Source organism: Sander lucioperca, chromosome 10 (assembly GCF_008315115.2).
Source record: "Sander lucioperca isolate FBNREF2018 chromosome 10, SLUC_FBN_1.2, whole genome shotgun sequence".
In the NCBI taxonomy this organism is placed as follows: domain Eukaryota; kingdom Metazoa; phylum Chordata; class Actinopteri; order Perciformes; family Percidae; genus Sander; species Sander lucioperca.
In genome coordinates, this window is record NC_050182.1 from 32,244,434 (window position 1) to 32,316,522 (window position 72,089).

At 38.9% G+C, this 72,089-nt stretch overlaps 1 protein-coding gene across 1 annotated transcript; it reads right to left on the bottom strand.

Annotated features, from left to right (window-relative positions):
* Nucleotides 1-3,557: 3,557 nt before the first annotated feature.
* On the bottom strand, nucleotides 3,558-37,056 carry LOC116049210 (lysophosphatidylcholine acyltransferase 1). The gene is made up of 14 exons (XM_031298654.2): nucleotides 36,604-37,056; nucleotides 28,184-28,323; nucleotides 24,191-24,405; nucleotides 16,301-16,413; nucleotides 15,724-15,784; nucleotides 15,124-15,182; nucleotides 11,504-11,538; nucleotides 10,865-10,919; nucleotides 10,401-10,483; nucleotides 9,562-9,687; nucleotides 8,656-8,809; nucleotides 8,031-8,129; nucleotides 5,918-6,059; nucleotides 3,558-4,152 (listed from the first exon to the last, which is right to left on the bottom strand). The coding sequence occupies exons 1-14, from the start codon at nucleotides 36,724-36,726 to the stop codon at nucleotides 3,920-3,922; spliced, it is 1,638 nt and encodes a 545-aa protein (XP_031154514.1). The 5' UTR covers nucleotides 36,727-37,056; the 3' UTR covers nucleotides 3,558-3,919.
* Nucleotides 37,057-72,089: the final 35,033 nt, after the last annotated feature.

A 72,089-nucleotide genomic window follows, 5' to 3' on the forward strand; every position in this document is an offset into this window, starting at 1 on the left:
TATTGCACCAAATCTATGAATGCAAAAACTATTCATATTATCAAGATTGAGCTACAATACCTAAAAACTTAACATGCTTTACAGCAATGTGGCATTTCTTTAAAGAAAATTCAATCTAAAGTGCAAGCACACACGTTTAATTTAAAAAAGGACAAAGTAGTAAGGGGGAAATACTAAAAGATTGTGATTTAACATTTAATTTAGTATGCGTATACAGTCCGGAGTTTGTGCGATGCGGCCCGTCATGTGGTGGCAGACATTACCTCAGGGCCTGACACACTGGCACACTCACATTTTGCTTATTTCAACCTGCATGCCTTAAACATAAAACAGTAAATGGAGAGAGGGTTCAAAAGGATAAAAAGTGTACATTTGAAAACCATGATTTCTTCAGGAAAATGTCCACTGGAGATCAGCGCTTTGAGCGGCTTCTGATCGTGACAAGATTGTCTAAACATTCTCTTTTAGCATAAAAATTCTATAGATTCAAGGCTATCGGCTTCCATAAGAAATCTGCATTTTTGTTTCCAAGCAGTCAACTCAGCGATAATAGTAATAATATAACAATAAAACTGTACACTGTGTAGGAGGAATACAGCACAAAACAACTGCAGTATTATACAATGGAAAACGAAAATGCGGCTCATTTTTCACCATCAATACAATCTGCAGAGGAGAGAAGATCACAGATCTTTGTCATGGCAGTGAAAATAAAAATCATTCATATACGTATATCAAAAATTCACAAAATGTCCTGCATTTGGAATATTCAAAATACATATCAGAACTCTTCAAAAGCATACATCTTGAGAAGGCTTAAGAGATGTGAAATATTGCTTCACTTAAAACCATAATGGGAATACAAGTACAGTATGCATGGTCATGGATGGGAATGTGAGGCTCACTGACATCGTGAACTTATAGAATTAAAAAAAAAAACACTTAAGTTGTAAATGTGATAAACAAAAAGTCAACACAATTAAACCATGAATGCACAGATCCCAAGTGTAACTGGCTTCTAATGCGTTTCATTTCACCTGCTCAGGAGAGGTATTCCCTTTAACAATTAATTGTGCTGTAACATGTAAAGCACTGTACATTTTGAGAGAAGGTGCAGCATAATCTAATTTTCATTTTGTTTTCTTTTTAAGTATAAGGGTATTTTGTGTGTTTCAATAGACAAAATAGATGAAACACAGCCAATGAAGTGTTGGAAAATGATTGAAATCAGTAGGGCTGCAACAACGAATCGATAAAATTCGATTATTAAAAAAGTTGGCAACGAATTTCATTATCGATTCGTTGTGTCGCGCGACACGCCACTCAGAGTGCCGTGCGGAGCGGCGTGGAGCGAAAGAGAAGAAAAAAGAGCAGAGCGGGGGTAGAGGAAATACGGAGAGACCGGACCCTTAACGTTGTTCTGAAACACATGGCGGAGGCAGAGAAATCAGACCTAAGTCATCCAAGGTGTGGGAGAATTCACACTAAATAAATCAAAGCAAACGCGACACGGCATGGCACGGGCGCACCACGGTGATGATTCAGCACCTAAAACGTAAACATGGTGGAGTCCTTGATGAGGAGGAAGGGAGTTCAACAGCAGGGTAAAGTCACTACACAATCCTACTTTTGTTCCGTTTTGAAGTGAGGAACGTAATGTCCCTCTTCTGCTGCTGGTGTGGTATTTACTCGTTATCCAGCTGACTAGCATGACAAGCTAGCGTTAGCTCGTTAATAACAGTAGTAAAGCAGGACTAAAGACACATTTTTATTCACTCGCCTTTTTTGGCCCATTCATTTTTCAATCTATTGTCATATATATATATGTATATATATATATATATATTCTGTGCTTTGTCACATATCAGTTATTGTTGACATATATATTTGTGTGTGTTGTACTTTTTAATTTCATTTTAAAGTTCTTTTACAGCACTTGGTCATCTTAAGCTGTGTTTAAATGTGGTGTACAAATGAACTTAACTCGCACTTACTACAATGATGGTAATAATTTAATGAATGAGCTTCAAGTGAACGCGTTCGTGCGTGTGCGTGTGTGTGTGTGTGTGTGTTTTGGCTGTATCTGCTCTTGAGTTACTTACCTTTACACAACTATTAACTAAAACAAGTATGTATGTATGTATTGAGTTGATGTAAATTAATGCCTTTGTTTTTTTATCCGATTCATCGATTAATCGAAAAAATAATCGACAGATTAATCGATTATTAAAATAATCGTTAGTTGCAGCCCTAGAAATGAGCATCGTGTGTGAACGTTTTTGCCAATACATCCAAAAGTTGATTGTAATTTCAGAGTTTCTTAAAATTAAAAACGTAGAATACTGGACTCATTACAAAATGTCTTGGGAGAATTGCAATACAACCTTCTTTCCAGTAGCAATCAGGTTAACTGTGTCCTAAAATATTAATAACTTAAAGACTGCTAAAAAACTATTTGCCCATTTTGAGATAAAATGTTCTTATCTTAAATAGTAATAATAAAGCATAGGCTCACTGGCCTGTGATTATAAACGCACTGCATGGCCACAGGCTGCATGTCCGTGCCCTAAGAAGTAATCAAACCACATTCAATGACAAATGTGTCCGCGCCAATTAGACCACCATTAGAAAAACAAACGAGGCATAAATATTATTACAGGTGGATATTTTCCAATTCCAAAGGTCCCTTGAATGTGATTGGATGCAATTGAGCTTGGATCTCTTTTAAAACATGACGTGACTAAGGGTCCAATATTTAAATATGACATACTTAAACACCTGAACAGTTGGGAGTTTCAGACGGACTGAGGATATGCTGTGAAAATGGTAGGAATGAATCGAAATGAAGCAGAATAAGACAGAAAGGGAAGTTGTATGACCTTGCCCCAACAAAGCCACCTAAGCCACCACTGACTGAAAAGGACAGTTCAAACATGACAGGTGACATTAAATCCCTCAATGCATTTTTGGTCCACGTTGCGTAATTTCAACAATAAATAAAAGACACTTGAATGTGTCAACCTGAAATAAATCTGTGAAGTCAATGTGAATGAGGAATGACTGGCCAGAGGAGTACCAATGTCGTAAGAAAGAAAGACATGCACAAAACCCAGTGAGCGTCAAAAACGATGACATCATACAAGTTACATTTTTCATTTTTGTCACTGAACCCTGAGCTAAATCAAATATATCACTGTATATGTAAGAGGCTCATAGCAATTATAACCGTCAACTCACAGAGACCAGAGTTCACCTCAAATGGTGGCTCCTGTAGCTAAACACTTCAAGTAATCACACAATTGTCACCGGTACCCTCAGGCCTCCCTTCTTTAGATAAATAATCCAATACTGCTCAAAATAACATGAGCCCATGCATTCTGCACTTTCAGTTAAAAAAGGCAGCTACCATTAAAGAGAGGAAACAGATAAAAGTTACAAATAAAAGAGAATCCAACACAGATTTTACTTAAAATGGTTTAACTTTGCTGTCCAGGGCTTGTGTTTTTCTTGCTTCCCTCATGTTAAAAACATGCAGTTAGCACTATGAAAAAAAAAAAATTTTGACCCATGATTTTTTTTTTTTTATTGTAAGTGCTTGCCCTTCAAGTATTCAAGCAGTGTGTCTGAAACAGCCATTGTTCTGGCATTTTGACGAACCCTTGCTATGGGGGGAAAAGGAAACGTATAACAAAATAAACTGTTACCAGGCTGACATTAACCTCAGTAATGTCATGGCACTACTAATAAAAAAAGGATAAGGTAAACTTCTTCATTTTTGTAGTTGTGGTTACTGAAATGTAGTCCCTTACTGTTCAAACAAGTTACTAATTAAAAAGTAATTAACTACCCTCTGCCCCCTACCCAACACCCTCTCACCAGGAGAGGTGTTAGTTTTCTCCCACTACATTTTTAAACCCTTTTAGTTGTGTTTCTTGAGGAGTCCATCAATTGTGCTGCCAAGTTCTTTGGGGCTGAAGTCAGGACAGATACCGTTAGCTGTTTTGGTGGTGGCAGTGCCTTGCAGGTTCCGGGCAGACAGGCTGGGCTTCGTTTGGTGACCGTGGCAGGGGCTGGTGTGGAGGCCTGCATTTTCTGTGTACAGGTACTCCTCAGCAAAGTCTGGGTGCTGCTCCACAAAGCATCTGAACTTATCTGTGGAAAGACCACAGGAGGGCGCCAGAGACAAAGGCAACATGAGACAAAGGCCAAAAAAAATGGCCAGAGACACACTGCACCTAAAACTGAAGTGGCCTGGTTGTCGAATCTACTGCTCCTCATGAGGGTTAAAAAGCCAGCAAAATAGACAAAATACAAGCAAAGTTCAAAACAAAGATTTGATTAAAGGGAAATTATGATGCTTCTTCTCAGGTTGACACTTGCATTTTGAGTTTGTACTAGAACATAGACATATGTTTATCATACTGCCCAGGGCTGATGCACCACTATTCCCCTTATGTCTAAAATGCTCTGCACAGGTCTCTTTAAGCCCCCCTCCTGAAAAAGCCCAATCTGCACTGATTGGCCAGCGTTTCCGGGTCATCTGCATCTGTCTCCTAGTCGGTACCGTACGTCATTGCAGCCGGGGGCATGACAGTGATAGCATTACTTTTTACCGTGCAAAATCATCAATAAAGGCTTCCAAACCAAAAACTATTGTTCCAACATTAACCGTAATTGTGGAAAAAATAACAACCAAGATTACAGGTTTCCCTGCCTACATGTAGCGTGTATGTAATGTAAACACTGCAGTAACGTGCCTGGCTCAGATGACCATATATAGAAGTCCGTCACGAGCCGAGAGTATAAAAAACAGTTGGAAGGGGAGTGTTCAGAACTTTCTGAAACTTGACGTTTTTGCTAACAGGAATTACTTTCACATAAATTTACCGCATTATTTGAAACTTTGGCCATGTTTAATATGAACATCTGGCTAATTAATTAATATACTGTCTAGGGATGTCCCGATCAGGTTTTTTTGCCCTCAAGTCCGAGTCCGAGTCATTTGATTTTCAGTATCTACCGATAGCGAGTCCCGATCCAATACTTCTATAATAATTTAACTTTATAATACCTCCAGACCGCAGACATACTCGCGCTTTCTGCTTCAAGCTGCTTCCGTGTTCTACTTTGCCGGCATTTAACCAATAGCGTCTCTGCAACAAAGTGATGTCATGCTGCACGCGTTGCTGTTTCTGTGTGGAGTCAAAAGGGTCTAACTCTGTGCCACCGCATAACTATAGATGTGTTAAAAAATAATGAGAATATATATACATATATATCCGAGTCCTGATCGGGAGGTAACGTCCGATTCCGATCGAGTCTGAAACCACGTGATCGGGCCCGATTTCTGATCATGTGATCGGATCTGGACATCCCTAATACTGTCTATATATAGTCTTATTAGCACGGGACTAGTATTACCTGGGGACCTCTAGTAATTTGTAATAATTGCAGAGGTTGTCTGTGATCTTAGTCCGGTGCAAATCTGCCATGTCTGTAATTTCTCAAGTAAAAATGACACTGCAAATGACCTCCCATATTTCAAATCGCAAAACACAGAGGTTGTGTGATAATATTAGTCCCATGCACATCAGCATCTCTGTGATTCAGGGTTTATTTGCTGCATTTGCAATTATAAATGAAAGTTTTGTCAGAGCCTTGACATCATACATGTATGTGGGGGATAATATCAGTAAATACAAGTAAATACAGACTTTGCTTATCCTGTGTGAATGCGGCCACGAAACACAAATGTGGGGGGGTAATTTCTAAATCGCACACTGTAGGGTCACCTACATACTACTCCAGTGCAAATATGGCTATTGTAACATTATATATATGACAGAAAACAAGGAAAAGCATGATAGGTCTCTTTAAAAAATATTTCGGTCAATCACTGATTTATTCAGTCTCTTACCAAACGTGATCTTTCCTGTGTTTTCAGGATCGATGGCGGTAAACAGACGTGACACGCTGAGGTGAGTCACTCCCAAAGCCGTCTTCAGGATAACTGCCAACTCCATCTCTGTGATGGCACCGTCCTCCTCTGCCTCAAACATCTGGAGAAGACACAATGGGGAGAAATCATAGAGTGTATAAAAGAAGGGGGACGTAGCCACTCTGACATCACCCATTGGTTTGTGGACTACTGTTTAAAGCCTCGAGCTTGGCATTTTGGCCATCGCCATCTTGTGTTTTTTGGAGTCAGATGTGACCATATTTGGATGAGAGGCTGGAGCTGGGGAGGAGTGCTAAGCTAAGCACTAAAGCCTCGTTTCCACCAAGCAGTTCAGTTTTGTTCAGTTCATTACACATACATTAGAAGATTGCTAGGTACCTTTACAGAGTGGTAACGAAAAAACAGGACAAAATGAAGCGGTTCTATGCTGGTACCATCCACAACCTTTGACAATGGAAATGCAAAAATAACCATTCTAATGTGTAATGAACTGAACCTTACTGCTTGGTGGAAACAAGGCTCTAGAAACACTGCAGTCCGCAACGTTCCTCTGCATCATCGGTGATGAGGAAATACAACGAGAGATGGATGGAGCAGTGAGGAATAAAAAGGTTTTTCAGCTTGTTTCTCAGTGCATGGCTGTCCACGGCTATTATCATCCAGTAATGATCCCCGCCTACATTTAAGAGTACTGTCTGCGGTGGAATCGCAGAACAGATCTGGTGTTTTGGTACATGTCCATACTGGTTACATACAGTTCTAAAAGGTACTATACTAAAAGTGTTTGATGTAAACACGGTTAAATTCCCAGCTAATGGTAGTGCTAGCTAGACTGCTTGGTTAGCAAGGTGCATCTGTAATTCACATTAACATACTAATTGGGATGCTAACAAATACTAACAAAATGTACTTACCGGGAAAAAAGAACAGCTGACTCCTTAGAGTGTCTTTTAGTACAACCGACCACTGAACAAGACATTTTTAGGTGACCAAAATGTTACAATTAACTATAATGAACTGAAAACCCTCTGTGAAAGGGTCAAAGCTGTAAGACGAAAACACGGACCAAGGATATTTAAATGTATACAGTGCCATGGATATGCATTGCTAAGCCTCTATCCTGATGGACTAGTAGTGACTAGTCAATCACAAGGTAGCCACGCCCTAAAGCATACCCTGCTTTATCATCTATTCTACTCTAAATGGAACCATAATTTACAAAATGAACATCATGAAGTATTGAAGAAGACTTGAAAGTAGCAGTTGAGAAAATGCAGGTGAAAATGCATGCCTTTCTGACACAGGTGTCAGATTAGGAACCAATGAAAATGTTCTTCAAGTGGGTTCCCTTTTTCGTGAGCCCTAAGGTCACATAACTTGCTCAACTTAAGAATTGTGAAAATCAATTCAAGTGACAACATGAAGACTCAAACTCGACAATGTCATTTCATCTGATCTTATGAAAAGATCTGAACATGAACATGGGGGGGGAGAATGTGTAATATGTGTCAGTATTATATTACCAGTAGGTCACTTAGGTCTTCTGACCAGGGCTTACTGGTTGTCCGTCAAGCTCGACATAAAACAAACAGTGACCGTGCCTTTGAAGTGGTGGCTTCGACACTTTGGAAGGCCCTCCCTGTTCTCATACGTTTTGTGATTTATGTTGATGATTTTAAAAAGCAGCTGAAGACTCCACTATTTAAACTGGCCTTTGTCTCATGTTTGTAAGTTTGTTTGTTTTTAAGTTTTATTTTACGGTTTTTATTTTAATTTCTATTTTAATTTTATTCTTTTTTTTTGCTTGTCCTTTTACTGTTTTTTGGACTTATTCTTAACAGTTTTACTCTTGTGAAGCACTTTGTGTTGTCGTTCTGTAAAAGGTGCTGTATTAAATAAACATAATATCATTAGTAGTAATAACTATTTGATTACTCTGTTATACATAAGACTATACAACCTACAGTAAGTGGCATTTCAACGTAGCAAATGTCATGCTGATCCTAAAGCAAGCACAGAGAACTATTCTGCCTGGTGGTTAGATAAGCGTAAAGCTTAAAGCACAACATACCTTGAAGGCCAATTTCATCGTTTCCAGAGTTTTGGCAGGTCTGCATACGACAGATAAGGCTATCACATATTCTCTGATATCCATGCAGTTATCTTCATGCTGGGAAAACAAGAGAAAACAAGACGTTACGAAAGATAAGACAGAGTATATGAGCAAGACTACTTATTTATTTATTTCACTAAAATAGCTGCGTGTGATTGTTGTTAAGGTCATGAACACATTGCTGCAATAAAACCTTTATTGGTTGTTTGGGTACTATACTGCAAATGTATCCCCAAATGGAAAGCAAGGTGCTGTGATTAGTACCAAAAATGCATCTGGTCTTTAATCCAGCCTGCGTCTTAACAGTGTTTTTTATGGAAGCATTTTGTCAACTGAATGCTTGGAGCTCAATTATGCCCTAAACTGAAGCACACAGCTTATTACATACATATCACATCTATAGTTATATACTGCAACTATATTATTGTATTGCAGTTCTATATTTGCAGTGAATGCAAGTATGACATAATGTGAGTCATAATGAAGAAAAGAGACAATGCAAGTCATTTAGCAAGTGGCCACTAAGGAAGACTTTAGAGCTATCTTGGATGAGGGGTGAGGGAAAAACCTCCATAGTATTTACCTCATCAAAAAGAGCAAACATGTCTCGCAGCATCTCTGAAACTGGCACATCGAGGCACTGAGCAAAGCCGTCCAAGTCCAGCTTCTGACCTTCCAGCTTCCTGGCTCTGTTCCCATAATCCTGGAGAACCTTCTCAGTGTTCTGGGGTTTCAGCCTAGGAAAGCGAGGGGAATAAACTTTGTGTTAATTAATAACGTGGCCATAGTGTGAACAAGGAAATGTGGAAAAGCCACAATCAAAAACAAAACTAGAATCAAAACAATACAGTTAGTACAGCAGATACACCGTTTCTGTGTCAATCTTTTTTTAAGACTGTACCATGGAGTTGTATCAAGTCCTCTGACATTTTTAAATTGTAGTTTATTGGGCTGCATTCTTGTGAATTGTTTGCAGTATTTTGTCCAATCTATTTACATTTTTTCCTCCGGTTATCTATCCCTCTCCTCCTTTTCTCTTTCCTGCACTGTCAGTGTTCCTTGTCACTGCCAACTGGTGGACCGGGGAGGGAGTAGACAAATGTGTGCCTCCACCAATACACATGGTGCTGCCAGTTGCTTCTTTTCACCTGCCAGAGAGGAGTTTCAGCAATAAACCACACCATGTGTGGAGATTACACTATCCCCTCCAGATCCCATACTGTGCAGGCCAGGCACATGACCAACCAATTTAAGTCAACAGCGCAGGGACAAGGACACAATCCCAAACTGCCTTCATAACCTGTGCTGTGTGCACAGGTGGTGAAGGCAGTTTCGTTTGCTGGAATGCAAACCATGCTGAAGGTACCACTGCCAGAAATTTAATCTGGGTCCCTGCTTTGTTTGGTGAATATTTTGCCCATCTCACACGTTTGCCCCTTACTTGGTTCTCTTTGATGGAGCATTGCATTGGAAGGTTTGAGTGACTCACCCCAGTCTCCTGACAAGCTTGGCAAACTCCAGCAGACAGGTGTCGACTGGCAGTCTCAGCTGGCCTTCTGCCATGGCCAGCTGGCAGTCTTCAAATGAATAGTCGGTGATGGGTACCCCCAGGGCTCTGAGCATGGCACAGACGAGAATGACGGGACATCAGTATTTGCAAATCAATACAAACTTTGCTGAAGGCTCATAAAAGGCCAATGCAGTAGTCGATATGGCTACTTTGATGTCAAGAACAACGTGTATAATTTTTTTTTTTTTTTTGGCAGATGGTTTACATGGATAGCAATGTTGGATGGTACAGAATTTGAATAATGGTTCAGGTGTCATACCAATGCAGGATGACACTTAAGAGCTTACACATGATTAATACTCATGCAGAGGAAACCATCAAGGAAATTGAAATGTTTATAAAAAGTTAATTTTTAATATTTTCTTACTGAACCACAATGAAACAGTAAATAATGTGTATCTGTCTTTATAACCCGGTCACCCGTCTCAGACCAATGCTACAGAGAGATGGACCTGTGTAAAACCCTTGTTCCAACCTTCTCGCATAACCAGATGTTGACCCAACAGCAAACACAGGCCTTCCCTTGCTTGTTGCCCTATGTGAAAGAAGTGAATAGTCTATGCAAGTGAGGAGCTTTCCCATAGCTCTATGTCCCTTCTAATTGCTGAGACAGACACAATGTATGTTACATTTGTTGTTTATATGTGAATAACAATTGTTGAGTGATAACTGGATACCTCGTTTTTTTGGGTTCAACTGGATGAACTGCCACGTGTTTATACAGTATACACAATTATGAACAATAAATTGTAACTTACTTAGCCATGACACGTCTCACATTGATAGCATAGAGAGCAGGGTTCCTTTTCTCCTCCTCTGAGGGTGTGTAGATGGGAAGGAACTGCAGAGAGAGACAGATATTAATTTCAGACAATCTCAGACATAACAAGAGATTGTATTATTATGTGGACATTTTATTATAGGTATGTATAGACAAAACATATTCCATGTATTGTGGACAAATGAAAAAAAATGTATTCCCTTGCATGAAATTAAGAATTCATAAAAGACAGAAAGGAGAAAATTCTTTAGTATCCATACTGTTGCATACGCATTATGTTCAAAACATAAAGGATGTGATGGAATCAATGATGGCCTCCTTTCACATAGCACACATTCAATAATTTTGAATACTGCAAGCACATTGAGCATTACAAGTAAACAGGGCATGATCTACAGCAACATTCATACATGCAGTATGGAGAGATAATGGCACTCTTACCTCAACCACAAACTCGTTGTGCAACTGGCAGAGTGTCAGCCACAATATTTCAAACCTGGATAATAACATGGCATCATTAACAACAATAAACAAATATAGATATAGACACAAACAGCCTTGATTGGGGTCCAGGTGGCAAATGACTTGACACTAAAAATATACAGTGCGTTTGAGAAATATACAGAGTTTGGGTGTGTCTTTTAAAGATTTAGTCAAATAAATGTATAGTTCTGCTCAGCTGAGCTGTGAAGACAGCCAACTGGATTCAAAGACCCACCATAATGATGGAAGCCAAACCAAAACAGAACATAGTATTCTGAGGACGCTACAGAGACAGATAATGAGGGCAGTCTTTTTCCTCCAGCCATACAGTAACTACTCTGCTTCCAGTCTATTTGAGATCTCGCTGCAGAGATTCTGTTTCAGACCACAATGTTCATTTCCAAAATAGTAGCCTGCACTTGAGTTGAAGAATGTAATCAATGACAACCTTTACTATGATACATAATAGTGTGTGTAATCCAAGAATCATACATTGTGTTTTAGTTTAAAAAAAAAATAGATTTATATTTATATATTAACAGCAACTACAAACTGAAGCATACCATTAATGAAATGAAGACTGTATTGTGTACTTACGCTCCAGGCCCTTGCCATGTCCATGTGATTGAGTCCTGTAAAAATGGGCATGAAGCAAAGACATTATTAGACAGATTGAAAAACTAATGAATATTTCCAGGATGCATTTTAGACCAATTGTTAACTTCCTTTCTGCAGTTGTTCTTGCACTAAACCTTTAATGCGTATTTGCACACCAAAAATCCGATTACTATGTAATCAGGTTAAGGCAGGAAATCTGTCCACATGTACTGCCTTGAAGGCCTTTTCACACCCCTTTACACACAAACATAAAAAATTTAACAAAAACACGGAATATTCATTGACAATTTTTCACGTTCAAACCTTGCACAACGAGGCCGACATAAATATTTGCGTTCCGTGCATTCCACCAAAAAGGTAAGGTTCCCACAGTCACACAATCATCGAATCACCATTGTTTTTACTATAACAAACAACACTTAACTCTACAAACTAGGGAAATGCTTGTTATTCCAAGTGTGCAAGACTGTGTAGAAAAGTTACAATGTGGTCGCATTTCCTATGGGTGGCGCCAATAAAACATGTTATTGTTTCCAGTGTAGATGCTGAGTTTCACTGCACTGGTTTTCATCATTTGACTAGACCAAAGCTCCAAATGAGTCTAAATGTGTTTATCATATGTATGCGTTTCTTATATGTGATATAAGTCTTAATGGCCAGTTTATAATGATCGGTTTATAAAAACCATCCATTTGCCGGTAGCATAGATACATAACTATGTATACACTATAGATGTAACACTATTGTTTATCTATATGGCCAGGTTTTGTAGTATACCTTTCACAGCGACATTTAATTTATAAAAGTATAATGTCCATAGCATAACATCAACTAATGCACTTGGAAGTGAATGGTACTCTGTTACCTTGACAAGAAACTCCTTTATAGGCTATGACCATCAAAAGCAAGTTCAACTGCTATACTTTCCTAGATGTTGTCTTTAAGTTTGTTCTTTCTATAAATCTTTGTTTTGTTTTGCGAGACCAAATGGATCAATCAGTCAATATCCATATTGTTGTGCGATGGTACGAATAGAATTATGACAGTGACATCCGAGAAAATCTACTGATCGTATGTGCAAAAGTCTTTATTTTATTGTTTATATCGGCATCCAAAATTCGCAGTAAGAGAAAACCTGCACTGCAAAATACGGATTTGATGTGAATAGGCATATAGCGATAAATGGGTTTGAATTTTTGAATTGATGTGATTTATATGCAGAAATTATTCGCATTTGGTCTGAAAGACTCAAAAACACTTCTTTAATCACATTTGAATAATCACATTCCTCAGCCACCTTCTAAAAAAATGTTGCACCAGTTTTGGCACAGGTTGACATGGCCAAGTACTTAGGTAAACCGGGTTAGAAAACTTAAGTTCCCGTTTCCATGGACATTTCTAAAACCCGGTTACTGCAAAAAGTGGGGAATACTGGAGTTACTATAGTGCATGCTAAACACAGTGACTTAGCAAACCAGTTTATACTTAAGGTATGTGTCAATCATGTGACTCCACTGATTTCAATAGCCTGACCACAGTTTTAAGACTGGCACCACTCACGTTTTGCAACTACATTTGTGATTTCTACAACTGACCTCAACTATTGCAGAAAATCTGAACACCACCTCCTTAAGCAGAAGACAGTGTAGGTTTGCTGAATTTATAAGATTCTCAAACAATTCCATCTCACAATGTCCTCTGTTGGTTTTCCACAGCCTCACTAACAAGCCCGAGCAATGCCTCGTACTTGCTTTCTGAGTCATATCGTGATTAGCCAGATTCCCAGTGAGGCTATCAGAAAGTGGCTTTGAATGCTTCACTGAATTCTTCTCATAACCCGACTTAAACGACTTCAACTGAATCAGCCTCTTGTTTGCGTCTACTGAATCAAGGGTCCATTATTCTGCACAAATGAGTTTAGTTGAGATACTCAGGCTTATCTGTGCATCCAGAACTTAAACAAGGCAAACTCATGCTTTCTCAATAAAAGATTTACTTGTATATAATTATTGCAATGGTTTGTTTTAACCACAATGGGAAGTCAATTTGAATAATACATTAAATAGATAATAAATAGATGCAAATGCCTCATGAATAAAAAAATAATACAGTGACTCAAAACTGCTGCTGTGGCCATATGAGATATGTGGCCATGTCATACCTGTGGACTGCTGCGGCGGAGCATTGCAGGTGAGCAGGCACAGGCTATCAGTTAACAAAGCACCACATAGCCAGTTCTAGTGTGACTTCTGATGTGCTTTTAAAGATTAAAGAGGCTGTACTCGACATTAAGAACATTAATATAGCAGTAAACAAATATTTGCTGTGTAGAGATGTGTGAAGTGAAGTAATGGGATCCTGAGCAGAGAATAAAGTCACACTGCCTCTGTGTGTTGTAATCTAAGCTCTGTACTTTGTTTTGATAGCCGGTCCGGCCACGCATTAATGTTAGTGCCTGTAAGTGCCTTGTGCGTCGGTATCCAACGGCAAGGGCCCTGACAAAGCGTTGGACTTTGACGAGTTGGGAAATGGTCTGTGTGAGCCACGTGGAAGCAATCCCAGCCCCCTTTTTTCAGTATTTTGAGTAGAGAACCTGAATTGATTTGCATTTTAAACCATAATTGTTCACACGGAAATATTTAGGCACTTATTTTAGTTTTCAAATTTAGATTCAGCCTATTTACCAATAGCTTGTGTCCGAAAATGTGTTAAACTTTCCAAAACATTCACACCGAAATCACACTGTGATTGGGGAGCTGTGTGAAGCTGAGAGAGAAGCCAGAGTTTAAACTTCTCTCTCTAGCTCTTTTTTTATTTTTTACAAAACCAATTCGGTCACTTCTCATGTGAACAACCGAGTGCAACACTATGAATACCTTCCTGGAGAGACTATCTTCTTCTAACCTGACCCTAAGAACTTAAAAAAATTACACAATATTACCACCACTCCAAGTGTTGACTGAAGGAGGATCTCACAGTACCATATAGGATTCAGCGGAGTTTGCAAATCTTTCTGTATATTCAGAACATGTTCTCCTTCATGGATACTATATTTACCTACAATATCTTTCTTCCTACCATGTGACCGGCAAGATCTTTACCTACCACTGAGTGAGACTCTGGTAAGATGCCAAGCAGGCTACAGGACATGCATAGTACACATACAGACGCACACAATATGGCCCATGCAAATGATTCCAGAACTAACACAGAGCACTAACATTTTAGTACTGCAGGCCCTTTATGTAATTTAATGTTTAAAATACATTCTCTTAGTACTCGTAAGTGTTTAGTTTATATTATAGGCTACTATCTTAACTTAAAGTAAGAAAACACTATACAATTGCTGACCGGGATCAGTGAGCGGGTGTGGGGCCACTGATTAATCTTTAGGGAACCAGAGTTAGAACAATCATGTTTGCACTTTATCACACAGTTAAGATATGAATAAGGAGATATGTGGGATGTCACTCACAATCTATCCTCTACCTGTTTGATATTACAAAGTTTCAATATCAACAGATATTATTGAATTGTGTAAAACGAATATGTGATTGAGATTTTCTACAAAGAACTTGCATATCCATAAACAATCTTACTAGTTTATTGGGGTAATGAATCACCACAGGCTGCACTGGTACAGCTGGGATGAAGGCCCCTGCAAGAGTAAAAAAGACAAAAGGTTTATTTGAATTTGACATATGTGCATACACAATAAATTGGGTTAAGAACAAGAGCACACCCATTAGAATAGTGCATGTTTGACAAAGTGCAGTGAAAAAGAAATTGTACTGTAAAAAAAACACCAAACCAATGCAGAAATGTAAATGCACTTATTTGGTAATTCAAACATCTGCCAAATAAAGTCCATGAGCCATAAATGCAGCCAATCGCCCAGCCTATATCATACCTATTTGTTATTTGAATATCGCAAATGTTGTTCTGACATAAAATCAGCCAAAAGGTAAATGTCAGGTTAAACTTAGATTTAAACTTTCATCACATCATAATTCAAAACTGATTCCAGTTCTTATTCCACAACAATTAAGACCACACATCACACTTAAAGCTAAATTGGACATGCATTTAATCTGTAACTTAATTTAAATAAGTCAAAATGCCCACTAGGTTGAGTATGAAGCATCAGTGCATGCCAGCAAACTGCCAGCATAAGATGTATGATGATGGGAGAGCTTTACCTGGCTTGAAGGTGATTAGGCAGGATCTATTAGTGCATGTTCCCTCTGGAAAAATCATTATCTGTAATAAAAAAGGAATCAAATTACAAAAACAGTGGTCATATCCTAAACAGAATAGTACAAGGCAGAAATATGTGCATTAGCTTGCATTATATTGCAAGTTGCTATAAGTCAGATGTGCAGTTAGTCGTAACAATGTTGTCTGCAACACTGGATTTTAGTGGTAAAATGTCCATTTGTCTCTAGCTTTGTCCTTTTCAGGGATGTCTAGGTCTTTTTCAAGCATTCTCTAAATGTCTTACTATGAGGATGCCCCACATACCTAACTCATGCTATCAGAGAACAGGGGTTACAGTCGTAACCTTAGGGGTGTTTTGTACAGATAAAATGTGCTTTTACTAGAAACCATAATGCATTTGTTTTTAAAACTGACATGGACTCAAAATGTCAATAAATCATATTTAAATAGATAATAGTTCCATGATTTTGAATTTATTTTAAAATCAAGTCCTGTTATGGGAATGTGTGCCCACAACCGAAAATACACAAGTGTGCACACACACTTCCATCTATTTACCTGAGGCCATTCCCCTCCAGAGTGGGCTCTGCGTTTGATCTCCTCCACAGTCTTCTTTCTGGAGTCCTGGTCTGACCGTGATACGAACACTGGCCTGATGTACTTAATCAAAGCTAGAAGCAAGACAGTAGAGAAAATGTCAATGAATGCAATTTTTTTTTTTCATTATTATTTCTTTTGACATCCAAGCAACTAAAATGTCTCTGCATCATCTGTATCTACTGCATTTAGTGGTTTATTAGTGGTGGGAGAGGGGCGAACTCTGACTTCTGGTTCTGACTGGAATTTGCAAGAACTCAGTCAGAACTTTTCACTTCACCTGGTAATACAGGCCATGTCTGTATTGTCTCAAACATTAGATATTGTTGCATGATCACGACTTTAAAACTATCTGACACAGTAGCACAAACACTTCACTGTACCGGCTAAGAAAAGCCAGCATGGAAAGAGCGCAACGCTCCTCTTTACATCAACCACCACTCTAATGGTGTCCTCAAACAAAGCACTTCAATCCAAATCCCTCGGCAAAATAGCTGCACAGTGGTGAAGAGTGAATGTGGTTGTACTGAAACATTCCTGTGTTTATGTGGCAGTCATTCATCTGTAAAGCACAGCTGAATAAAATGCCTGTTTACTAGATACTGTAGATTCCAGAAACCACTGTTGATGAGGGCAAAACATTAGCCACACATGTTTACTTATCAGTTTTCTTATAACAATCTATTTAGTACTGGGTAATGGAAAAGCAAGAGGTGATATTCCAAGCAACATTTCATTATGAACATTGTATAGGATAGCATAAAACTAAAACATATCAGGAAATATTGGGTTTTATAGGTCTTGCTAACAATCATTTTATTATTTACAGAAAGACTAAGCAGCCAACCTAACCCCATCTTATGTGGAAAAAAAGTAATTAAAACTGTCTTGTATAGCTGCTGTATCTTCTGCACTTAACAGAGGATCATGTGTTCCTCAATGCTGGTTGCATAAGTCAGATGAGTCTCACATGTGGAACACAAATGCAAAAGAAGGTTTTTGACTGGCTTTTGATTACAAGCTAGGAACAAGGTAATTTCAGCTACAATGTTGACAATCAGGGTCTTGGGGGCAGACGGGGTGATTTAAGAAATCCAAGTGACACAGCTAAACATAAACAATAGCAGCGGTGGAGTCTGCTGCGGATGATCATATATTAAGAATTTCAAGATGAGTCGTAAATTTAGTCATCCTGTCACCCTCTAATGCAAAAGCAGTCGAGCCTCAACAAACTAAATCTAAATTCAGCTACAGTATATTGTGGGGCTAGGTGATCACTTAATGCCATCTGTTTTAAACTTTCAGTGAACCTGTATCACAATTATGTGATCGTATGAGGTTATTGTTTTACAAAATTTTATGAGATCAGCATTTGCACTTTTGGATTTGTAAAACAATTTAAAGTAAAGAATATTTGATGATTTAATGATTATATATAAAAAAAAAAAAGAAAAGAAAAATCCCCACTCGACCCATCCTGGGCAGTCCTCTTCCTTCAAGCTCAGGTCCTCTACCAGAGGCCTGGGAGCCTGAGGGTTCTGCGCAGTATCTTAGCTTTTCCTAGGACTGCGCTCTTCTGGACAGAGATGTCAGATGTTCCACTGTCCCAGTGTGGGGGTTACAGCCCTGAGTGCTCGGATTACCACTGGAGCCACTGTTGCCTTCACTTTCCACATCTTCTCTAGCTATAGGGTTCTCTGCATCAGCCGTATGCTTGGCCAGCAAGTAGTGTTTGAGACTCGCTGTACTCCAGTGGTAACTTGATTCAAATTGACAATACATGCAAATAACGTTAGTCTTGTCAAGAGAACCATCTGGAAGGGTTTTGAAACTTAATTTGCCATTCAAAAGACCCTTTTCTTTATCCATTTCTGCTCAAGGAGATTTATTTCAGCTAGCCATCCACAACGTCAATCACGCTTCAAAAAATAAGTAGCATTAAAAGGAATTTGCGTTAACTAGTTATTATTGCATTCATATTATGGTCATTTTCAGGTTCATAATTGTATTTAGAGGTGGTTGTACCTGAATAGGTTTACATGGACTCAATAGAAAAAAAAAAAAAACCATATATTTGTTGTACTGCACATTGCTGCAGCTCCTCTTTTCACCCTGTGTTTTGAGCTCTCTGTTTTAGCTACAGAGTGAGACATCTCACTTCTGTTCCATCTTTGTTGGGAGTCGCACATGCTCAGTACCTAGGTAAGGACTACTAGCCAGTCAGAAGCAGAGTATGAGGGCGTGCCACGCTAGCAGCTAGGCGAGCATTATAACGCTCGATGGTGATTTTTGCCTCCAACGGCGCCTTCTAGGCAGCTAACCCTAACCTTAACCCTAAACATAACCATTGCCGCGATGCCTGGAAGGCGCCGTTGAGGGCAAAAAACACCAAACACCCATTATAACGTGCGTTACAAAGTGACGCACGTTCGTCACGGAAGTAAAGGCTGGACTACAATAGAGCTGTTTGGAGCAGTTTGTGAACAGTGTTTTCTCTGGAAGATGGTAAGTCCCTTTGGGGTGGACTTTGGGCTTTTTCACTTTGGAAACCTATAACATGTGGCCGCTGCGTTGAGGAGTAAAGCTCTATTTATGGGCGCACGCTCTACCAGGTGAGCTACCCAGGTACCCATTATTGCATTAATTTTAACAGCCCTAGTTTTTACACATTTGTATTATCACAGTTGATACCGACATATTACCAAATAAATATGAATATTGCAATTTTAATTTAAGTTACCACCCAGTCAAACTGTATGTGCCTCAAAAAGTCAAATCAGACTATTCTAAAACAAAAATACTATTTCGCAACAACCTGAGTGCTGAATGTTTGAAATAAACTGACACACAACAGTCCACTCACCACTACAACTTCCATTCGTCTAAAGAGCAATGTGACAGCCTGACACCATGACTGTCCCTTTCACTTCCCATAGCATAGCCACTTGATTGTGTTAGACCAAGACAACCTTAAACAAGGTCAGACATAATAATGCAATGAACACAAAGTTGGTGAATTATGAGAGGAGAACTCTCTAACTAAAACTAAACTAAAATATATTTGCATAGTGTACAATCTGCAGGGCAAAGAATGAAGGCATCCCCAGCATTTGGCACCTGTTTAGCAGAGCTGAACTACAAAGGAAAAATGTAGAAGGAAATTAAAGAGGACCCGTGATTAGACAAAGACTGGGTTTGAATATTCTAGGTTAGTTATGCAGAGGTTTTTTAGATGCTGGAAGCATTTTCCTGTACATCCCATCTTTATCAATACACAGAAAAATGTGCAAAAGCAATGTCTATGGTAGCTCTGAGACAGAGTCAAACAAAAAGAGAGAAACACAACAAGTTAAGGAGAGTGGGGGTAACATAAAATGAAGAAAGAACAGAGTGAGGCCATGAGAAGCAGAAATTGATTCCAACTGTGAGCTGTCTGCCAACAGGAAGGGATTAGGGCTCTAGCTGTTACCCTGAGAGACACACGTCACTCTGGCTGATCAGGTCTTAATGCTTATTCTGGAATCCACTTGCTTCGCCAGACATTTGTGCCTGGTTCCTACTGTAAGGCCAGCTTGACTAGTCAAACTGAAGTTGTACAGATAACCTTTTAACCAAACATAACACATACATTGTTTATGCTACTTACGTTCTTCACGTTGACAACAATGAAAATTTGCCTATGAGCAAATGTGTCCAAAGATGTTCTCAATTAGAGCGGTCAATCTTCTATCCTCTATAACGCCATTTGAATTGTATTCCTTATTTTTTTGATTATGTTAAAACATTATTTCGCAACCTTCTTTTGATTCCCAGCCTTACACTCCCTCTCTACCGTAATGTAAGGGCCGTGCCCTAAGATCTCACAATGCCTTGTGTCGCTCACTCCTGCTGACTTTATTGTTCATCAGACGTGACGTGAAAAAAGCATTTCGTTTTGACATGCGGGTAGGCCAAGGCGAGAAGGGCGAGATTTGCTAACGTTAGCCAACACATTTATAAAAAATACATTTGAATAGTAATTTCTGCATTCGATTAGTATTGTTTTTTTACTATTCAAATTATATTCGACATCTGGAATTCATTCCAACAGCTGTCCTGCAATACAAGCAAGTAGAGGTGGCGATAATAAAACGTGAGGATATTTCTAGTCAAGGTGAAAAGTTGCTTTGCGATATCAGTACACAGTGCAGAGCAGAAGCCAGCATGACGGGAGTATGGCTTTGACCCCGAAATTAGCATAGAAGATCCCCCCCCACCCGTTCTCCAAAGTTGACTCTGTGTTAACTTTTGCAGAGTGGTAGCAGAGTTGCAATTGGAAAAAAGCTGCCAGTAAAACCCAGCGTTAGAATGTTAGAGGGTTCACCCGCTCTCTCTCTCACTCGCCCGAGACACACGTCTGCAGCCCGGCAGTAATTCAGTGTGGCTGCTGGTTCGCGCAAACTCTCTTTCTTTAAAAAAAAAAATAAATAAAAAAAAAATGCAAAGCCTACATTTACTTTAAATAATATTAAACAAAGAAACATGTTCTTCCCTTGTCTTAAGATGGTCATAACTCGATACTAGACTTCTACTTCCTTGTTTACTGCTGCAAAAGGGGAGAAAAGAGCATCTGTCGCCACAAAGAGTGTTTGATGGTTATTCAACTGCCTGTTTCAACTGTCTTTTCAATTGCAGGAGACATAGTTAGTGCCCAAAGGTCTCAACTACTGCCAGAAAATGTAGACATGCTCATATTCCTGAAAAAGAACATGCCCATATCTTAGGCTGAGCAGTCTATCATGCTTGAAAGAAACAATTGGTCAGTCTCCGTTTGCACTTTGAGAGAGTACTACTTTGATTATGGTTTGCACTTAAAATAAGTCATTCATTTTTGTTATTTTTACTGTTTTTATTTTTAATTTTTAATTTGAGGAAACTAAAGTAGTTCAGTAAGAAGGTCACACACAGCTTCAATTAAAAGTTAGAAGCTTACGCCGCAGCAATTAGGTCTGAAGAGGTTAGACTGATAGCTTTTTATTGTCATTTAACTGTAAATACAGAGAGCACATAATACTGCTTTAACTAAAAACAAAAGTTTAAAATAATACAAATGCTACAGAGTGTTATTTTAACATTAAAATATGACACTAAAAAAAAAAAAAAAAAGGACTTTGACAGCAAGTTAGAGAAGCCATTCATTTGAGTTTTTGGCAAAATCTTTCACAGTGCTCACTTTTCATTTTGTGACTTTCAATTGACTAAGACAGTGAAGTTTTCTTTAAAATAGTGTTTCTTGTAAAACAGTGTTAAAATCTTGTCTTGTTCTCGTAAAGCCAATGTGTCTCGTCTCGTGAGTGTCTCGTCACACCCCTACAAGCAAGTAAAGCTTGATTTATGCTTCTGCGGAGGCTCCATGCAGAGCTTACGCCGCAGCCTACGTAAGTGGCCTGAAGTTTATACTTGTGCGCTGGTGTGTGGGGAGTGTGTGGTAAAGCGAGGGAGAAGTGAGAGAGTGACGGTGATTAGCTTCGGAGCAACTCCAGAGTCATGGTGTGCTTTCTGACCACGGTGGGAAATCTATAGCAGGAAAAGTTAACCCTCTCTTTGATTTCATGTTGTTAAAGGTCCTATGACATGCTGCTTTTTGGATGCTTTTATATAGGCGTTAGTGGTCTCCTAATACTGTATCTGAAGTCTCTTTCCCGAAATTCAAACTTGGTGCAGAATTACAGCCACTAGAGCCAGTCCCACAATGAGCTTTACTTAGGATGTGTCATTTTTGTGTCTGTAGCTTTAAATGCTATTGAGGAGGAGAGAGGGGGGGGGCAAGGTGGAGGGTGGGGGTGTGGCCTTGACCAACTGCCACTTTGCTTGTTTGCAAGCCATGATGTCTCTCTCTTTCTCATGGGCGGGCCAAATTCTCTGGGCGGGTAAAGCAGAGAAAGGGGAGATAACCTTCCTCCTTATGACATCATAAGGGGGAGATTCCAGATCGGCCCATCTGAGCTTTCATTTTCTCAAAAGCAGAGCAGGATACCCAGGGCTCGGTTTACACCTATCGCCATTTCTAGCCACTGGGGGACCATAGGCAGGCTGGGGGAACTCATGTTAATGTTAAAAAAACCTCAAAGTAAAATTTCCATGCCATGGGACCTTTAATGGAGAAGAAGAACCAGGAAATGAGTAGGGGGAAATGCAACGCTGCCAAGACACAACGTGTTGTTACATTTTTCGAGAGGTGCGCGTCAGGCTACTGTGTAGGGTCCGGCGTAGGTCCGTGTCTCCACATACCTATGCAAGTAGCCACGGCGTAGATTTTATCCAGAAGTATAAATCACGCTTAAGGATGAAGTAACTTGCCAAGCATCACTAATTCTGTGTGTGCACTGACTGCAACTGAGCAAGCCTACATGAACTTTGCATGTGGCCTCGCTTGATGCACAGACAGAAACTCCAATTAGCTGGCTGAATGGTCAGTGGCAGTGGTGATACAACAACAACAACAACAACAACAACAACAACTGATAAGTCATAATACAGTCTCCCTTTAACAGTTTGGTGGCAACAGCGGCAGGTGGATGCTTTTATGTGAGATACCATTTCCTCTAACATTGTACATGGATTGGTAGGTACCAAGTCAGAGATGCAGGTTGAAACTAAATATGCAGAGACCATGAGGTTCTAGTAGGATTTCATTCATTCAACATTTATGTTGACTCCTAAGATCATTGAGGGGCGGCCCTCATTTGCAATGACATTGAGTAATTACAAAGACAACAACAAAACAACACAGAAAAGAAAACACCATCATAAGAAAGACAATAAAACTTTAAAACTTTCTGCTCGGGAAATATGAAGCAAAAGCCAGTCAGCAGAGCGAGTCTGATAATGTCCCTCGGAGGGACAGAGAAGTTCTGTAAGGTAAGATGGTAGTTGTCCAACAAGAGCCATATAATTTAGATACAAAAGATACCAGTGAGTATCACATCTCTCTTGGAGAGAGGACCACCCAACACTTTCATATAAAATACAATGATGTGTACCGTAGACATGACCAGTTATGAATCTCAAGGCAGAGTGATAGTCCAGAGATTTAAGAGTTGAATAGGATGCGTGTCTATAAATCACATCACCATTTTCATGAATGGGGCCATTCATGATGGGCATAATGAAACATTTTATTATTGGCAATTATGTCTGACAGGCTACAACATTGCTGCAACATTTAATCTTTAGATCCATATAATTCAGTATTGTGAGGATGATGTGAGTAACTATAGAGTTATTTTCCTTCTGCAGTTTGATTGTGATCTCTTAAAACTGGAGAAGAACATTTCATTTCTGCTTCCTCGTGTCATGGATGGTTTGTGAGTTTAACAATGTCATTTGGACTATGCAGGTTGGTACAGAATTAACTTGCAGAGTCAGAGTTGACAAGTTAATGGTCCTATTTTTGGAAATACCTTCTGTTTCCACCACAATTTATATTGAGTGTTTGCACATTTCCAGGTATACCACTGCTGTGAACATTAGCCAAGCTGTACTTGGCTTCAAGTCTTGTAAATAATTTCTGCAAAGTAGATTGGGAAATCCCCTCTGTTTACTGATACAGGAGGAAATTCACAGAAACAGTTGTGACCTGCCCTTTACAAAGACTCACATACTGTAAATACTTAACTGGAGCCCATATTTGGCTGGACAAGTTTAGGTAATATCAGTGCCTATGCATAGAGATTCTGTACTTTGTTGAAATATATTTTGTAATGCTGTCATGAAGAATCAGGTCACTTTTTTCAGATTGTTCTCTCGCTCACAATGTAGGTCATAGTCATAGAGGTAACAATGACAGTAAAATACGTGTTTGGTACTTACTACCCCAGAGAGGTATATCCTTGCTCTCGGCCTTCATGACAATTGAGGCCATTGTCATCGTGACTGGGATGGCATCAAAGTAAGACGAGTGGGGTGCCAGGGTGAGGATGGGTGCTTCTGCAGGCAATGCCCTTCGCCCTTTCACAGTCATCCAATGGAAACCGCCCGCAAACCACATGACCCGCATGATGATCTTCAGAATTATGTCCACCAGTCTGAAAACAACAGCATGCATGTGTAAGGGGCACATTTCATTTAAACTGCAAATGGGAATAACATTGCTAACACTGGTATGTTATGTGTATGATAGATGCATATGTCCAAGCCAATGACATGACATAGTTGAAATAGAAGATTAAGACTGGGTAGTTTTAAGAGTTAATTTGTAGTATAAAATAATCAGTGAGTAGTGACACAGAGTGAAAACAACACCAACAGCAAGAAATAACACTGTTAATACTCCGCGAGGTACTTTTCCACTGTAGAATTAGTATAGGCTAGTTACCCCATCGACTCTTTTCTGTCTCTCCCACTCCTCTTTCTTCGTGGCCGAGTCACAATCTAAACTGTCATCACTCTAGACCAGGGGTCATCAACTACATTTTTCCAAGGGCCAGAATTTTTCTAAGCAGACACTCCGGGGGCCGGATTTCCTAATAAAAAAAAATAAAAAATAAAATATATATATATATATATATATATATATATATATATATATATATTTATTTATTTATTTATTTATTTATTTTTTATTTATTTTTTTTGTATTAGTGTGAGCAAACTCCTAAAAAAACATGGAAACTCCATAATGACAACTGGCTCTTTAACTAGAAAAAGATCTCAGACTATGAGGCAGTTCACTGAGGAGTGATGGTTAAAGTCTGTGATTAGGAAACATGGTTGTAGTATGCAGCGTCCTGATTGGTGGAAAATGCTTGCAGAAAGAAACGGCTGTTGTCAGGTAAGAATATCACTGTCAAAGAGGCTGAAGCGAAAAGTTGACGTGGAAAAGCCCAGCTTTAATGATGAATGACAGATAAGCAGGCTATGCATTCGTCACCTATGCCCATTTGCAATGAAATGATGTTGCAAAATAATACAACCAGCATCATCATCAAGAATGAAGAACGCAAACATAATGGTCGCGTCATTTATGTGCATATTAAGTAGCCACATGTATATGTTTTGGTCTTAATACATCCATAGATTTACCCCTCCAGCGGAGAGGATGGTTCGTTCAGCCGGCAATTAAATTTATAAGAATTTGTCCAAATTTCAAGATTCCCAGCAAACTAAGATAAACAGTTAGACTACAAACAGACACCTTTTGTTTTAGTTTGTTTGTAAAAATTCTCTATTTGCAGAGTAGAGCTGTGTTCGCATAAAACAGCGCGGTGGACTGGCAGACAGAGCAGATTGAAATATCGCTTTCTACATGTTTATGCCTGTCTATACAGGTGAGTGCATTGATAAGTATTGACTTTTTACTCACAAAGGTTTTATTGTAGCCTACTTACAGCAACGAGACTAGCGCGAGTTGATCTGCCCTTCCTTTGCGCAGCGGCCATTGCTTATCTTCTTTGTATCGTTCCCAGTCAGGTACTGCGTGTTTTAACGCACACACATCTCGGCTCAGCTGTGTGCAGAGCGCGGGCATCTCTGTACAGAATCCCGGCATGTGAATAGAGATGCAAATACAGGGGCTGGGTTTGCGCCCTACCTGCGTAATGTTACCTGCTGTAAATGCTTGAAATGCTAAATAACAGAACGCATTTTTTCCTCTTTACATTTCTGAATTCGTGATTATTCTGCGGGCCAGACTAAAAGCTTTGGCGGGCCGGATCTGGCCCGCGGGCCGCCAGTTGACGATCACTGCTCTAGACCAATCGACGTCCTGGCAAATGCCATTAACTGCTGTAGCTGCAACACTAAAATAGGTCTGATAATAGCCACTTCCATATGAACAGTTTTAAAAGAATTAAGTAGGATTGACAACCTAACAACGTGTGCACATTTTCACTCAGTGTTGTTAAAGATTGGTTGCATGCTTAAGCCCAACAGGACGTATTATAAATTGACACCCTAAAGTATTCCTACTCATATCCGTATATTGTTTGCTAACCACCTGTGTCTTTTTCTGCATTTCACTTATCTTCTTTGACTTCCCTACTTGACCCAGTTTGTTTGTTTGTGTTTGTGTTTGTTTGTTTGTTTGTTTGTGTGTATATATATATATATATATATATATATATATATATATATATATATATATTATATATATATATATATATATATATATATATATATATATATTATAATATATATATTATTTTATTTATTTATTTTTTTCCTTCTTCTTACTTAGACCTCTCAGCAACCCACCCACACATTTTTAATTTTTATTACAAAATGAGAATCACATCAAGGGCCAAACACGTAGAGTTTATCGACATGATTTTATTTAATCGGAAAAAGTAAAATATATTTGACTGTTATTCCATGTCCCATATAACCTTTTCACATACAATTTGGTCCACATGAAGCCCTAAAAAAGTCAGCAAATAAGTTCCTTAGTCATCATAGAATTTAGCTAACCAATCCATTTTGTTAAATTTTTTAAAAGTAAGCTGCCACACAGCCAATTCACAACAACCTGTTTCACAGGCCTTAATATGCAAACTCACTGGTTCTGTGGGGATTTCTGAGTCTCAGTGAACAAATTCAGCTTTGAGTGTTGCGTAATTTCGGTTTGCAAACTGTTTCCCATCTTATTGGTTTGGCGCACAACTAGGCGGGCCAAAATTTATTGTAAACCTAAATTGATATGCAGGCGGGATCAAAATTTGCGAGGGGCCAGATTCAGCCCGTGGGCCTTGAGTTTGACATATGTGATCTACAGTATACCCAGTCTCCTAATAAAATATAAAATATTATATAGGTTATTCACCAGCATGTTCGTTAACCTTTCAAATGGCATTTTAGTCTTTCGTTTGAAACAAGTGTTCAAAAAGAGACGACTTGTAGCTGCTGTGGGAGTTTCTTGGACAGACTATTACACAATTAGGCCGTATGGAGTAGGGCTGCACGTTTTGGAGAACAAGTCATATTGCGATTGGCAATACTGTGATTGCAATTACTGTAATGGTATCATCGGTTTACTTGCTTGATTATCAAGGAAATTGCACAAAATACAAAAAATGATTTCTCAACTTGGACATACAAAGTTAAACGAGCATAGAAGAAATACATGAACAAAAAAATTGCAATACTTTTTTTAAAATAACTTCATATTTTTCAAAATTAAATAAAAAACATTTTTTTCAAAATAGACATTTTTCCTTTGCTCAGCAGTACAAATGAAATAAATAGAATAAGAAAAAATAAAAATTCTAATTAAAATAATACATTTCCTTTGCCCTTATAAACAATGACATTAAAGATGGGTGTAATATAATGACTAATATAGTAACTGAAAACACCTGTGTGGGTGTTCAGAGGCTTCAAATTGCACAATGTTTGCGGTTATGTAATTGCACAGTGACATCGCGATTAGATTAATTGTGCAGCCCTAGTATGGAGAACGAGACTGAGACAGAGGGGCGAACTGAACTAGCAAAGCTCAAGAATATCTCGGCATAAAATAAGATTGTGATTAGTTTTTTTTTTTTAACCTAAAACTTGAACTGTGACGTCAGACATTTCAGCTCCCTTATCATAGTTGCATTGTACAATGACAGGCGTAAAGGTCTACGAGAAAGATTTTATATATAGATTAAATATAGTGTTACTGTTTGAAGTAACGTTCATGATTTAGCATTTTCGAATGTGATATGCGATTCATAATGAAAACAGCATTGCATGGCCAGCTGCCCAACGCATTCTACCGTTGCTGATGTGGTATAGGCTATTCCTTATAAGAATTATAGTCTTTCCTAAAATACAAAATTCCCCTTCAAAACAGACAGACACACAAATGCATAACAAAGCACCCACCTCCTCCAGAGGCACTGGGGTTCAACGGTGGTCTCTGAGCGCCCTACTGAGGCCAGGAAGGCAAAAGGCCAAGCCAGCAGCATCATGAATGCAGCTATGAGTAGACGGATGGGGAACAGTGTGACTGTCATGAATGCAATCTGGAAGAGATTGAGGAAGAGAGAAAGAAGGAAAAGGGTTAAAGAAACAGATCCAACAATACACGTTTTGTCAGTCATCTTGGTACCGTAACAGTCTCAGTTTGACTTTACCTAGTCTTAACTATGAAGCCCCAAATCACCAAATTTACCAAAAGTTGACTCTAAAAATAGACATGTCAAAAAATGTCTCGGTGCATTGGAGAAATAGGGGTCAACCTTTAACAACAGCAAAACTATATTAAAATATCGGTTTACAAACTCTTACACAACTCGTGCAGTATAATCTAAGTCTTGTTTATCCAGCAGAAAGCTCAGTACTTTCCAAACACGCTTTTTGACTAAAACCTTACCATTTACATCACTTCCGCATGAACAGTCTCCCGATTGCGCACTACTGGTATAGACTTGCACGGATGAGTAATGCGCTTCCTTAGAACAGAAGCGGATGAGTAGCAGAAGTGTTGTAAATTGTAAGGTTTTAGCGAAAACGTGTTTGGGAAGTACTAAGCACACGGCTGAATAAACGAGACATGGATTATACTGCACAAGTTGAATGACAGTTTGTAAAGGTTTTACAAGTTCTTAAACCTTGTTGTTTTGCTGTTGTATGCAATGTGTAGACCCCTACTTCTTGAATGCACCAAGACAAGTCTCTGTCTTTTGATTCTCCATTCATTGTGGAGGCATGCAATAAAAAGAGTAGAGAATAAAGTTTTCTTTACGAATTTGAAGCAACCTCTCGTTGAGTGACTGATATACCAATGGTCATTTTGAGGGTGAAGTATTCCTTTAACAAAGCACAATAAAAAAAAGCCCATCAGAAAACAATGGTGCTTCGTCTTATGAGAAGCAATTAACTATCAGCATCTGGTGTAAAGAAAAGAAACCTGTGTATAGTTTAATTCCCAACATATAATGAAGCCGAGAGGCTTTTCCCCTTATGTGCCTGTCCTACACGGTACAGAGGGCTGCAGCAGGCCTGCAGCATGGCCTCTGATCACAGTGGTCACCGGCAGCTCAGTAATACAGAACAGCAGCTACCCTGCATGAAGAGCTGGGTGTGATAGCCTACATATATTAGACAATTTAAATCAGATGGGGTGTCTGCCCTCAGGTCACAATATGGCCCTTATGTATACATCTAATAGATCACCTAATCGTGCTTCATAGAGCAACTCTTCATTCTTGAGGGCTCTGACAAAACCTTGCATTGTTTGGGTCTAATGGTGAGTGTTTGCTTTACAGCTTTTTATGACTCCCTGATAGCTGTGTTTATCTTCTGTCAATATTTGTCTTGATAGCAACCGCTACTGGTGAGCATGAAGCCTATCTGCATCTTATCCGGGGAGAGTGCTTGTCTGACAGTATGGTCAATTTAACTCAATCAATTGAAAGCTTGCTTGTTAAACTACTGACAATAAGCAGCAAAAACATGTTGGAGACTAACTGGAGAATAGTTAGTCTTAAAGTAGGCCGGCTCGATAATGGAAAAACGTCATAATCACAATTATTTTGGTCAATATTGAAATCACGATTATTTAACAGGACTCCTCGTTGACTTTTGTAAAGATGTTTGAAAAATTGGATTAATTGCACAGCCCTATGTTAAAGTAACACTTTTTACACATTTTTGCTCTCCCAAAAACATACTGCTGCTCTGTAAAAGATCCATATAATATGATTATTATATTATATTATTATTTACATATATTATAGATGTTTTGTTAGGTTTTTGAGTAAGAGAGTCATAAAAAGTTCTCAGTGACACACACCTAGTTTCTCTTTTTTTTTCCTCATAGTACTCCAAAATGTTTACTTTCCAACGATCCTCTTAAGATATGCATTAATTATATATGTCTACCGAACATAGGTCTATTTTCATAGAAATATAAAGTATACAATTTTGCACAAGAAAGAACAAACAACGGTATTTATTTCCTATACTAAAAAAGGGCTTGCCGGGAATGCTTGAGAGCGATTGTATATTGCATTTGTTAAAAGATTTATTCAGACCCAAAGCATGAGAATGCATTAATGTCACTTAGAATTAAAATAAATGCAATGCTACAAAAGCACAGTTTTTTTCCCCAAGAGTTAGAATAAATTGTTCTGAAAGGCATCTTTAAATCCATGCAATAAGGCTTGTCACAGTCTTAAACAAAATAAACATTAATCTGGACTGATGCAACTTGGGAATTGTATTGTAGCTGCCAAGTATGGCCTACATTGTAACAATACTGTAAAAGGTACAAGATTAGCTTGAGCTTCTTGGTACCAAAATAACAGGCTAGTCTAAAGCAGAACTCTACTTCGTGTTGACAGTGTAGCCATTTGTAGGTCTTGCAAACAAAATTCAAAATAGCAATTGCAGTTGTGAACCAGATGTTACCAGTCTGTTATTATCTCTGCACTGATGAAGAAGACCCTTCTAGGTTGAAACCAGTCTGCATCTTTAACCATTAATATGCAACCAAAGGTTAGGAGAGTTGACTCTCTGTGTGTGTGTGTGTGTGTGTGTGTGTGTGTGTGTGTGTGTGTATACAAGCATTTGTTTTAAAATGTCACGATACAATATTGTTGCGATTTTAAACATATTGCAATATTCTGTGATGTATTGCAATTCATTACCTTTTTTTCCCCAACTTCAAATTGTTCCCAATTTCAAATTATGTCCCCAAAAGGAAACTTTGTCAACATCTGTTTTATCTATAGATAAATGTCCCTGTTTGTTCATCTCACACACAGTTTTATTGCTGCAAAATGGGATTGTCAAGCAGACAAACTGACCAACACATAATAGATTGATACTTGCCATCTGTGTATCGATACAGTATTGCCAAAGAAAATACTGCGAGTATGCTGTATCGATTTCTTCCCACAACCCTACTTTCTACCAGGTTGTAATGTATGTAACTCAAGCCACAATGAAACAGGAAGTTGTGTTAAATAAAGCAAAATAAAATCTTGAACTGTAACCCTTGTATTGGTAGGAGAGACATGTGCATAAACTTCCTGTTTTTAAAATGCAGATGTTTCACACTTACAAGCCTGAACAATGTCCATGTTGGACTGTTTAAAGGCAGGGTTGGGGTTGTTGAAAAGCTAGCCAGATTTGAAAGTAGCATCTCCTTGGGGCTCCGTCTAACCCCTCCCCCTGCCCTCGGGGCTCCGACCAACACACAGACTTGTACGAGCATCGCCGCTTCAGAGCAGCGCGCAGAAAGGACTGCAATTTTACTTCAAGTCTCTCATTCACCGGTGAGCAATCACTTAATATTATCATACTACTGAATGTGTAAAAAAAAAACATGGCTACTGTTAGCAATGCGGCAACATTCTTTCCACATTCTTTCTAGATTCTTTCCACATTCTTTCCACGCAGACCAAGAGGCAGTAATTGGTGGGCGTTTTTAAGGGACTACAGCAGCTACAGATGACGGATCTTTTTTTGCTCCTAGCCCATAAGTTATTTATTGCTGTAAGGGTGTAAAGACCATGTCAAACAATATATTAAAAAGTGCATATTGGAAATAGTTACCTGCCTTTAATGTCAGAGAGAAGCTATAGCACAGTTTTTTAGTTTCACAAAATCATCGGTAGGGCTGTCAATGAATTCTAAATGTGAATATATGTTGAAATTGTAAAAACAAACAAAAAAAACAAGACATTTGAATATGAAAATTAATAATCAACTGTGGGGAAAAAAAGGAGATAAAAAGCAGTACTACCACAGGTGTCTGCCTCGCACACTCTTGCGTGGACATGAGCAGCTGCCCCCTAAACATTCAGCTCTCTGTCTGTGTAATGTCTTATTGAGCCAAACCGGTCGTCCAGAGAATTCACAGTGAGCGAGTGGGCGTGTTGATGACGTTTCTATCAATTAGCATGCGCTACCGGAACTAAAACAATGAGGGTGAAAAAGAAGACGCGACAAAGACGGCAACAAAAATGCCAAATTGGAGAGAAGATGGGATTCGGGATGCCAAATTACAAACCGGGTATGTGATCACGGTGTAATTCGCCTCAGGTTCTCCCTCCCGCACGCTCCAGAGAGACAGGGAAAGAGGTCTATGGTGTTTAAAATAAGTTGTACATTATATAGGACATTTTACATTCTCCCATTGTATTGGTTTGCCTTCTTATGGATATAATGTACACAAATAGATATTCAAATATATTCAAACCTAAGTGTTTTTTTAGAAGGAATATTTTAACTTAATTTTTAAATTGAGCAAACTGCGCATTAAAACTGATGCATATGTATGACTACTCTTGTGGAGGAACACATCAGTTACCCACTTCTGATGCCGATGCATAGAAATACTGATCTATATAGATAGTGTGGGAATAAGATATTGACTCATCGATGCTTTTGGCAGGATCAAAACAGATTTAGGTCTGTGTGGGGTTCCCCAATCAATCACACGAGGAATGTAAATTTGGCTTGTCTAACCTAAGCTGGGAATTAAATTAACTTTAACATTAGCAGCTTGGCCTCTGACACATTACCAACTTTTAGGCTTTAAATCTAGATTAGGAATGGAATGTTTGCTGATGCATCTAAATCGTTAACAAAAACAGTGCAGTATGTTCTCACAGTATCCATGCGTCAATGTATTAGCTCATCAAGGTGCAAAACTGCAAAAGCATCTTCATATGGATTAAAAGGTCGCGCTACTGAATTACAGTATAGCCTACTAATGAGAATAAACAAGTCTCCACAGTCACTCCAAGATTTGGTTCAACTGACTAATGTGCCCTGTTAGTCAGACATGTCCAGCTTATTTTATGCCCCTTTTTCTGGACAGCAAACCTCTACTGTATGTCACGAAAATAACCAAAAGTCTCAGGATTAGCAAAGAAGTCCCCAGCTCCTCTCTATTGTAGGGTCTACTGCACAGACTCATGCACTGTGAGCAACAACGCCAATTTGGCTTGGAAGAACTGTTACATGTTTAATTCAGGTACAGCCTATTAGCTTTCTCGCCTTTAGCTTAAGTTGGTGGTTTGTAGGCCTGTCACAATAACAAATTTTGCTGGACGATAAATTGTCCCAGAAATTATTGCGATAAACGATAATATTGTCGTTCATTCATCAAGTGCTCCCACACTGCAGCTGTCGCGTCTGGCTTTGAAACCAATTCCATCTTTTTTTCTTTTTTATTCCTCCAACTCTCAACTAGCATTTTCTCTGGCTATACTCCTCAGGCGGCTCTTTTGCTGCACTCTGTGGTAGGCTACGCTAGGAGTCCCGCCTCCCCACACAGAGACTACAAGTGACTGACACGAGGGTTCACTCCTCGTTACGCTAAGGAACCGAGAGGGGTCACCGATGCACCGGAGTGGTCATCCAGTCTCTTTGGTAGAGAGAGAGAGAGACGAGAAAAACAAACAAGCATGCAAATGGAAATTATCGCAGCCGGAAAAATTATCGAGCTCATTTTTATTTAATTGATTTATTGCATATCGCGACAGGTCTAGTGGTTTGTGGGTTGGGTTTGGTTTGCGTGGTTAACTGTTCACACACACTTGATGCCGACGCTGTTGTGTTACACATCAGGCCTCTTTTGCTACCAGAATGCCGGCATGCTATGTTGAATCACACACTGGGATTGTATGATGCCACCTTTGCTTGGTTCTGTGTGAATAAACAAAGCAGGCTATATGACAAACCTTCATCGAGGCGCTAATGCTTGATCTGTGTAAAAGGGACTACTGGATCACTGGTGAAACAATCCTTTGTCATCTCATGCCATTGAGTGACAGTATGTCACTTAGCACCGTCATTTTACAATAGACAAGGGGCACATACAACAATTCCTTTTCTCTTTGAACCCATAACAGAATTCTGTGGGTTAATCGGTCCATCAACTGGTAGACAGAACTATGACTTTTTGCTCTAGTCTTCAGTGTTTCACTTTCATGCTGCTGCCGATGTGAAAGCAGGATCAGTGCAACATGCTGAAAACAGTTCTCAGTTTAGAACTAGGAACCACATTTGCATAACTCCATGACCCACTTCTGCATCAGCACTTAGTGTTTGCAAAAAACAGTATTAAACATATTTAATATAAAGTTACAATATATGTAGGCACGTGTACTGCTGAAAAAAAAGCTATGTTGCCAAGAACATAATTAAATGCCACTGTATCAACTTATCAAAATCAAACATTAGCTTTCACAGCCATAGATTTTGTATTTGTTAAAAAAAAAAAAAAAAAAAAAAAAAAGTAACTAAGTGTATTGCTCTCTTAGTAACTTCCTTGATTTTATTATGTTAGCCTCATAAACCAGAGAAACCAGAAAACCTGCCTAATTCCTGGGCTCTGTTCCGCCTGACATTTTACCTTTATCCCTTCAGTCTCAAAAGAGCCAGAAGAGCCAGAAGGTAAGAAACGTGTGTGAAACTCCCTAGGTCACTATTCTTACTTGTAACAAGATACTCGCTTATGCCTGCTATGCCAGTAGGGCCATTCATAAAACTGAGGCTCTACCATTGGACTGAACTCAGTTACTGAAAATACCTCACAGCTGTTCTCAATTCCACACTGTTTACTAATACTCTACAGCATACCCTATGTACCAATCTATATGGTAACAATTTAGGCAGGTAATATACGAGAAATCAATGTGCTGCTGGACGTCAATCAAACTGCAACTTTGGAAAGCTGCTGCCAATTTCAAATTTGGAACCTTTACAAAGAGAAGGTAAACAGGTTTTGCCAAGATGTAATACATGTATTTATTTGTTTATCTTAGAGCTATTGGTGATAAGAGTACACCAACCATTGCACTTCTATTAAAACTATTTTAGAATGAATGCTGGCATTTTTGTTTTACTTTTCTCTGGTATGATCGTACTACTACATACTCAAACATGATAAGAGGTAGTAGTGTTTCAACAGGGACACATCTTCATAATCCCTTCAAAAAATGTCTCTCAAACCTCATCTGGAGCCTTATGTTGCTGTACAAATGTATGTCTCATTGAACCAGGACCTATGACTTATGCTGATAATGTCACACACACACCTCTAAAATATAAAAAAATAAGAGGTAAACTATGGACTAAGGTCCCATGTGTGCCTCCAAAGTAGCACGAGTTCGAAAGAGCAAGATAATCCAATGCTCACAAAAATAGGCTACATGAGTGGGGGTTTCCTTCATCTGAGCATAATGCAACTTGTTGCAATATTTGCACGGAAATAGGTAGAACGTGTGCAAAATCAATCAGATAAAGAAGCCTTTTGAATTGCTGTCGTGTTATGTCTCTGCAGTGCAGGCTGCACCCCAATTACATTTTTTTTAGCAATGAAGCTCAAACATAGCTAATACAACCAGTGTCTGGAGGCCTAAAGTAGCCTGCATGTCAACACCTTATGCAGAGAAGGATGGAAGCTAGACCTGATTATCAACACCAATGACGGATAGCTGGGCTGCATATCTGCTGAAAATTTGTTAAAAAATATATATATCAGGCGACTAATGGCAAAAACGTGTGTACTAACAGCTGGGGAAAATACATCTATGTTATATAGAGATGGGGAAATATAAACATGACTGTCAGTTTTCCATCCCGTTCTCCACATCCACACGTGTTGGTTGCTGCTTGTATGGGACGCACCGTGATAAACAAAGCATACAGAAAATGTAAGGGAAGCCACAAAACGGTATCGTCCGTGTTTACAATCAATGGCATATTTAAAAAAAAACTAAAACTAAACAAAAAACATGAAATCTTGGTCAAAGATACCGCACAATATGCTCGTTTCCGATAGCTAACGCCATGGCAACAGTTAAAGAGCAACAAGCTAGGCCCATCCTGTAACAGTGCTGTGGAGATAGGTCTGGCAATGCGAGACTACAGTTAACGTTACAGGCGGCCATGATCAAATAGCTGTATTTCATTCTGGATTTTCATGTATAATGTACTCACGTGTTAAGTACATGCCGTTGCTGCAGCTAAGTTAAACGTCTATTTATTTTTTTTAAAAGACCCTCATCCCTTTCCAGCAGCATTAAGGCAAGGCAGCAAGTCAACAAGACAGGAGGGAGAAAGCAACATGTATGTGGCTACTGTTAGCTGGTTAGCTAACACTAGCTCAGGTGACTACAATCAGAGAATGCTACAATGCAATCAGGAAAAACTGCCCAAGTTAAATGATGGTGACAGCCTCTCCACTGTGTCGCATTGAAGTGTTAATATTCTGCAAACTACTAAAGGAACATGCTAATATATCTGAACATGAGAAAACAATTTGCCTGCAAACATAATTTTACCTTTGCCTTTTCCATAGGGGTGAATTTCAAGACGTGCACAAAAGGATTTCTGAACGGAGGAGCTTGGTCCATCTTCTTCCCATCTCCTTCCACCGCACATTGTCGGTTACTCGGTAACCTCATTCTTACAAGAAGTCACGTTGGTCGAGGTTGCAGCTATATTCTTAATATTCCAAACAGAAAAGTGATTTTGCCTGAAAGGTAGACTCCTCACGCAAAACGCAGATTTCCTTATCCGTCTTGCACGGTGGCTAATTGAGGTGGCAGTGCGGGGTTATTACTGTTATCTTCCTTTCCCGGACACAGCATGAAGAGATAATGGTTAGCTCAAGGATTAGCTGGGGATATTTAAAGTCGCCGATTTCTGCCTACAGTGCGCAGGTGTTTCCCAACCAGTCCGCTAGCTCTAAATGCTAACGCAGCCACGAATCTGATTTTCTGACAGGGCGCATGCGCAACAAATCCTGCCAAGAATGATGTGATGCTGCCTTCACAGCTGTCCAAAATATCGTAATTTCAATTTTGCAACATAGAGTAGTTTATACTTCTCTACTATATTGGCCGAGGGCATGGACAAAATATAAGCAACTCATTTACAAAACAGGCGTATGTAGCCTAATTGTAGCGCACTGAAAACTATTTTGTTTTTCTAGTCAATTTCGTCATATCAGTACGCTTAGTTAAAATAAATTGCTTTATGCACTTTTTTAATTCATAATCTCTTTATTACAAGGTTAAAACATATAGCCTAGTTGAATGCCTACAGACTGTGAAGGAGGACAAATGTTGTACTTTACGCACTTTAGGAGGGAATCACTATCTCTTTAAAAGAAGTAGAAGAGTTTATGGTAGCCTTAGCCTACAAACGGACAGAGTCGTGCTTGTGTTAAACCGTGGCTGTATTTTGTATTAAAAGTTGCAAAATGAAGATGGACGTGTTTCTGTTCAGTTCATTCCGAGGGTACAACATAAGCCAAAGCAAATAGCCCTACAATAAACACATTTGCAAGGCGTAGGCCTATGTTCTAAATAGTTACTGCTGTTGCTGTGTGCGTTTTTTTTATTATCAAAAAACATTTGGATTCAAATCTCCTCGTCAATGGAAATGTAACCGTAAGATTTATTGCAGTGCTGGGTTGGGTTTTTGTGAACAGATGTTGCTTTCATATAGTGTTTTGCCCATAGTCTGACAAGACACACTATATACATTAATACAATTTGTATTGAATACTTGTAAATTTGTATATTTCTTTAATTCTCTGTTAGAACAACTAACTACCTATCTATCTATCTATCCATCATCCATCCATCCATCCATCAAAGATATGTCTATCTATCAGAGATCTTAATTGTCATTATATTACAATGAATACAACACAGTTAAAGGACAATTCCAGCAGAAAACGAACCTAGGGGTTAATAACAGATGTGTACACACTCAATCATTCTCTGGGACATGTTTTCACGCTAATCGAATGTGTTTGCAGCTTGAAACAAGCTAGCGCGGACCACTGATTAGCTTACAACGCTAGTATTCGGGGCACAGGGAAAGTAAAAACAAATCGCTATTTTATACCACTAAAAAGGCTCAAAATATCACCACACTTCACTTCACTTAGAAAGACAGTCGCTCCCAATCTATCTTTTTAATAAACTGTCTGTACACTTACAATGTTCTCAATGCTTCGGTTAACATTTAGGGACCCTCATTATTCTACTGTTGAAGTGTGGTGATATTTTGAGCCTTTTTAGTGGTATAAAATAGCGATTTGTTTTTACTTTCCTTGTGCCCCGAATACTAGTGTTGTAAGCTAATCAGCGGTCCGTGCTAGCTTGTTTCAAGCTACAAACACATTTGATTAGCATGAAAACATGTCCCAGAGAATGATCGAGTGTATACACATCTGTTATTAAACCCTAGGTTCGTTTTGCGCCAGAATTGTCCTTTAAGAGTGCCCCTCCCAGCGGTGCTTAAAGAAAACTGTATTGCACACATCCATATATAACATAAAATACAACAGCATTCATTCAACATTCATCATAAAACAAGGGCAGGTAGTTTGTGATAATAAATATATTGCACAGATCAGTTTAATGAATTGTAAAAACGCTAAACAATTTGAATATGGGGTGCAAAGTCTGAATGGCCTTAAATTGTTTATTAATCTGGTTGTTCATGTTTTGATGGACCTGTAGCATCTCCCTAAAGGCACGAGATCAGAGATCTATCAGAGATCTCTCAGTCAGAGAGCTAGGCTTATCGATCTACAGTATTTATTATCTACTAGAGCACTCTGGTGGCTAAGGCTATAATAAGTAGGCAGTACCGCCTGCTTTGCTTAGAACAAAAGGAAAGGTTATACATATTAGCCGTGTGTGTGTGTGTGTGTGTGTGTGTGTGTGTGTGTGTGTGTGTGTGTGTGTGTTAGTCAGATAAGTAACTGAGTGGGTGTAATGCTCTGAGTGCAGTCATTGGCTTTGTGAAATGACTCACAGCAGCCAGATATTACATGACATTCATAAATATTATATTCATAGATTACATATATTTATAAATAGTTTACATGTCATCATTGCATACGTGTGGGGAAGTCCAAATGTTAAGCTTATGTGTATCTGAATCAGTACAAATAAATATATCACTGCATAATCTTTACAGAATGGGCCCTTGGGAGTGGTAAAGTTATAGCCTTTGTAAAAACTAAAGTATTCAATGAAACCCATAAACTTATAAAATAGAAATAGGTAAGTCCAAATATGAGGGCTGTGTTACTTAGACCAACTGCATATATGTTTCACAGCAAACATAGGCCTATGTATTTAAAAATATGGATGCATTAAGCCTATGGAATATTAACTAATTAGTATACTATAAATAGCGGCATTCATTTGACAGTTTTGCATTCATCTCTTACAGAGGCCTGATACCTTTTGGCTGATGGCTTACTTTACTATCGTCAATTGTTTTAATGTATTGGCTCTTCAAAGCTGATTATATGCTTCCCTCTAGTGGTGAAACGCTCACAGTACATTCTGAATGAAAAACACAAACAGTAAACCCACTAAATAACAAACACACACACATGCCCCCACACAAAACTGATACAGCTCTTGTGGACCATACAATCCACTTTACAATACATTTTCATACACTCCACAACAATTGTAGTCCGCTAATAATAACCTTTTCATTTGTCCTAAGCAGAGCAGGGAATACTGCCACTTTATTAGCAACTGCAGCCATCAAAGTAGCCTATAGACACTGAAAAAAATGACAAGGTTTATTAAAAAAAGATGAGAAACTGAATTTAAAATATCCAGCCAGAAAAACAAATCTACAATATTTTCAAGGGATAATAAGAATAATGACTCATAACATACTAAGACTAAACTTAATCAAAGATGAAACTCTAACTTTTAATATATAGAGATGGCTTACATGTGACTTGCAAATACACTTATTGTATTTATGGCACATGATGCTGGGATGAGGCGTTGCTAGACATAAAGCTCTACTGGGGCACAGGCCCCCCAAAATAATTCTAAATGACTGCTTTGTGTATGAAATGTGCTAAACATACTGCCATTGCTTGGCCACTATTACTGCCATTTCAATTCTGCTGCTGAAATTGAAACAACTGGACTTATTAGGCAATAATAACAATGAACCCAAAATGCAATAACAAACATATGAATTGCACTTTATGATGCAAGGAAAATATCTCCAAGAAGGAAAGCCATTTCGGACAACATCTTTAAAGACACCGACAGACAGAGGACCTAGTTATTGCACACAACTTTGTATTACGAACAAGTTTAAAGAAGTACATATCAACAATATCCAACAAATTTATATTTCACAAAACTTTCAGAAAGTGACTACAAATGCAGCTTTTGTAATGGTTATAATTCCCTCTATTTATTTCAAGCTTATATAAAAGCATCTCCTTATCTCCTTGAATAACTCTATTTATTTAATTATCTAGCCCAAATCTACATTTTACAAGATTACATTTGAACACATCATGTTATAATTTAACTTTTACGCCTAATAGTCATTTAAACGAAATAGACTTCTAACGCATCTCCATGTTATCTCCGCTAACATTAGCTGTTAATACCGTTATAGACAAGCACGACTGTGTTGCCTCAAAGCAGCTAAAGTTATAGCTCGCCTCTGGTTTTTGGTCTAAATACATCCTTAATTCACCACGTTATATGTGAAAAATATGCCGGCTTTACACAATGGTTTTACACATGAGAATTTACTGGGGCACAGCAGATCAACACTGGGGCACGTGTCCCAGTAAAAGGGGTCTAGCGACGCCAATGGATGATTTCCATCCTCAACACAAAAGTAATGTAGGCTCAACGATAATCAGAAAGGTATTACTGAACAACATGCAACAAAAGAAAATCTGTCATTCATTACAAATATAAGTACCAGCAACAATGTACCTTTCCTTGGGTGCAATAGGCTATAGCCTAACATTAATGTCAGCAGTAGCCTACCTCTTTTGTATCATTATCTGTTGATTCTTTAAAATGAATCTAGGTCTCAATCATAACATCCTGCTTTATTGTTACACTTTTCAAGTTTGGTTCTCATTGGAATATGTGAGGGTGGAAGAATTTTTAAAAGTGTTAATGTGTGACTGCAACAGGATGTGAGTAGGCCTATACAGGCTATTTAAAAAAGAAAAGAAGAAGAAAACTTGAAAAAAATGTTCTGTCTGGACAGGATGTCATTAAAACTCATTGTGATATGATAAAATGCATTTATTTCAGAGTAACGCTGTTATTGGCCAAATTTGAACAGACCACAAAAGCCTGGCTGTCACTTTTTTTTTTTATTTGTGCACTGTCCGAGTATGTGATGAATGCTCATTATACAGAATAACTTCAAATCATAGCCTGACATTTTGGAAATAGACGTTTTTTGAAGACAAAGAAAAACAAAAAGCAGCACACTGCACGTATCTTTACAACAGTGCTTTACTCTACTGCGTAGATGCTGATTTGTGCGTGCACAGCAGTTTCTAAAGTCCCCCATTCACAAACATATTGACTGGACTAGGTACTCAAGCATGTGGTGTGAACAAAGGCGCTGTATTTTGGAAGCTGTACTTTATTTATCACACTTGATTTCTCCTTGTCCTCTCAGCAATCATGTTTTTGCTTACGTTTTTTGTAATTGCAAGTATGTCAAGATCAGCCAGTCAAACGTAGCCTACACACGTGCACAAACACGTGGCATGCACATTTTACTGGCACAGATGCACAAACACCATTCAACTTTATATTTTAATTTGGGTGTGGAACGTGTAGTCAAAGTGCCCTGTGGGCTGACCATATCAGGTCGTGACATTTGCATTTGACAGGAATCACATCAGAAAGGGTTAATACTGGGGAAGATGGAGGGATAGAAGGGGGGGGGGATTGTGGAAAAGGTTTCCCCCATTCCACCTACATCCCTGTCCCTCTCTCTTTCCCGGACCTCAATCCCATAGCTGAGGTGCTTAAATTAAAAAGGAAGAAATGCAATTTAAAGACATGGGGTAAACAATCACAAAACACTTGTTTCTGCAGGAGACACAATTTCCTGGTGCCTTGTCCAATTTCTTATGGCCTGGAGGGCTGCTGCATGCGTTTTAACACCTGGTTCTACACCGCTGATTAAAATTGTAATGCCAGTGTTGAATCAATCCATATGACATTTTGGAAATACACAAGTATCAGGTCATTTTATATATACAGCATTTTTTTGCTGTTGTTTTCATTTGGAAAGAGAAAGGTGCAAGGTGGTGACTCGCACTGGGTGTCACTGCTATGCCTTCCAACTGTTTGAAGGAGAAAAAAAAGGAAGTTTCAATATCCTAAACAAGTATGAATATGTCACTATCATTGTTGTACATAGTAATTACTCAAAAGCCACATGTACGGTGTACTGCAAAAGTGAAAATGGGACAATAATCAATGTATTTACTGTATGTGGTTTTTGTCAACATTACTGCAGGGATCATCATTAAAAGTGGCCTTAGATGTATTGTTTTAGAAATTCATGAAAAGATTAGTGTATGTCCACTTCCCAAGGGGCATGTGAATGATGGCTAGCACTTTGGGTGCCCACCATCACTGCCAATGTGCCTTTAAACCCAGATCCAAAACGGAAACCGCTTCCTGCACTTGGCCAAATCAGCTCATGAAATTTGAAGACCGAATGTGTCTTGCTGAAACAAAAGAAAGTGGAGGCAGAGCAAAAGAGGAAAAAATACAGTAGATCAGTGCAGACAGTCAGAAGACCAGGCTGAGAGTTGAATGGGAATGCAGCCAGAATGAGTGAAAGCAAAAGGGAGGAGAGAGAATGAGAACAAGAGAGGGAATGCCCAGTTTTTTGTACCACTATTATACCCCCTCAGGCCGAACATCTGAGGCAGTGTGACAGACGGACCGTTGTTTGCTTCACACCACAGTAATGTTTTACCAGCCCCTGCGCCCATGTCAATCAATGGCCGGCATGTTCCAAAACATATTCAACACACAAAGAGAACACTTTGGCTTGAGGAAATGGATTGTGCGCAAGATTGGCAGGGGACTCTCCGGATGTGTCAATCACCAAAGGCCTTGTTTTACCGCTGTCCCAAGCTTCAACAACAAAGGCGTTTGCTTTTGTCTCATTTGTCTTTGCAGCCTATGCGATAGAAACACTTGAATTTTCTGTTTTTCAATTGGCTCCAAGAGAAAACACTTCTTTTTTTTCTAAGATAGAAAAGCTCAAACAAAAAGTATATTGTAGGTTTATACCAGAGAGGTGATATTGTACAACAGGTAAAAGCGTAAATCACAATATTCAGCTTTGTGCAGGATGCTGTTTTGTGAAAGCGCTAATCTACACATTTCATAATATGCTGATGATGAGAGGAGGATGACGGGGCGGGAGGAGGAGGGGGGGAGGTCAGATTGTTAGCGTTTGAAACCACAATTTCACACAACGGACATTTGAAATCGGAGAGAGCTGCCGTTCTTTTCTCTGGCATTGAATCTAAGCCGCTTCTCTCTTGTATTTCTTTTCCCCCTCATCTCTCTCCTCTTGTCTCTTGTCCTTTCTTCCTGTCTGGCCTCTCCAGGTGCCGCGCTATCTCGCAGCTAACACAGGAATCCATGAGCCATGTACATCCACGGCCCTTTGAAAGAGGAAGCCACTTTGCCGCTCATCTCGGAAAGCACCTTCCATCGTCCTCTGTGTTCCTCACGGAGATGAAGGGGGCTTCTGCTAGAAGAGCGGGTTTTGTAACCAAAGCCACATGCTGGGCAGGACAGCCAGTTGTAAGACAAGAAAGATCTTTGTGCCGAACACAAGTGCTTGGCTGTCCCCTCGCATGCCTGTCTGTCAGCATTGCTTTGCCGGCTGAACACCTGTACAACTGTAATTTTACACAGAGAAAAACAAAGACATGCTACAACAGGGGTGTGTGTAAAGAGGGATTATACAGGCGTGTGTTTGTGTGTGTGTTTTCTTTGTCAAGAATTCAGTAAGTGGTGTTGAGTGCCCTTCTGAAGGGGAATGTTTGATGGTGAAAAGCATCACCATCCATCTCAAAAGAGTCAGCCTTCCAGGAGGTGAGACTGATGTACTGAACACGTGAATTTGACACTTGTGAAAAATGTTGCTGGAATAGTCAAGTGATGGCCTTTGACCTTTGGAGAAAGCTATGCTATCCTGGATGAGCAGTGTGAGCACTGAGCAACATGCTTCATGCTTCTTCATGCTTCAACATGCTTTGATCTTCTATGTGTAAGCTTCACTTTCGCTGGTGTTCTCAAGCTTCTTGAAAGAAAGTAAAAGACAGAAAGATAGAGAAGACTGAAGTGCTGAATAAAACAGAGGAGGCACAACAAATAGAGACATAAGCCAGTTTGGGAATGAAAGGGGAGGTCATGGCTTTGGAATTTTCCTGGATGATAGCAAGCAGGAAGAGGAAACAGATAAACTCCTGCATGCGCACCCCCCCCCCCCCACACACACACACACACACACACACACATACAATACAGATACCCATGCTCTGTTGTGCTATCATCAAGAGGCGAGTGTTAGTTGACAGAAACCACTGATCTGCCTCAGCGCTAAAACCGTGATAAGGCACTAGGACATCAGTGACCTGTGTGTGTGTGTGTGTGTGTGTGTGTGTGTGTGTGTGTGTGTGTGTGTGTATGAGATGCTCATAAAACCCAAAGGAATTGCTTTAGAAGGGAATTCAGGGGCTACAGCTTAGTTTAACTTCCTTCCTCTTATACATTTATTTTCTACTATAATTGAAACAAGTATACAATGCTCACTACATCCACCAGACTATCACAATACATTGGTTAAGAACCAGATCTTTCAACAAGCAAGTTTCTAAAGTATAAAACAACACTGCCAACATCACAGTGTGACAGGTGTTATGCTTCATAATTTAGTAGGAATAATCTATTATGTATATGATTTGGCTTAAATGATACTCACTAAAAGGCACACCCTTCACTTCAGTAGTTCACCTCACATCTCATCTCACATCTCATCACATCTCCTGTTATGCGTGAGGTGCTTTCGGAGGAAGACCATTAAGGCTTTGCTTTGAAATTTGTCATTCTAAAATGGCCCATAATTAGTTTGTGTTGGCCAAATATCAATTTATTTAGAGTTTAAGCCCCAGCGTTTAAGATGGGAAGGAGACTTATATTTATATTTGATAGTAGATTTCATGTGAGCAGATAGATGTGCTGCAGTACAAAGTAGATAATTAAATGCAGGTTTATTTTATGTGTCTACAAAGTCTTTTTTTAAAAATTCATAGTAAACAAAGCATTAGCATCACATATCAGAGTTGAAGTAATAGTTGACAGTTTTGGAAATTAGCTTATTAGCATTTTAGCTGAGAGTTATGAGAAGATTGATAACACTCGCCAAGATAAACAAACTACAGCCGGCAGCCAATTAGCTTTGCTTAGCACAAAGAATGGAAACAGGGGGAAACAGCTAGCCTGGCTCATTTCAGGCTGTTCTCGTGAACCATTCGTACATATAGCTATGTAAAGTAAAGCACTGTAATTCATATGCATTCCTTGTATTTATAACTGTATGCTCCACATTGGCTGCTACTGTATTAGACCACTCTGGTCCACGTAGGGAGGAGGTCAGGGTGGATAGGGTCATAAAACTCAGGGCTTTAAAATGAGGGAGGGGAGTTTGTGTCCCAGGAAAAACACAAGACTTTCACCCAGGAAATGCGTGTTTGTATCCTGGGAGTACTACTTAAGGGGAACAGACTGTTGTTGCCGCATGACAGTCACAATTTGTCGGCTAAATTTAACTGTAAAGACCGCTACATTTAACTGTCATGTGACCGTAATTTCGTACGATATCATATGAACCTGTGAAAAGTAAAGTGTAAAAAAGACATTTTGTGGTGTAATGGTATGTTCTTTTCGGGACTGTAGCTTCCTTGACTCTCGTCATCACTGCGCAGTTGCCAAGGAACCAGCAGAGACTCCAGAAAGTTACTGATCTCCCTCTCGGCAAGAAAGTGTCAAACCTTTAAGGATGTTTTAAAGAAGCAAGAAGAACAATTTCTAATTTTTAGTATCCAAATGATGGGGTGTCATGGAGCCACATGGGTCTTAGACATGTAAATAGTTAATAGACTGCACTTACATAGCATCTTTCTACCTTAGTGGGCAAAGCAGTATGCACTTCATTCACACATACACTCACACCCTCTTGGCGGCAGAGTTGCCACGCAAGGTGCTGGACAGTGGGACGGACACATGAGCAAGACACTTAGAAATGTGCTATGTTACTGCAATGTCCCCAAGATCCTACACACACAAGTATCTTTACAATTATTATTTTCAGTTAGTGACTGAGAAGTGAGTTACTTCCCTTCCCCTTCATTCTCTGTCAGTCCCACTCATTCAAAAGCCACAACAATCGAAACAGAACTTTGGCTCAATTAGATGGCACAGTAGAGGACCAGCACAAACATTATATCACATCATAACAGATAGGGCAAATGCCAAGAGACGAGGCTGGACAGAGAAGGAGAGAGGGAATCAGAGAGAGAAACAGAGGGTGACTTATTTTTTCGACAAGCAGATTGAAAATATGTAGTCAAAAACAAAATGACCCTCCTTTTATAGGAACAAGTGGTCAGAGAGTGCAGGAATAGAAGAAGCATGGGGAGGATGATTTCGCAGTCAGATTGTTGAAAGGCTGATGTCACATTTCCTGTGTCAAATGTTCTTGGTACAATATTTTTTGAGAAATGTCCTTCTGTGTCTCCACATCTGTCAACACTGCAACAAATGTCTTCTCTCCCCCCCTCTCTTTCTCTCTCTCCGACTCTCCTTTCTTACATACTGTTCTGTAAGGCAGATACTGTTTAGTCTAATTGAACATCTATGGTGATGACAAAGGTATCAAAGCAATGGCATTTTGATTTCACGCTCTCTATTCCTGTTGAAGCTTTCTGTCTCTTTCCCTCTGCCATTTCCTCATCTTCTACAGGACATCTAGTTCAAATCTCTATGGCGGTGGTGACAACCCAGAGGTTAGAGATTATGATTGTAGGGTAGCCAGTTCTAATCCTCAGACTTGGGAAAATTTCAGTGTAGAATGTGAATGAATAAGAAGAAGAACCCCCCTCTCCCGTACCAGTAACTGGGATATTGCTGCTGAGCAAAGAAACCAACCACCAATTAACCCAATAGAGCAGCTCAGTATAACGTAATTGTCTGGAAAACACATCAGGTTTTTGTAGAAATATTAAAGGGTTGCTACATGACCGACCTTTATTACAATATTAAGCAATCAGCCACCTTTTCATTGGCCTTTAAATGTTTATTTCATATTCACTTCTGTCAAGTTTAGTTGACGTAATGCATCATCTAAAGATGACCTTTGGAGTTGTTTTGTTTAGTGACGTCTTCATGTTTTGTATTTGCTTTGCATGCACACTTGAGGTACATATTAATATATTTCCCTATGCTATATATTTTTGGACAATGTAGTTTAGGATTTTATTTTTTCTAAACATAGTTTACATAGTGCATATTCAAAATATGAAACACATGCTGTCAACATACAGTTCATATTTAAGTATGTGTTACAAAACTATCATATACTGTTGAAAATAAACATGAAATGCTGAAGGACATCAGTACAAAGCAGGTCATGTTCGGTTCAAATAGGATTCCAATGGTATAAATAAATGTAGTCATAACTGTATAAGTTATGTCTTTGCGTCTAACTGCACCTAACTGTGATTTTGGTTCTGTTTTTAAAAAATATGTAAAAAGTAATATCTTACATAACATATCTTTGTTTTTGGCTTAATTCACTAGGTAATCCTTGTAACTGTTTCGAGTCAGAGAACTTTTGTTATTAAAACAAAAAATGTTATGTAAATTTGATATTTTTCTATTTTCTAAATAGTTATTTCTTAATACATGTTTGTGTTGTCAGCGGCTACAAAGTGGAATATGTCCTACAGGATTTTGTTTGTTGCAGTACTAGATGTGAGCAAGTGGAGGAGCTCTGGTGATGTTATTTTGACCACTTGGGAAGACCACTGAGAGGACCACAGGACAAACATTGCGAGTGAACATCTACATCTACGTGTGTTACTTCTGCATGCATTGTATGTGTGTGTGTATACCTCTGCACAAATATAATACACATGCATTTGTGTGGACATCATTTTGTTTTTGTCTCTGAATGGAGGCCAAGAGTGGTTTATGTGTTTGTTTATGCATAATATATGCATGTTCCTACATGTATATTGTGCATGTATGGTTGATAATGTGAATTATACATCAACTAAAGACAATGGCGTTGTGAAGCAACACATAATTTCTGCTATGGCTGGTAAAATGTTGCGCTTTTAGTCAGAATGAAAAAATATCTATCTGATTTATGACATACTATTTGGTTGGTTTTGCCTGTTTTTTTTTTAGAATCACATTATAAACCATCCTGAATGAAAGTGTTGTGTGATTGGCAGCACTTCATTTGAACAATTTTATCACAAGCATGCCTCTTGACATTAGAGCTAGAAAAGGAAACATATACTAATAATAATAATATATAATAGGTAACAATGACATACAGCAATTGGCATTTTCAAAGAACCTGGATTCTGCAGCACCATGTATTGACCATGTTTGTATTTTGAGCTACAGATTTGCATATAGGCTGCTTCATTAAGAAAAAAGAAGAGAAATAAATACACAGAAACAATGATAATTTGAAATGTACCATGACATTTCATGAACCTTGGAGTGCTTAATAGGTGAACAAGCATGCATAGCAAATGTGGAGGTGAATGGATATATTGGGAGACTTTAAAAAAAAAGTAGTAACTCAAATAGTCAGAAATCAATATGAATCTAATTTGGATAACTTTGGGATGGAAAAAAAGAATTCCAATATTGGTCAATAGGTAAAAGTGGTCGTTATGGTGCCACCATCTGGAAAGTTATGAAAATGTGCTTAAGAAGCCAGAAAGATTTCAAAACTATCAGTAAAGAATGGCTGTTGTTGTTGTTGGCCTCTGTTTGAAGGTATCTGAAAGATGAAGAAGACAAAGAAAAGCATTAGCAACCTAGAACTACGAAGAGGCCAAAGACTGGAATATTGGAGAGTACACCTCAATAGAGATTTGGTTTGTTTTTAACAAGCATAAGATTCTCAACGTTAACTGTAGAAGAGAGCAGAATTCAGTAAAGAAAACTTAGAAAGTCAAAACAAGGAACAGAATTAAACCATACCATTACTGCACTGACCTTTATTACAATATTAAGCAATCGGCCACCTTTTCATTGGCCTTTAAATGTTTATAAGGGCTTAGAAAGTCAAATCCAGGAACATAATTAAACTGTACAAATTGCACAAGTCTATATTGTATAGAGTGTAATAGAGTAATGTACATAGTGGTGTAATTATAACCCAAATAATGCGTGCATAAATGACAAAAAAGATAAAGGCATCTGTCCATCACAAAAGAATTAAATGGAGGAGACAAAACTCAAAACAGACAGCAGTTTAACAAAGACACACTGCAGAGAGTAAAGACATGAAGGTCAGTGAGCATTTGACTCTGGTGGCTGGGGCTGACACGTTCCATAACTTGTAATTATGAGAAGAAGAAAAAACAGATTATTCTTGCAAAACCTCTAAAGTCTTTTGCAAAGTAAAAATAAAAAGCACGAGAGGATTCAATGTAGTTTTGAAGAGTAAATGTAATTTTCCAATGTGGCGGCACACAATGACATTCAACAGCAGACAGATTATCAAACAGAACCATCCTTTCTCTACATCTAAAACCCAGCTGTCTTGTAGCCCTTACATGGTGTTAAACTGTCCCAGCACAATGGTTGACATTGGTCTTGGAGCAAAGAAAACAATGGCCCTACACGCTCCTATCAAACTCTTACTTAAATCCCCCCCTTTTACCCCGCTTTCATTCTGTGTCATTCTGCCTTGTATCTGGCCAGGACTTACAAGTCTCCGGCTGTGACATAAGGGATTCCATGTTGTCCATTCCTAACAGATTACACAAGGACGCAAAGACAAAAGAACAGCAACACTGCCTGTGCATTTATTTGCCTTAGTAAAGAGAGTGGAGAAAGAGAAGCAAGGGAGTCAAGAGAGGGATGGGAGAGGGAGAAAAGAAGAGAGCAAGGGAAAAAAAGAGAGTGGAAGAAAGAAGAGAATGACATTTTTATGGATATGGATATTTACAGATTTAAGAAAATGCACAAAGAAAAAGGAAGAAAAAAGAGGGGAGAAAAAGGGAAGCATTTCTTTTTCTCTCCGGTTATCGCTGGTCCAGGCCGGCATCTTTATTCTACCAGGAGAAAATGCTAATCATCAATCTCAGGCTGCATGCTACGTCTCTGTTTAATAGCTGATAGCGAGTCTCCACAGGCTGCTTTGCTTCTTTGTTTAAAATGACATATAATGGGACTGAGCCTTATCAGTGTCTCAATGTATTCTCTCTCTCTCTCCTGGCCTCTCTCTTTCCTTCCCTCTCTCTTTCTCTGGGATAGCGGTCCAGTGTAAAGGAAAAAGGAATAGCAAGCCACGATTGATTTTGAGCCAGGGATAACTTAATCCATCAATTTAACATGAAATGAATATGCAAAAGAGAGGGGGGTGGGGAGGGAAGGGCAACAATGACAAAAGAGGAGGACAAATAAATGAAACGGAAGAGAGAGAGAGAGAGAGAGAGAGAGAGAGAGAGAGAGAGGCATAACGCATGGGGATGGCCTTGATATTATTAGTTACTGCCTCAAAAAAACATATTCTCATCTTCAAGGCAAATCCATCTCTAGATGTTTTGGTTTTCACCATATTTCAAAAAGACAAGATTAGATGTACTGGAGCCAAATCACAAACACAATTCATTGTTGCACACATCAATTAATCTAATAATGAAAATATATCACCACTGTAACATTTAAGATGAATCAACAGACCTGTAGGGGAAAAAAAACAATGCCTTGTATGTATGAAGAGCTACTTCAGTACCAGGTCCAGGTCTGCTGCTGAATGTTGGTGAAAGACTGTTGTATTGACTGAAGCACGAGATGGGATGCGTTAACTTTTTTGGTTAACCACAATCTGTCCCTAACCTTAACTAAATGTTAAAGATACCCTGCAGAGTTTCTGTAGCTCAAAGCAGCATTGCTTTTTACATGTGGGTCCTTGTTTTCTTTGTTCAAAGACGCACGTAGTGGAAACGATACACATTCTTGCTAATTGTTTCCCACTATTCTAGTCATCTACAGGTGGTTGTAATGCACCAAGACACGCAGCAATGTACCAGCATAAAGCAGGGATGAGGAAGACGGCTAGCAAGTAATGTACGTGGAAAGTATTTTGGTGGGTAACACTGAATGCAAAAAGTAAACTTTGTTTGTTTACAAGAAAACTCTACAGGACATCATTAAGGTAGCCATAAACCTTACAACACAAGCCTGTCTCTGTGTCGTGTGCTTTGTACACCAGACCATTCACCTTTTTGTGTCTTTTTTCAAACTGGTACTCTGCTGAATCCTTGTTTTTGTTGATTTCTGTGTCCCCTTTGGTTGTAAATGGGCATTGCTTTGGTGTTGTGAATTACATTTTCCTGTGATCTCACAGCAGTGTCTCTACTTCTTTGCCCTCACTGGACTAAAGCTTTCAACACCCCAAATAGCTGTATAATTTCTGTATCTGTCCAGCAGTGTTGTAATGTAACAAAGTACAAATACTAAAGTACAGACGTGAACAGTCTACTAAAGTACAGTAGTACTTTAGTAGACTGTTCACGTCTGTACTTTACTTCGTTATTTATATTTCTGGAATATTTTATTTTTACTCCACTACATTTCCTTAATAAAATGTATAATTTTACTCCTATGTTTCTCATAAGCATCTGTTTTACTTATTACTACAAAATAAAATCAGAAGAAATTTGTTAGACTGCAGAAAAGCAGGTTTGGTGAATGGGGTGATGATAAAGATAACGTTAAACCCCTATGGTGGTATTTGCAAGAAATATTTTCGTATGTTAGAGTGACAGATTCTTCCTCACAATTTTTTTTAAAATTGTGTTTCTGTGACTCTCGTCGATGCTGATGTCAGTCTCAAAATATGCAGTGTTTGGTCCTTTCACTTGGGAGCCACAATAAAGTTCATAATCAAAGTTATTTTTTACTTTTTTTTTTAATTAAGTATATGTAATATCAGAATATTACTTTTGATACTTAAGTACAGTAAATATCAGATACTTTAAGACTTTTAGTCAAGTTATATTCTACAAGGTGACTTTAACTTCTACCAAAGTAATTTTCTGCTAAGATACTTGTACTTGCTTTCAAGTACTTTATACAAGACTGTTGTTCAGCCATGGTGGCTTTTGCTACCCTTGCTACTGTAAAAGTTCCTCTATTATACGTCAATGTATTCCAAAGAAACCACTGTGGCTGTGAAATGCATCATTTCCTGTGGTCGTAAAATAACAATTGTGAAAGCTTTGTACTGTCAGCTAATGACGGAGAACTCCAAAACAGACATTCATTTACATAAATAAGTTGCAGTTATAGTGAGGGAGTAGGATGGCAAAGGTTGTGACTAATTTTAGGGTTTTCTAAGGCTTTAAGGTTCTATGTCATAACAAAAACTGTTAACAGTTTCTGGTTTGGTCATACCATGTTTTGGTATTTGAGGGTGAGGAAGGGTGCACATGCAGTTCTGTGATTAAATTAACCCTCCTATTGTCCTCGGGTCAGACCCATTTTCAAAAAGTTCCTATATCAGAAATGTAGGTTTCTTTCAACCAAATTGTCAAAAGAAATAATGTGGATGATTCCGTACAACGCTCTTCACAAGTAAAGTAAATGATCAGCTCACTACTTTCATTGAATTTGGGTGTTTTAGTCAATTTTATAGCATTTGAAAAAAGATTCATAAAAGAACGTCAGAAAAAGTACCGAAACAATCGGAAAAAACATCAGAAAAAGTGACAAAAAACTTGGAAAAAAGTGACTAAAATGTCAAAATTTGAAAAAAAAAACATTTCCAAAACATCGAGAAGAGCAACAAAAGTGTCAAAAAAGACGACCAAAACATGAAAAAAAGTTGCATGGTCAATGGGAAGAACACAAGGGTTAAGAGAATTATAATACAACACACACTGAAAGGAAGAGACAGACAGTGATACGTCTGGTAGTTAACTGAGAAGTTACAGCACTGGTTATACAATCTTAACTGACGGAATCTGTCTGATTATCCCATATAATCCTGTTAAGAAACTGCTGTCCTATATTGATGATGCTTTGATGTGTCTACTGTATGAGAGTAAAAGGGACAGAGATACTGTAGATCCACATTTACCCTCCAAGAAGGTGTTAATCAATTTGTGAGAATAGTCCGTGTGTTTAAACAAATCATTCCACATAACTACTACAATCTGCATGACCCACATAGTGTAAGATGTCAATTATCCATAATCTATAAAGCCATAAACATGTATGACTGGTTATTAGGTTCACTGGTGATACACACCATCATAAAATTACAATATAATAAAACATTTTTCAGGCATTACTGTGGTATTGCTAATAGGTCATGTGTCAAATGAAGCACAAACAGTTACTAGTCCCGTTTTGACGCTCTGTTGACACACAGTAGTGGATGTGATCATCTGATTATCTCATTGATCTTTCAGGGACTTAAAAAAAATTGACTGCCAGGCTGGTCTTAAATGTCCTGAAAATGTCAATGAACATACGAGTAAGGTGTTGTTGCCTTTGTGTTTTTTATTGAATTAACTGTATCTGTGTTTGTTTCCAGTGTCCTGAAAGCAACCTCATTCTTGTGAGTCCTCACTTAAGGGCATTTTTCTTTATTGACTTTCTTTTCATTCTAGTTCCTGGCAGAAATATGCTGTATTTAATTTCCCAAACAACGCTTTTAAATAACGTATTAATAATATTGCAGAATACATTTGCTTTTTATTTCAGAAATACATTTTAGTACTTGGGTTTTACAAAGTTTGCAAACTCGAGCGTTGATCCTGCCTAAGTAATGACTTTAAATCAAATAATGTTGCTTGATATTTCCATTTCCTCACCGTCATGCTTTTACAGGTTGCCACTGTTTATGGTGGTTTCGGGTCAGCTGCTTGTCTGTCACATGATCAGGAAGGAAGAAAAACATTAACATTGAACATGGGCTGGAGCAGATGAAAGCTCTTGGCCTGACTGTCAGTGCTCTGAGGTGATGAGAGATGTCATTACTTATTCATGAGTCCTAAATGCAGAGCAGAGGAGATGGGCATGGCTGAGCCTGAATCATAGGGGGTGGGTTGCGTGTGTGTGTGTGTGTGTGTGCGTGTGTGTGTGTGTGTGTGTGTGTGTGTGTGTGTGTGTGTGATTGAATTAAACTCAGTACGCCAGCTGTGACGTTGATGTTATCTACAGGGCCATCTAAGATAAACAAAGAGCATATGCAATCTTTATTTCTAAAACATGTTCTTTGGTCATGCACAAACACTCAACGAAGGAGTTTGGAGTGTGTGTTGTCTCTGGGGTTCTTTAAGGGTAAATTGAACTTTATAAGAGCTCTGGATACACTATTAGGTAACATTTGTGGAAATAAATTAGATTTTACAGCCCATAACCAACACATTGTATACACTCTACAATACTGTTGACAATTTTACAAAACACAGCAAAATATTTTAGATTGGTGGGATAGTGCCGGCCTGGAACTAGTACTGGAATCTGACAATGCTTTTGTTAGTATTAACGAACAAAATAATGTGTAATTCGATAAGAAATTACCTACATCCATCTTCAAAAAAAGAAATTAAGCAGTTCAAATGTCACCAATAACTTTACAAGATATTGGACAGTTCTCCAAAACCACCAACTGTGTTCAATGACAACACTTTTAACATTTTTTCCTTTTACTATATCAGTGCATGACAACTACGGTAAGGTTAAGGTTACACATACTAAACAGTTATGGTATGGTTAGTGTTAGGCAACTAAAAAAGTTGGTTAAAGTTAGAGTAGGGAAAGACTGTGATTGAGGCTAAAAGAAAGGAAGAGAGCCAAACTCAGGTGCCCAAGTTGGACCCATTATAAACCGGTCCACTACCCCTATTTTTACATTCTTACTCTCTGCCTCGCTACAGGGCACAGTCAGACTATTTTCCTCCTTGGCACTGAATGTAAATAAGCAGGTGCAGAATCGTCCCATATGAATGTAGTTCCTAGGTATATTTGCTGAATTTAACAAATTACTTTTTGTGTGCTTCCTATTATTTCATTAAAATTAGCAAAATACTTTTTGTTGCTTAATTCATCTGCCATATATATATATAAATATAAATATAGAATGGGTTGCAAGAGTGCAGAACCATTGGTATGATTCTTTCAGTAAACCTAAAAATAAGTTTCTTAAAAAAATCTTTTGTCATAAAGTCTCATTATAAAGTGAACAAAATTGGAGCCACTGTAAGTGGCAAGTACAAGAACACAAGAAAAGTACACCACAGTAGTAAAAACAATCAAAGTTGTTACTGATGTGGCCGGGCTGTGTCAGTGGTGGAGCAGGCGCACATATACTGAGAGGTTTATGCCTTGATGCAGAGGTCTAGGGTTTGAATCCGACCTGTGACGATTTCCTGCATAACTTCCCCCTCTCTCTCTCCTTTCTCACCTACCTGTCCTGTCAAAAATTAAAGTCGGAAAAGCCCCCCCCCCCAAAAAAAAAAGTTGTTACTGATATATGCATAGTTTATACAAGAATGCAGTTGAATAAAAAATACCATATCATTAGTTGCTGTACTTAAACTTCCTTTCTTGAGAATTATGAATAGCACGTATTTCGCTATCAGATAGAAGGAATTAACACTTTGCTGCTTGAAAATACTACATAAAAACAGTTTAATGACTTGGATTAGACTGAATGTAGTTTTTCATTCTCTTTGCCCATTGAACATGAGGAGACACCTGTTCCTCCTTCCTCCTCACACTTTGTTTGAACTCTCTACTCCTCCTCCCTCCTCTGCTGAGTTGAGTTACAGTGGAATGCTTTGGATGGGATATTTTGAGTGAGCAGCATCCTTTATAATCCATATCCAGTTATCCACTCAATTCCCTGCTGAATGCAGCTCTTGTGTGATCTGAGACCTGTCCACAGCTGAGGGCGCTACTGTTTCAAAGCAGCTGGAAACGACCTGTCATCAGGGGTGGGAGATGATGATGATAATGGATGGATATTATGGGTTGTATCCAAGAGCTTCAGAACACCATACACACTTAACACTCATGCACACACATGTTGTGTGTTAAAAATACCTGAAAAACTGGGTTTGAAAACTGAAGCCAGACAGCTGAACTGGTACGATGTTACTCGTTAACAAGATTTGCCAAAATAAACTTAACATAATACCCTGAATAATCCCTTTGACTGTTACTATTGCGACCATACCCAGCCCTCACAGGTCCAGTGAGCAGTTTGCCCGATATGAGCAGCTGGCCGTGGATAAAAGATGTAAACTTAGTCCCAGTCTTGTATAGACTGATGATAGCAGGTAAAAACAGTGTTGCCTCATGTTCCCAACCTGATTTACAAACTCTGTGCTCTGTTTTCTATCTACCAGACTCCCAAGCAAACAGGCCATAGAGGTTACACTAAAGGAAATAAATTCAATATCACATAACTATTTCTATTTGATAGAGGTGGGTGTAAAATATGTCCGTGGGACAACCCCGCCATGCTGTTATTGACTATTCACTTTTGCCTGCTTGTCATTGATGTACTGTACATATGCTGGCAAAGGAATAAGTAATGCATGTGTAACCTATAGCATATATACTCCTTTTTAAATATACATTGGCCAAGAAGTAAAAAGCTACCCCAGTGATTTTTCCACAGTCCTTATCTGCATTTGCAGGTTGCCCAGATCCATCAATGTTTATGAAGCCGAGGCCAGTGTAATTCTAGCACATTTATCCAGTTGGAACACACACGTGCGTGTAGAGATGCACATAGAAACATGCAGTCACAAGCACACACACAGGGAATTTTCCATTATGCCATGAATATCTCTGGCATGGCCAGTATGTTTCCCTCGCCCCCATTTCTTAATATCCAAGCCAGACAAATATCTTGAATTATTTTCTGAGAAAAAATTCCTAAATATTTTATGGTAGATAAGGCGAAGATATGGTTGAGGGAGGCTTCTGGCTGAGCATCAGTGGAAGATAACTAGGTTTTATTAATGACCTGACAGCGGAACAGGCTAAAGTAATTAGGCTCTTCCCTCTCTCCTGCCCTCCTTCCTCTCACCGCCGCGATAGATGGGCGAGCAAATTTGGGTGATAGTTTGATAACCAAAAGGACACCAGCGTACTGCGGACAACAAAATGAAAAAGAAGAGCAGAATGAATGAGTGCAGTAAAAAAAAGAGGGATGCCATTGATGTTATCGAAGTTCATTCGATTTGCTGTGGAGAAAGCAAGGCGCCTATCGGTTACATTCACCTGTGAATGGTTAATTGTCCCGCACATGCATATGGGCGAGTCATTAATAACATTTGACTAATGGTTTAATTCTCTCTCTCTCTCTCTCTCTCCCTCTTCCTTAGTTGCCCACTCTAAAATAGATGAAACAACATCACTGATGTTTTCATATTATATGCAGTGGCCCATACGGCCACAGCAAATAATGCTCACACTCACAGCAACCTAAAGGAAACTTTTAACATTAAACTTCGCTCAAAGCCATGTCCTCTAACATCTTTCATTGTTATGTATATTTGTATGAAGACAAAAGTAACGAAAAGTGTTGTACTGTATTTCTGTTATCCATTCTGATGATTAACTAAACAAATAATACATATTTGAGTCACTATCTAGCTCTGCATACCCCAGACTCTCTCTCTACATCAGGAGCGACTGCAATAAGCCCACCAACATTATGGAAGAATTGATATATTTGCGATTTGGCACCTCTTCAGAGTGGTTATCGGGTTAGTGTTACTGTCCTAATAGATAGCTGTACATGTGCATTTGTTGACAAGCTGAAGGTTTTGGAACCGGCAAATACAGAAACTAAACCTAACTGACTTGGCTTATGAACAAAATCTAGCAAGTCGACAACTTTGCTAACACAGCCAAATATCAAGCAAATGCAACAACAACAGACATAGCAAGCCAGAATATTAATTAGTAATATTATTATTATTATTATTACTTACTAGGTTAAATTTGATGAATTTACTGTTTCTCAGACCACAACTGAGACAATAATTTGCTGCTGAACCCCGTAGTCCCTCTGCCTCACTCCCCGCCACTGGGAGACTGCTTCTCCAGGGGGAGAGCGGGCAGCAGCTATGGGGACGGACCTTCAGTTGGCAGCCGTGGCGGCTAAAATTCGGCCAGTGCATACCTCAGCGCCGGGGGGCTGATGTCGGTCGGTCCAGACTCCCCGTCAGATCAGCACCGCTCAGATTAAACTCCTACTGGCCACCAGCCCGCTGTGACCCCCGGCGCTGGGGTTTACACTGGCTTGATTCGAGATTCAGGCTTGTGTTCTTATAGCTAACTGGTGGTGTAAAGTGTTACGCACTTCTCCCAGGAGATCATACCCGCTCAACAAAGTTAAATAGTGCAAGAACAGGCTCAGGGCATGGAGTGGTGCGGTGGCCGAGACGGTTCAACAGAAATACAAAAGCTACAACACGAATGCAAAAGCTACAACACAAACGCAAAAGCCACAAAACAAATACAAAAGCTACATCACAAACACATAAGCTACAACACAAATGCAAAAGCAACAACGGAAGTGACTGTCTATGCAGCGTTGTCAGCTGTGACATGAAATGCTCTTTATTTTCTCAGCTGACACCGCTGCGTAGATGGTCACTTCCATTGTCGCTCATTTCCGTTGTTGCTTTTGCATTTGTGTTGTGACTTTTTGCATTTGTGTTGTGACTTTTGCAGTTGTGTTGTGACTTTTTGCATTTGTGTTGTAGCTTTAGTATTTGTGTTGTAGTTTTTGCATTTGTGTTGTGACTTTTGCATTTGTGTTGTGGCTTTTGTATTTGTGTTGAACCGTCTCGGGCCACTGTAGTGTGGGAATGAAAGAGGCGCCATTCTTTCTATTACAAGTCAGTGTAGCATGAAAATTATTTTGAAGCTGTTATTTTAAGGTAATAAAGTTGCTTAATATTGCTCCAAAGGAGATTTAGATTCTAGCTTAATTTGAACATGCTCATTTTTTTTATTTCAATGTGTAAATCTGACACCACAATATTGTCAATCACATTTTTGGGTCTGATTCACCTTCATGCATTGTTAAGTAATTCTGAATAAGATGCCAGCACGGTACAGGACAGTGAACACCAACAACAAAAACAGGCTATATTATCAGGCACTATTATCACTCATACTAGTGTGCATTTGTGAGCACTGTGAGAAAGGAGCAAGAGACTTAATACCACTTAATTTTCTCTCGGAAATTTCAATTTCAACCACGAGAAAAGGACGGAACTTTATGTCAAACAAAAGTCATTTAAGATAACAAATAAACCTCTCCCTTGCCATAGTCTATGAAACACAATTGTTGCTAGTGTAAAATAATAAATATTCACTCGTAACAATGTGAAATTGTAGTAATCTTTCTTAGCTGTTCAGGTTGACAGCCACCTATGACAAAATGACTGGGAACAGAAAATCATAAAACATGTAGTATACACAGTGATACATTGCACTGCTGCAGTTGCAGAATACATTTTCAGCTGAGCTAATAAAATAGCATATGATAAAAATCACCAGACAAAGAATATGTCTCATAATTATCTCCTCAAGACACACCACCCATGTGGGATAGCTATACATTTTAAAGCCCCATTTGTCTTTTCATCCATTAGTAGAAACATCTGCAGTATCTGTCTATCTCTCACAGCAGCTGTAGAGTCTGAGATACATTAAGACAGCCAGTTGGTCTGTTAAGTGTTTAAATGTGATGCTATCCATCCCCTGGGTGCTCAACCAGACCCTCAGACTGTGTGTGTGTTTGTGTGTGTGTGTGTGTGTGTGTGTGTGTGTGTGTGTGTGTGTGTGTGTGTGTGTGTCACAAAACTGTCTCTATGCTAAAATTTGTGTGATCTGATAATGACCCCGGCAATGTTTCTGAATATGTATATGTGCATGTGCATGGTGTGCATGGGCGTGTGTGTGTGTGTGTGTGTGTGTGTGTGTGTGTGTGTGTGTGTGTGTGTGTGTGTGTGTGTGTGTGTCAGACAAGGCAATCAGGCACACAGACAGAGAGCAACAGTGAGTCACTCCAGATAGATCCAATGTCCACCTATCACAAAGGAGAGGATAAGGAGATAATCTGTAAATCAAAGGTTGCCAGTGCTATCTCAACTGGTACTTCACTGAGCTGTATGGACAAGCTTGTCTCTACTCCTACTGTCTCTTGCCTTCTCCCTCTCTATCTCTCCCTCACTGCCCAATTTTATCTTTTCTTTCTTCTTTCTTTCTTGCTCATGTCTTTCTGTCTCCTTGTCTCTTTACCTCTTCATCTCACTTTATCATTTTTTGTCTATCTTTTTCTCCCTTCATTTCTGAAACTATTTAACATTATTCTTATCCAGAAACCTGAAGTCTTTGATATGGGCTGCAGTTCAGATGTCTCAACCTGAGACTGAACTGTTCCTCCCTGAAGGAGCTTTGTAAATGCATCAAGTTCAAGCTTGTTCCACCTTGGGGTCGGTGGAAAGTTGGGATTTGGACTCTGTCTTTGTGTGGTATGAAGGTTTGAGGGGTGACATATTTATTATTATTTATATATTTTTTTAAAAGTTGAAATACATTATATCAACAAGTTGGCTGATGAAAGCACTAACACAGTAGACTAATTGCATATTGATGTCTTAAACAACCCATACATAGCAAATCTCTGTACAATAGGAACAATGACAACAAGATGATTCTGATGAACACAGTTTATGTGCAAGTTCATCAGTGAGTGAGCAGAATTACGTACAATTTGTTTGACTTTTACTCTGGGGAAAAGGGTTTATGTCCAATTTCAGACGGTCGGTCGGTGTTGGTTTCTCTTAATACTGTATTTACCTATGACAACAATCATTTCCTGTAATTAAAATAATTTAAAGTGTTTACTTCTCCTACTTTTGGGTAAAGTTTGTTGCTCTTCGCAGAGGACAGTAGCTGCCAGTTCATCTCAGTTCCTATTTTTAATGAATTTCTTCATTCTATCACAAAGTCGTCGCCTGCTATGTGTGTATATCTGTGTGTGTGTCTGATTGAAAAGCATACTAAAGTTAAACCTACATTGTGTAATTTTTTGAGTTGATTCTTAGCAAAAACCCTTTACAAATATGTGCTCATTCATGTGTAATTACTTCCACCAACTAATCATAGTATTCTCGTAAGCGTAGAATCTGCCATTTAGAATCATTCAGAATACATACGAGTGAGTCTGTCACTGCCCGATGTGAGTCGAGTGCAGATGTGAGTCGCGCATGCTCAGATTTAAACTGTTTACGGCATAACGTGTCATACTGAAATTTGTGAAATCTATAAAATAATAAACGTTTCTCTTTACATACAATAACAGAAGATGGTAATCATTTCAAAAACGTTGTAGCTATCTATGACTGTTTGGTTGCTAACGTTAGCTCAAAACGCCATTCAAGTGAATCAGAATCAGAATCAGAATCAGAAAGGGCTTTATTGCCAAGTACGTTGCACATACGAGGAATTTGTCATGGTGTTGTTGGAGCATGTCACACATACAAATATAAGAAGGATAAAAAGATATAAACAATATAAGTATAAACATATACACACAGTACGTATTAATAACGATAAAATAAATTTAAATAAATGGTTAAATAAGTTAAACAGTAGTGAAAAGGGACGCTACAGCAGAGTAGGTACAGTGGCATGAGGAGCCAGAGGTGGGGTGTGGAGAGAGTCAGGGTGGATTCCGAGCCTTGTTTAGAAGGCTAGTGGCGGAGGGGAAAAAACTGTTTATGTGGCGTGAGGTTTTGGTCCTAATGGACCTCATCCTCCTGCCAGAGGGGAGTGGCTCAAAGAGCTTGTGTCCGGGGTGGGAGGGGTCAGCCACAATCTTTCCAGCACGCTTCAGAGTCCTGGTGGCGTATAGGTCCTGGAGCGGCGGCAGATTGCAGCCAATCACCTTCTCAGCTGACCGAATGACACGCTGCAGCCTGCCCTTGTCCTTGGCAGTGGCAGCAGCGTACCAGATGGTGATGGAGGATGTGAGGATGGACTCAATGATGGCTGTGTAAAAGTGCACCATCATTGTCTTTGGCAGGTTGAATTTCTTCAGCTGCCGCAGGAAGTACATCCTCTGTTGTGCTTTCTTGACGAGGGAGCTGATGTTCAGCTCCCACTTGAGGTCCTGGGAGATGGTAGTTCCCAGGAAGCGGAAAGACTCCACAGTGTCAATTGTGGAGCCACAGAGGGTGATGGGGGCAGGTGAGGCTGGGTTCTTTCTGAAGTCCACAACCATCTCCACTGTCTTTAGAGCGTTGAGCTCTAGATTGTTTTGCTTGCACCAGGTCACCAGGTGGTCAGCCTCCCACCTGTAGGCGGACTCGTCTCCATCAGAGATGAGTCCGATGAGGGAGGTGTCGTCCGCAAACTTCAGAAGCTTGACGGACTGGTGACTGGAGGTGCAGCTGTTGGTGTACAGGGAGAAGAGCAGAGGAGAAAGAAGTGACAGCCTTTGTTGTGTTTGATTGCTAACTTTTAGCTAGCAGTCATTTCAAAAACGTTTTAGCTATCTATGATTGTTTGATTGCTAACGTTAGCTCATAGACTGTGCGTTAGCTCAAAAAGTTGTTAGCATCTTGTAGGCTACTTGTCGCAAAGTGACGCATGCGCGACTCACATCTGCACTCGACTCACATCGGGCAGTGACAGAGTCGCTGGAATGACGGCCGGCATGTTGCGCCTCCATCTTTAAAATACATTAGCCAAAGAGGGACATACCTCCCCCTTTCGCCCTTTTATTCAGTGGCACCCCGCACCATTTCTTGCCAGGGAAGCGAAAAGGAGAATTATAATGACAACGCGACAGGCAAAGCAAACAAGACCAAAGTTAATATTAGAGTGGCTAGAACAGCTGCGTGTAAACAATAGAGATACTAAGAGCTAATTTCGGGTTTGGCCACCGTAGCAGTTAAAACGTGATCGGAATGGGAGGGGCTAGAAAGTAATATTCAGTTGGTTGTCATATACAATTTAACCGCTAGATGGGAGAAATTCTTACACAATGTAGCTTTAAGGCAGCAGCAAAGCTTCAAAATAGAACATTTGCACAGGCTACATTGCTTGTTTACAAGCAAAAGTAATTGCTTTATTTGACGTAGACATGATGCTAAGGGCCAACAGGACATGTACAAATCTTTGCTCAGCCTCATTAGGTGTAATGTTTCTCAATGTACAGTACCATCACCCATACGTAGTAAACAAAGTCATGCCATTGATTCAGGGCAATATAGTTTGACTTCAACAGAGTTAAGTTTTACTTACAGTGTACACCGACTCTGAGGTGCAGGGTCTGGCATTGACACCACAAGATGAACGCACACTGAATATTATTAGAATTTTCCCACAGGACTGCGTTTGATAACACTACCAAAGAACATCCCCAGTTTCATTTGCAGCCTGGGACAGTTTTTATGTATTTCTGTGTGTGTGAGGAAAAAGGAAAGGGCGTTGGTGGTCAGTCAGACATCAATATGGTTGTCAGAAAACAGCTGGTGAGGTGATTTAGAGGGACACAGTCAGTATGCATGTACTTATTTGTGCTATTTATGTCTTTGTAATTATGTCACTGTGTAATGGTGTGTAGATGCATTATGTCCATATAATCAAGTCAATGTAACATTTTCTTTGAGTGTGTGTGTACATGTGATGTGTAAAATCCAATAAGGCATAATTGCCTCAGTTTGCAGCCTCAGGTTTGTAACAAGACAGACTAGATGTACTTCACCCAGTACAATGATGGACCCTTGATTTAAGATGTAGTACAGCAGTTTAGCTCTGGTGTACATGTTAGACAGACAAGACGTTCTACAGCCTTTACAATGACAGCTCTGCGGTCGGAGATGCTTGTGTGTGTGTATGTGTGTGTGTGTGTGTGTGTGTGTGTGTGTGTGTGTTCCTGAGTGTGATGGATCAGTAGTACAAGCTCCAAAAAACCATGTTGCTTCTGGTCAACATGCTCTGTGCATTTGCTCAGCTAACTAGGTTTCCTCTTGTGGTAAGCAACAAGCACTTTTCACCCCCGGGCAGCTTTCTTTCCTCTCTGGCATCCTTCCTTCCTTGAGTACTTTATTTGACCCTTTCTTTTTAATTTCTTGTTTTACTTTAGTTTTAATGTTTAACTTTTGTCTCGCTTTTTGACAAATACAGTTTGTCATGCATACAGTAATATGAGGCGTGCAAAAACATGGGACATCTTAAAATATCACGCAGTCTAAGACACATTGAACATTTTTGCATTCCTGTTGTATTAACGGAATGTTCTAAATTGTATGGTTTGTTCTATCTATTCCATGTACTTACATACATTACATTTGCTAAAGGCAAAACCTTGAGCATCTAAATTATGACAGCAAAATTTACTTCAATTTTATTACATTGTTATTGGAATGCACCTTTTCATATGCACCTCTTGTCTGTATCGTTTATAGTTAGATGCAATAACCACATTTTAGCATATAGGCCTACATTTTGTTTTAAAGGAGTTCCTGTTTGTCTGTTTGGGATTTTTAAGTGGTTGGGGGTGTATTTTAGGGGTAATTAGTGCAGAAAAGTTGCTGGATCAAATATATATTTCCCTGTATTGACCTGCTACAGTTGTCTGCCATCGCAACTCAAATCCCCACAGAAAAGCTCGGTCTCTCTTCTTCCTCAATTTACTTTGTCTACAAGGGCTGGAGAGTCCCCGCAGAGCATCAGTACAATGCAACACACGCACTTAGACAGACGCACACAAAAGGCCATTATAAAATGCCAATTTATATTTCATATGTTCCTGTTTGAATCAGTTTGGGCCACACAGTTACAAATGGAGGCGACATGGTTAAAGTATTTATGCTATGCAACCCAACAGTCTATCTATTAGTAATACAGGGGAGTGAAGGGTAACATATTCTTTGTCTTATATTCCATTTGTTGTCAGGATGGATTCACTCATTCAGCAAGATGCCATACGGGGATAACAAGGGGGTTCATGAGGGGCTGAGAGGAGTGTGTGTATGTGTGTGTGTGTGTGTGTGTGTGTGTGTGTGTGTGTGTGTGTGTGTGTGTGTGTGTGTGTGTGTGTGTGTATGTGTGTGTGTGTGTGTGTGTGTGTGTTCACAGGGTGTTTACTATGAGAACTTTACTTATCTGTGTGAGTGTTGGTTGGGGGACGCAGGGCTGAGGGAAAATGTATGCAATTGTTATGTTATGTTTACTGTAAATGTATGTTCTTTGTATTGTCTATTGTTTATGTCTACCTGTCCAGTATGTAGACATGGAAAATAAAGGAGACATTAGCTAAATAGTGTACTCCAAATCATCTATTGTGTATACATGCTTATATATGTTCATGATTATTTATACATGGTTTGATATTCATTGTTCCTCTACAAAAATTGTTAACACATAAATAAAATGTGACCTCTTGTGAAAAGCATTTAAATCATGGCGCACAGGTGAAACACTTGGAAACTGTGGCACACACTGCATAGAACTGCATCGTGCAATCTGGAAACTTACAGTGCATAAAGCTGCAAAAAGTACATGAAGTTCTTATGATGATATTTTACTATTGCTCCATTTACTCAGGGAGTTCATCAGTCGCAACTTATTTCATGATTAAACGTTAAATCCCTACCAATTCTATTGTTATACCCAGCTGTGAAAGAACCCATTTAAACTGTAGTCCATGGCTCAAATCATGACCATATTACCCTTCAGTCAACTGTAATAACAAATCAATTACTTTTACTATGCAATAAGGATGTCTGCTCTTCTTGCAAAGATACTGACTCACACTTGTACTGTAGGTATCACTTTAGGAAACAAACAAACTAATGTTGCCACAGTGGTAGTAGTCAGGCTAACATCATGTAAACAAGGAGAACTGGATGCTGCATTAGGCTAAATGACAGTTAAATCTAAGGCATGCAGAGGTGGTAGTGATATGCCAAGTAGCAGACAGCAAAACAAAAAGAAAGATGTTTACAATAGTGTGACAATGAGCCATGCCAGGGAGAAAGGTAAGAATTAATAGTTACAAAATGAAATCTTGCTTGGGATGCATGTTTACCTCTGGTTAAATGCATATTAGATGACTGGGTGGAACTTCAAAATAAAATCAAATATTTCAAAGCCAGGCTGAGGTACACAGGGGCATATTGCAATCACAACATGCTGGAACATAAGTTAAAAGTCTTTCAGAATTTATATAACATGGAAGCAACATTATTTTGCATGTAAGTGAAGAGGCGAATTTGCATGAGATATGCATTACTTATGAGGGCACAACACAAGTTTTTTAGTACTGTAGGCATCAATCAAAATGAATTACTTCTATTGTTAATTTTTTATTGTTTCAACACATGACTGAGAAAATGCATTAGTCACTTAGCATCGATTTAATTTTTCATGGCAAGCTGCTTGGGAGAAAAAAAAAAATAGTCACCAAAGAGAAAACAACAAAATGCAACCACATGATGCAAGTACACACAGTTGTCACACAGAGAAATACCTTTGATGTCCTGTTAACATATTGGCATATAAGTGAAGGAATTCAGCATTTAATGTGAGTTTCAAACCCAGCTGAGAATATTTATATTCATTTTTTACTGAACTGAGTTAGAAAATGCATAACAACTTTGAGGAGACTGAACTGAAGATTTCACAATTGAGGATTACTGTATTATTTTATTCTATTGAGTACAGCGGACTGCTTCTCGATAATGGAGGGATGGAAACGTTGCCAAATATATGCCTCATTCCAGTAAAATTTGCATCCCTCATTCATCAGTTATAAGAGGGATATGGGCATCACAGAATATGGTTTAAATCCATTTTTTTCTTTTAGGTCTCTCAATCTTTTCCATAATATTACCAAGCTAACTGTGTGTGACAGGCGCCATGCATATTAAAGACGTTCGTTTTAGTGTCAAGCAATGATGATGATTTGTCTGAAAATATGCTCAATTAGCTATTAATCCTTTACCTCTGTGCAATTAGCATTCTTTATGGAGGAGGGGGGAGTTGGGTGCCTGGTTATAACAGTTTGGGTCCAGAGGTACTGGAGGTCTTCAATCTGATCAATAATATAGGCTATAATGAGGCACAACCTGCCCCCAACTGGGAAGATTTCATCCAAAATTCATTAATTTCCTGTTTTATTAATCTGGAACCACAAGCTGAGATGTTCAAAGCTGCAGGAAGGCCAGAACCTGTGGTGCAGGGAAAGAGGGCAAATAAGTGTGAACGGGAAAGAGACAAAGGGATTATGTATGCATGTTTGCCAACACTTCATTAGGAGCCCCTACTATCCCTATCTTTAAAGTTATCAGGAAAGTCACTAAACTCTAAAGAACTTTAACCACACATAAAGATGCCTTTAATCTGTAAATCCAATGCAATGTGCAGATTGGAAAGGTTAAACTATAGTAACATACTTTATCATTTTAGTTACAGTATGTATCATACAAGTGTGATGATAGTCCGTTCTGGTTCATTGTACGATAAAAGGTGTCACTTAGTAGTAACACACTCGCTGTGTGTGTAGAAGCTAAAAAGGGTGATCCTGCATATTCAAACTTGAGATGTCAGTAGACAGCAACACATACAGGGGGTTGACACAATAACAGGAACACCTGCACAATCCAATGCAATCAAAACAGTTAACATTCAATTATTTATGCATCATTCAAACTCAATATTTGGAGCTGAGTCTTAAATGGTGTGTATGTGTGTGTCTGTGTGTATGTATGTATGTATGTACAGTATGTATGTATTTATGAATGTATGTGTGTGTGTGTGTGTGAGAAAGAGAGAGAGAGAGAGAGAGAGAGAGAGAGAGAGAGATAAGTATAGAGTATGAAGGATCTATCATAGTGTGCTGTATAGCACTCTTTGCTTTCATTGATTTTAACTTTCAAGATCCAGGTTCCTTTGAATTGAATGGCCCATAATTCATATAGATTCATTTACTTTTAAGTTCTGCATTAATATGAATGGGAATCAACCCACCCACACACATACATACATACAGTACTCACACACACTCACAGTTTTGATGTATATTTCCATACATTTATCTGGTGTGAGATGCCGCTAAAGTCATGGGGCGTAATGTTTTTAAACTGACTGGGTTTTTGCATCCACACTGTATATTTGAAAGAATGTATGGTGAGGACGGGGGAGGTAGAAGGGAGTGAAGAGGCAATGGGAATAATATGGGGGGAAATGGAGATGGAATGATGGAGAGAGGGAGAGAAATGGGGAAAGCAATGGATAATGTACAGTATGTTTGGACATACTGACTGCAATTGATTGATTTTTGATCCAAAATTCCGCTGTTATAAAATCATCATCATCCTTATCTAATTATATGTGCCTGTGTCCATAATGATGGGATGGAATGATGGTTGGGAAGAAAGCGATTTGTGGTTTCTCAATCAATTCATTCGTGCCAATGTTGAAGAAAGATGACGTAGATAAATGAACGATGACATACAGGTTTTGAACAACCTTTTTATGTGTGAGTATGCAATGGGGAAGATCAGGTCCATGATAGTTATACACTTCCTGTATGTGCAAATAAGTAAATAGCAACAAAGTTCAGACATAACTATTTGTTTAGTAATGACAACACAACAGGAGGACAAATTAGGTTTCAGCTCTTATGAAAACAAGTTTATTTTTACAAATCTGAACACTCACTTACGTCTTTACAAATGTCTGTTTGTATACTTTTACCAAGGTGTCCGGTATTTTAAACCCATCCATTTGTATCTAAAGGTTAGTCCGTCTGTGCCCTTTGAACGGATCTTTTTTAAGTACACCCTTCTCCATGCTTCTGGACCTCCCATGGCTGCTCTTGCCTCCATTTGCATTCATTTTCATGATTGCTCCATGCCTGTCTCTCTCTCCCCGCCTCGCCTTCCTATTACCTGCCTGTCTACTCGGCTTTGCATCAGTCTTCAGACAGATTTCACCATATTCTCCTCCTTTTCAAAACCACAGGCATGGTTGAGGGGAGCTGTAGTCGAAACCGTTCAAGTGTGCTCGTTCACTTTTTTTAGGGGCTTGTCATTTCACAATTCTACCTTTTCCAACACTGCTGTCGGATAGAAGGGGATTAATAGGCATCACCCCAGTGCTCTTCAGACCTGATTTTTTTTCTTTGCCTTTGAAAATATTAATATAAATTTATTTTTTGCTGAATTTATGTATTTTCAAACATCTTTCCTGGCCGAGAGAATATCAATCATATTTAACAATCAAGGCAATGAAAAGTGTTTTCTAAGATCTACACAGGTGAGATGTTTTTGCTTTACATCTATACCAACTTCTTCTCAAACCAACTGACATCTAAGAAAGCAATGATTCTTTGAGTACAGCTTCATTTTTAGATTCATTTTTCAATGATATAACTATGCCAATTAACCTACAGGCTCAGACATTAGCCTACAAACTATTTTAATCCTCAGCTATACCCCAGAAACTGTATTGTGTAGTACAGTGTATTAGAATAATAAGGATCCATACTACACTCGATAAACCTCAGAAACAGAAATCAATGAAATTAATCCAATACATGTTTGGAGTTTCCAATAGTTCTACCATGCAGCATCATTGAGTTGGTTGCCTTTGTATTAGTAAAAAAACGGGAAAAGATAAACAGATATACTGAGAACTAAATGTCTCTCCTGTAGAATACATCTCTTCTTGTCATACTCGAAATATGAGTTCAAGGAGAAACTATTCCCTTTCTAACAAACTGCATTTTTTTGTTTTTTTTCTACAGCCATAGCGGCTCTGTAAGGCTTTACATAGACATAGCAATGATTTGAGCTATGGTAAATGCTATGGTTAGCATGCTAACATGCTCACAATGACAATGCTAACATGCTAATGGATATTATGTTCATCATCTTAATTATTATTATATAAGCCTATTAGCATGTTAATATGTGCTAATAAGCAGTAAACACAAAACTGAGACTGATGGGAATGCCATTATAGTTTAGAAGTATTTGGTCATAAACCAAAGTATTGGACAGAGATACTTCATTCTGGAACAAAGTGGTACAATAAAAGTTGATTTCCAAAACAGATACACAGCCAGGTAATTTGAAGTGCCTCATTATCAAAAGGGGTGTCAATTGGACACTTACCCTCAGGTTCCCCTGTATGCCAGTTTAAATTCAGAATGAATACTCACTGCTGTATGTGCACAACCCTCACCTGAACCTAATTGTGATCTTAACAATAAAAACAGGTCCAACAGGCAACAGTTTCCTCACTCGCAAGAATACGCCTCACTGGAGTTTTAAAAGCTCAAAATTAAGTCAAGTCAAGGCACACGCACACATGCCTCTTTGATTTTGTGATGTACACCATCATGCCACACTCACGTCAGGGAACTTATCAAGGCCTGGCCTTATTGTGAAGTGCCTTTGGTATAAAAAATAAAACCACCATCATTATAATATTCATGAGCATTCACATCCCTCCCCTCCCCCTTTTCTGTTCTTCTCTTCTGTCCTTTCCTCATTCCCTCTCCTCCTTTACTCCTCCCCTCTCCCTCTCTTCTCTCCTGAATGCGAGAGGTGACAGACAGATACTTTCTTGTCTCTTCTCCCCAGCTGTTAGATACAGAAAAGGTTAATGCCTTCAGTGTGTACAGACCTCATTTCAACTACCAGGGTTATATCCCCGCCCCCGTCTTTTAAAGACAGTGTTTAAATTTTTAAAACCTACCCGTCCTAACCTATTTAACTCCAGCTGATCATTCTACAAAAGCACATGGCACAATAAAAAATGCATTGTAGCCAATCTTGGAGAGGTTTTTAATGGTTGGGATGAAGAAACAGAAACATATGTATCTTGTTTGCATTTCATAATGAGGAGGACTCACTAATTTGGTGTCTGGGACTTCAGAGACTCAACCAAATTTAACCAAGATGTCAAGTGATATGCTTGGGTTGTCTTAATGAAATAGTTACTTAAAAATAAAAACTATAAACAAATTTGAACTATCATACAATTCATTCTAATTCAAACGGAAATGTAGAGTTAGCACATAGGCCATTCAAAAGTATTCAAGGTGTCTCCGCTGCCTCACTTCAGGGTCAAGCTAACGTTAATACAACAAGTTCTCCAAATTAAACAACAAAATATGCTGCTGGTCAATGCGCTCCAGAATCACACGTATAACCGATCTGATATATATATATATATATATATATATATATATATATATATATATATATATATAGTGAAGGTTTGGCTAGGTTTAGGCACAAAACGACCTGAAACAATGTGCTTCTGGTAAAAATAACTACTTTGTTAAGGTTAGGGGAACAGCCTTGATCATGTTTTAAAGAAACCAATGTTGACTTTTTTGTTGTTGTTTTGGCTTTTTATTTGATTTGATAGAGATAGATAGACAGGAAAGGGGGAAGAGAGAGAGGGGATGACACGCAGCAAAGGGCCGCAGATTGGATTTGAACCCAGGCCGCGGCCAAAGACACTCTACTTGGTGAACTAGAGGTCGCCCCGAAGTCCAAGGTTTTGTCAAGAGTTGAGACACATGTTGAATCGCTTTTCTTGTCAGCACAGTTACTTCTTGGATGCACAGTTGT

What these genes read in the sequence shown, in the direction of transcription:
- LOC116049210 (XM_031298654.2), bottom strand. Translation starts at nt 36,726, where the DNA reads ATGAGGTTACCGAGTAACCGACAATGTGCGGTGGAAGGAGATGGGAAG. An exon ending in AAGCTTGTCAGGAGACTGGG is followed by an intron (nt 8,810 to 9,561) that starts GTGAGTCACTCA and finishes TCGCTTTCCTAG; the next exon opens with GCTGAAACCCCAGAACACTG. An exon ending in CACAGGAAAGATCACGTTTG is followed by an intron (nt 4,153 to 5,917) that starts GTAAGAGACTGA and finishes GTCTTTCCACAG; the next exon opens with ATAAGTTCAGATGCTTTGTG.